Raw genomic sequence first — 61736 nt, forward strand, 5'->3', positions numbered from 1 at the left:
AAGGTTCTGTATAAAACCATATACAATACATTCTCCATCCATCTGAAGAACCATTTCACCATGCAAAGAACCAAAAAGAGTGCAAAAAATGTCCATGGTTCTATACAGGACCACTGACTGCTAAAGAACCCTCGAAGAACCATCTTTTTTGAGAGTATTAGTATTAGCATGAAGGTCTGTTTCATTTTCAACAGCCGATGCTGTGTCACATACCGGCCAAGCGTTTAACCCTTTCAGAGCCAAATTAGAATAGAGAACCTTTTTGAAAATGGTTCTACATAGCACCAAATAGGGCTCTGCTATTGTCACAATGTCAAGCTAGTAAGTATAGAAGAACCCTTTTTGGTGCTACATTCTTAAAAAAAGTTGGTTCTTTAAGGGTTCTTTAGTAAAGGCAATGTTTGTGCAAAACCATGAGTTCTAAATAGAACCATTTCATGCTTAAATGGTTCTTTGCATGATAAATTGGTTCTTCAGATGGATGGAGAATGTGTCATGGTTCTATGCAGCACCCAAAAGCGTTCTTCTATTGTTATCATGTCAAGCTTGTAACAATAGAAGAACCCCTTTTGGTGCTATATAGAACCATTTTCAAAAAGGTTCTATATAGAACCTTATGCAACACATTCTCCATCATTCTGAAGAGCGTTTTCGCCATGCAAAGAACCAAATGGTTCTTTGAGTGTTAATGGCTCTATATAGAACCCTTGCAGAGCCATCTTTTTTAAGAGTGTATCTAGAACCATTTTCAAAGAGGTTTTATATAGAACCACATACAACACATTCTCCATCAATCTGAAGAGACATTGCACCATGCAGAAAACCATTTAAGCAGGAATTATTTCTATATAGAACTCATGGTTCTAAATAGAATCATTGCTTTCACTGAAGAACCTTTGAAGAACCATCTTTTTTAAGTGTGCAGCTTATGTGTTGACACTAATTATGTACCACTTTTTTAGCGCTTGTGCCGTTTTTTCTCGCGGCGTGGGCGATTCCTCATCGCGTCACTATGAGAAATATGTAGGGATGGCAAATATTTCTCTGAGGGGGAGGATTTGTTCTTGTTCTGGAGGGAGAGAATCAGAGAGGGTGGCAGACTGAGAGCTCGCGGGTAAGTCACACGCGCAGCCCGACCGCCCGTGCATATCAATGGCCTCAGTGGAAAGGCATAGCACAGGAGGGCTGTGCACAAGCGCATCGGCTCGTGCAATTTCAGGACACGTTCCACACCCAGTTTGGCTCAGCAGCACGTCTACCTGGTTTCTGATGACGTCAGGGAGTCAAAATAAGAAACACAAGGCTGTTATTACAACCTTTAGAGCTGCACAGTATATCGTTTGTTGATCGTTATCGCGATGTTTGCCTTCGCTATGCTGATATCGCAGAAGTGGCAATATGCAAATGAGGCCTCTGACAAACTGGTGTTTTTATTGGGGCGGACCGATATGGGAATTGCATGGAAGCCCGTTTCCACCACTTGGAAAAAAAGGCCATACAGTATAATAATGACTTAGTGTATAATAATAATTAGAGAATGAGAGAATCTCATAATTATGGTTAATAATTTCATAATTATAATTTACTATCTCATAATAATGACATTCACAAACTCACAATTACTACTTGCTATCTCATAATTGAGTTAATATCTCATAATTATGACTTAGTGGAATCCATCCATGAAACAGACTAGCTGGCTACAATAAGCATTTGCCATCAGCATCAGTGAGTAATTTGGCTCGGAACATCACCTAAAATCCAGATATTATCTGCTTTTTGACCTTCATATTCCAACAAAGGGTTAAAGCAGCAAAAGCGACATGGTTCACACATCAGATCACTCATCAGACTCTGCCCTCACCATCCAGAGTGATTTCATCCACCTGTCCATCAGCCAGCAATCCAGCTCCAAAATCACCCAAAACCCACTCGATACTGTTACATTACAGCTTTTAGCCTTCATATTACAAAAAAGGGCTTTCAGTTTATATTGGTTTTGAGTATTAATAATATCTGATATTAAACATGCAACTCAATTTGTAATTAAAAATGAAGCCTGTTTTGCTGTCTATCAGAGTTTTAGCACTGAGCGTGAATCCAAGAGGACAGAAAATCAATAAAAAAACATGTCCGCTTTATGCTAATTAATATGCTATTTTTACTCATAATAACCAATGGAATGAATCACCATCAAAATTATTGCACTTTCAGCTCACAAACACTCCAGACCAACAATTTCTGAAAAGATAACTACAACTGCACTTGTTTTCAAGATTTCTTTAATTAAAATAATACAAAATTTAGCAGGCACTAGTTAAATCTTTGATCAGAAATGACCCAAATTCATAAAGATATCAAATTTCTGTGAGCATTTACATGTTAAACAATGGCATATCTGAGCAGCCCAGGGTCTCCTAAACATGTGGCATGTGTAACTGTCACATGTAAATACTTTATAATTGTAGGTTTCTAAGGGTTAAGTATGAAGTAACTGTGCATTAACATTTGCGGAAAAAAATATTTTTTTTAAAACAGTTTGCTTCAGAGATTGTGTTTACTTTCCCAAACGTGTGCGCACAACTGTATCAGTCTTAAAAAGCATAATAACAAAAACAGTCTGTTTATTTCTAAGGGATAAAGAGAGGTTGGAAAATTGTCATGTAAAAATTAAGTATGTGCATAAAACCACCAAAATATATTAATGGACCTTAATGAACTGCCCATATGGGCCTTTTAATGGTGGTTAAATTCAGAGTGCACCACAGGGCGTGCTACTCGATGCCCTTATTTCTTTAGAGATGACCCAGGCCTACTATGACACCAATGGAATAGGAAAAATATTCCTCTGATTGTTCAAAATTTCTGCATAAGTAAAACATGAAGATGTGAACGAAGTGTTTTGGTGTGAAATTCTTTGCTCTAGATAGAGTCAGAATTGTTCGCAGTGGTGGTGATAGGAACCAGACGTCTGAAGCGTTCAGGGTCACCAAGGCTCAAACCTGCATCTAACACGCTGCCCTCCCCTTACCTATCGCCAATGCATCTGATCCAACCATTCAAGAACTTGAAGCAGTAGCAGGAGCAGGTGTGGCAGATAGTGATTGGAACTGGATTCCAGGATAGATCCAGGAAGGTAGATCTCCAGGACCAGGGTTAAGGTCCACTGCTCCAAAGGCTCTTTCACAGAAATGTATTGCCTGAAACGTTGTTTTGTTATGTACATTCATGGTGGTGAAGTACATGCGGGGTGTTGTAAGGCAAAGTAGTCCCACAGTGAAGTAGTTCACTGGTCATTTTAGTAATACTAAATAAAATGGCTATATTTGTGTTGTAGTCATGGTGACCCCTGGTTCCTATCACCACCACTGTAAAGAAATCTGAGTCTGTAAGCTTCTCTACAGTGAACCATTTCACATCAAACCACTGAATTGCATCTCAAGCACCGAATTTTGCAGAAATTTTGAAAAATCGGGGGTCTTCCTCATGCACTTCCCTCCGCCCACCACCAGCCATTGAGACGTTCTGCCTGTGGTTCTGCTGTGTGCTCCTCGGAGAGAAGGACTATGTGATGACGCAGTAAATGTGGCCTGTTTGTTTTGCTCGTGTGATGCCAAAATGGCCTGCTGCTCTCTCCGTCTGTGCTCAGGCCTGGCTGCTGGTTCATGTTTTATGAATGCCATGTGTTATTGGGAAAGAGCAAGAGCACTCTGCATGTGTTTTAGGGTAGGGTGTAAAAATATTATGGGATGTTTCAGCGTTATGTAAGGGGAAGGGGAAGCTTTAGACTGAAGGCATAAGAAAATTAGTGCATATTTGTAATGGTGGATGTAGAGAGAGAGAGAAAAAGAGAGAGAGACAGAGAGAGACATAGTTTTTCTTCATTTTTCTACAATTTTGCAATTGAATTACAACAATTTTTCAAGGTTTTATGTCATTTTTAACTGTTTTTTACTCTATTCTTTAGAAAAAGAATAGAGTAAAATTGTCAACATACACTATATGGACAAAAGTATTGGGACACCAACGGAAGCTTTTATGGCACCCCATTCTAAATCCATAGGCATTAATATGGAGTTGGTCCCCCTTTGCGGCTATAACAGCTTCCACTCTTCTGGGAAGCTTTCTACAAGATGTTGGAGAGTGTCTATGGGAATTTTTGGAGATTTATCCAGAAGAACATTTGTGAGGTCAGACACTGATGTTTGATGAGAGGGCCTGTCTCACAATCTCTGTTCTAGTTCATCCCAAAGGTGTTTGATGGGGTTGAGGTCAGGGCTCTGTGAGGGCCAGTCAAGTTCTTCCACACCAAACTCACCCAGCCTTGACTTTATGGACCTTGCTATGTGCACTGCGGCTCAGTCATGCTGGAACAGAAAAGGTTCTTCCCCAAACTGTTCCACAAAGTTGGAGGCATAGAATTGTCCAAAATGTCTTGGTGCTGAAGCATTAAGATTTCCCTTCACTGGAACTAAGGGTTCTAGACCAACCCCTGAAAAACAATCCCATATCATCATCCCTCCTCCACCAAATTCTACAGCTGGCACAAAGGCAGGTAATGTTCTCCTGGCATTCGCCAAACCCAGACTCGTCCATCAGACTGACCGATAGAGAAGCGTGTTTCGTGACCCCACAGAAAACGTTTTCACTGCTCCAGAGTCCAGTGGTGCTGTTGTTGCTCCTAGATGCATCCATTTCACAATAATAGCAGGGGCAGATCTAGCAGGACAGAAATGTCACAAACAGACTTGTGGCAGAGGTGGCATCCTGTGACCGTGGCATGGTTAAAGTCACTGAGCTGATCAGTACGACCCTCTACTGCCAGTGTTTGTTTATCGAGACTGCAAGGCTATTAGCAATGGGTGTGGCTGAAACACCTGAACTCAATAATTAGGAGGGGTGTCCCAATACTTTTGTCCATGTAGTGTAATTTGGCTCTGGCTTGGATGCTTGGACGCTATGTGACACAGCATTGGCTGTTCAGTGTACACACATGCACTGAGGCTATAACCACAGTCTGTGAGTAGTACTACCTTATTCAACCAGATTACAGAGTACTGAACTCCAACAAAATAAGTTAAAAAAAATACTTTAATGTCTATTTCAGGCTTTTATCGTCTATATTTGAAGTAGGACATGCTAGAAAATGGAATAGACCTTTATGCTATTACTACACTCTTAAAAAAGGTGGCTCTTCAAAGGTTCTTTAGTAAAGACAGTGGTTCCATAGAACCATGAACACTCAAAGAACCATTTGCATTCCTAAATGGTTCTTTGCATGGTGAATCAGTTCTTCAGATTGAACAGAATGTGTTGTATACGTTTCTATATAGAACCTTTGTAAAAATGGTTCTATATAGCACTAGAAAACGTTCTTCTATTGTTGCAAGCTTGACATCATAGAACCAACTGTATACAACACATTCTCCATCAATCTGAAGAACGATTTCACCATGCAAAGAACCAGTTAAGCATGCAAATGTTTTTTGAGTGTTTATGGTTCCATATAGAACCACTGTCTTTACTAAAGAACTATTTTTTAAGAGTGTAGGAATTACCATTGTCAAGCTAATGGAAATAAGCATTATTGTAGTGGTAGAAATTTGATGGAAAAATGTCTTTAATAAGGCGAATTCAAAATAGTCTCTGGATTAAATGTTGTATATTTAGGGTTGGCGTAAAACGGCTGGTACGTTCATGATTTAATGAGTATGTTTTTCAGACATTAAATATTTTGCTTTGTTTATCATCCCTGAAGTGGCCCTAAACAGCTGGAACGGTTTAAAGCCTGTACGCTATTTTTATTGTTCCCAGAACAACGAGATGCCATTAGTCTGGAGCTCAAATGGGGAACACTCCTATTACTGCCTTTGGTTTCAGATCAAGTGCATGACCAGTTGTCTACGCTTTTGGACATATAGTTAAAACAAAATCTTGTTACATTAACATACGTTGAAGTTACAGAAGAATTCTGCTGATTTTTCAAATTTATTAAATAGTTAAGATGTTAACAGTCATTCAGAGTGGTTTCATTGTTCATTGTTCACTGTAGAGAAACGTTCCAAGTCAGAATTGTTCACAGTGGTGGTGATGGGAACCAGACGTCTGAAGAATTAAAAGCTTCTGATATGCTTATACATTTTTTTCTGTTAGATTTACGATGAGGTTGCATTCATGGCAGAGAGGTACATGCAGGTAGTGATAAGGCAAAACAGTCCGCAAGGAAGACTTATTTTTTTCATATTTACCACCATTAACCATAACCAACGTTACATTTAAAACTCAAAAGAAGACTCGTGTAGGTTCACTGGTAGTTTTGGACAGTAAATAAAATGGCTATATTTGTGTTGTAGACATTGTGACCCCTGGTTTCTATCACCACCACTGCATTCAACTTGTTCTGTAAAGTTATTGTTTAATTTCGACAACATTTTCGTAAATCAGTGACAGTGTTCTCTGTGGTTGACAGAGACTGAGAAACTGAATGCTTGTAAAGTAATGGAAAAGGAAAAGCCATATCAGTACATGTTCACGATTCACAAAGAGAAAGAAATTGCATGTGTGTTCCTTTTCTCGGCTGCACATCTGAAGGCCAGAGTACACCGATGGGACAAACGCAAACAAACAAGGACAAACACAACGTGCCGTACCCGTGTTTGACCGTTGAACGTTCCTTTGCCTTTTCCTCTGGTTCATTTTACTTGTAAGTTGTTTTTCTGAACTTTCTAAGAGCGACTGTTCGTGTTTGTTCGTATTCGTCCCATCGGTGATATTGTGGAGTCGTATTAAATGTAGTGTAGATTTGAAAAGCTCAGCACATCAGGGGGATATTTTACAAAGCAGGATTTCATAGAATAGCTGGATAGATTAAGTCCTGAGAGAGGAACCTGCCTTGGCGCTTATCCTATTGGACAGGGCTTGACTTTGTCCTGTTATCTGGTTATCTGGCTTACCTGAGAAATGAGCTTTGCTTCGTGAAATGACCTCTTAGTCTTGTTTTGCTTTGACTCCTTAAGCAGAATCCTCTGGAATCCTCCTTTAATGTCATTAAGTGTTTAGTGTGTAGGCCTGGCTTTTGAGCCTGGTGCTTGATGATAGTACACAGCCTGGCAAAGAGGGTCTATAAAGAGGAAATAAAGAGCTAGTGCTGCCGAAGCAGGCAATTCTGTATCATTTTGAGTAGGGATGTACCAGAATGGATTTTCTGGGCTGATAGTGCTGATTAACACCAATGCCAGTAACCAATAATTTACATTTTTTTTTTGTGTATTTTAAAACATGTTAACACTACAGCTAGAGATGGGCATTTCAGTCAGATTTGCTATTTGAATTTGTAAGGCACTGTTCAAAAAAATACTGGAAAAATATTGGTGCTGCCCCATAAAAGGGAGTCTGGGACTGGGTGTTTCATTTGCATCATAAATAATTTTCACACAGCACTTTCTGTAGAATCACTTATCAAACTGAAAATACACTACATGACCAAAAGTATTGGACACCCCCTCCTAATTATTGAATTCAAGTGTTTCAGCTTCACCCATTGCTAACAGGTGTATAAAGCAAACAGCCATGCAATCTCTGTAGACAAACACTGACAGTAGAATGGATCGTACCGAAGAGCTCTGTGACTTTTACTGTCATAGCACTGGCTCTGTCATAGGACGTCACATTTGCCGAAACTTTTTGTTTGTGAAGTTTGTGAAACTTCTGCCTTGCTCGATCTGCCCCAGTCAACTGTAAGTGCCGTAATTGTGAAAGTATCTAGGAGCAACAACAGCTCAGCCATGAAGCAGCAGACCGTGCAAACACAGCGAGGCTGCTGAGTGTTGAAGCATGTAGTGTGTAAAAATCGCCTATCCTCTGTTTTCATCACTCATTACAGAGTTCCAAACTGCTTCGGGGAGCAACATCAGCACAAGAACTGTCAGGAGCTTTATGAAATGGGTTTCCATGGCCGAGCAGATGTGCATAAGCCTAGGATCACTATGTGCAATGCCAAGCGTCGGCTGGAGTAGTATAAGGCCGCCGACAATGGAGTCTGCAGAAATGGAAATGTGCTTTCGGAGTGATGAATGACGCTTCACTATATGGCAGACATAACAGATGGACAAATCTTGGCAGATGCCGACAGTGCCAACAGTAAAGTTTGGTGGAGGAGGGATAATGATCTGGGGCTGATTTTCAGGCCCCTTAGTTTGTAGCATACAAAGACATTTTAGACAGTTACATACTTCCTACTTGGGGCAACATTTTGGGGAAGACCCCAAGACCTTGTTCCAGTCCCCCTGAGTACAAAGCGAGGTCCATAAAGACATGATTTGATGAGTTTGGTGTGGAGGACCTCCAGTGGCCTGTACAGAGCCCTGACATCACCCCACTGAACACCTCTGTGATGATGTTTGGAATGGTTTTGGAATGGGATGTCCAACAAGCTCAAATGGGTGTGATGGTCAGGTGTCCACATACTTTTGTCCATACAGTTTATATAAATATGCCTATGAACAATTTACGAACAGGGGATGCAAGTGGAAGTGCTGGGGTGCTGCGCTCGAAATAGAGTTTTACCTTACTAATGCATAACTTATAGAACCTGATTGGCATGTACTTCACTGATTTGTGGAACAATAAAGCTGTGGAAGATTTGCAGTCTTTTATTATGTAAATTTCAGTTAAAAAAAACATGTTTAATCTAGTTCAGACCAGAAAAGAAAAAAAAAATCCTTGGAAAGTTTCTGCAAGTCTGGCTGACTCTGTTTTTGCCAGTTAATAAAAGATGCTTACAGAGCATTAGAAAAGCTACATCTGGCTGTTTTTGGAAGCCCATTAAAACTGTATATGTAAGTTCTGTTCGTTTTGCTTTAGACACTCTTTCATGCCACAAAATTTCATAAAAATGAAGCATTTAGTCATTTATGACAGTCTTAATACTCTTTCTGTTCCCATCTTTCTTCCACACATACATTCGATGGAGGGTATAAATAATTATTAGCTGAAAAAAAATCTCTTGAAGTTATCTGAGTGCCTTACTTTCCATCGATTCGTCAGCAGAAAAAGTCTGAAACTGAGCCAAGTGATTACTAAAACCCCTGAATCTAAGCTGAGAACAGATTAGTTCTTCTTTAATTCGTATTAAGAAATCAATGGTCAATCTCAGTACAGCAATAAAGCAGTTAGGCCTGCACTTCTATAATTACAAACATGATGTAATGAGTCTTTAAGGAGCCAATTCAGCAACACCGCCCTAAAGGAAACCTATACTGCTCTGAGTAATTCAACACATGTCAGGAATTGACTGTCTGATCCAACATGAAAGGTTGCAAAATGGAAACAAACGTCTAAAGAAGTAGAAGTGTGGGGTATTTAAATCTAACCTCACCATTTGATTAGACTGTTGATAAAATCTTAAATTTCACCTCAATTCACTTCGATTGTGCTATGGTTTATTTTTTTAAACACACTGACTACATACAGTTGTATACTAAAATGAGGACAACCCTGGTCAAATGTTGTTGATTTTCTAAGTGAAAGTAAGTGAACACATCCTCTACAGAGGACACACTTCTGCACATTTTAATGCATGGATACTGTTTATTTGTTGAATTTAACATTGAAAATAATAAAACATATGTGGCCTTTGCAATAATTTTAGCACATTTAATATTTGATGTTTTTTTTTTGTTAACATCAGGAAATAAATAGAAACTGTGCACTGTGCATTTGCAGAAAAATGCTGTATGTATGTTTATTCTCTGTAGGATGTGTGAACTTATTTTTTTGTACTTGTAACTGGAGGAACTATTCTGACTGTAGTGGAATATAGTCAATAAAAACAATGCACCAAGCTTTTTTTATGTTTAGTTATTTCATTTTAGCCAAGCATGAGCACTTATTTTCTTCAATAGTATTATAATTGATTTGAATTGTCTTTATGAAATCAGTTGAACTGCCTCCTTCAGATCGCTGCATCACAATGCATTATGCCCTTACAATATATATTTGAGATGTGTTGTTTATTCCTTATATGACTGAAACTTTAAGCATCATTAATGTGATAAAACTAATTCTCCTCTGTCTCTTTGCTTAGGACTAACATGGACACCCTCAGAGTTCTGGGTTTCAGCATGCTGCTATGTTTGGGTAAGACAGATGTACTTCTATATGAATAAACAATGTTTTTGAATATTTAATTCTATACATATTTAATACTGAATACTACCAAATAATGCCAATACTTTAGTAGCAATGATTCTGAAAACAATTTGTCATTGTGTTTGTGATAGTAACACTTTTTTTGTTATTGTAAATCATATATTATGTTAAAAGAAAAGTTACAAAAAAAATTCTGCCAAGACATATTTGGTATTTTAAGTTTGCATCTTCAGGTTTGCACTGGAGCGCCGAGGCTGATGTTGCTAAAAAGTAATGGAAACTTTAGCCACAAAGTGCATCTAAATCATCACTCACTTGCCTCAAACCATGTTGAGTTGTTATGTCAAATAATCTCAAAATGGTTGGACACCTCTGGTCAAATGACACATTTCTGAGTGAAATTAAATTAACTCCACCTCTGCATTGAACAAGGTGTCATGTCATATTTCTGCAAATTTTACTGCACAACTGTTCTTTATTTGCTGTGGAAAAAAAATTAAACATAAAATGTTTGGGCATCCTATTACTTAATTGACTAATATTATTTTTTGTAAGGATGCACAACATATTTGACTAATTTGGCTTTAATCAAAGTCAGGTGTAGATGATCCCAGAGCTTAATAAATTCTCTGACCCCTCAAGATGTTGTGCATAAACTCAACAGAAATGGGCTCTTCTGAGCTAAAGATGACTAACTGACAGGTGTGCAAAGCAAAACCCCCAAATCCCTGCTAAGGAGCTACAGGAAGATTGGGCTGGCCCAGAAAATCTACTTAACATAGAAGTATCATCAGTAGCACTGTGATCTTCACTGTAATCTTATCACAGATGTTAACGTCTAAAGGTATATATATGAAATCCAGTTTCATTTCAGAATCAACTTCTGTGGTCTGATGAAACTGGACTCTTTTAACAGAGGTAAAAAAAAAGAGCATTTTAAGAAAATAAGCATGGGAATGGATGTACTATGTTTTGGGGTTGTGTGGCAGCCACTGGCACCGGAAATGTTATGGGTTTAGAGGAAACAAAGGATTCTACTACATATCAATAAATCCTGAAGGCCAATGTCCCACAATCAGTGAGGCGTGCGACTTAAGCACACGCCACATTCTTATCAGTTGTATTTTTTTCCATTATGTTAAATTCAGCAAACTAATAATAACTGTCCTTTAAAAATCACGGAAATACATCACATTGAATTTTCTTCCATGCATAGGTGGTGTTAACTACGTTTGTAGAAAATAAATGAAATTTGACCAAAATTGCATGTGGGATTTCTGACACTGTATGACTGTTATGAGTAAAAATTGAGAAAAGTATTTACAATTCTCACTTCATGATGGTTGCTACTACTTTTGTACTACCAGTGTGTGTGTGCAGTGGCATAGATGGCAGTTAGCACAGTGCTAACTGTGATACGAGGGATAATGTGTAAACCTAATTTTCTATCGAACTGTTTCTTTAATGAATGGATTTAATTTAATGTTTTTTTATATTAATATGTGTTTTAACTTGCTGTATCTCTTCACTCTGAAGGCCAATCAGCTTACTCCACGGCCGTGAATGGTAAGGTTACTGCGTATTCATTAAATTATCCCTGAGATTAAATTATTTATTTTAAGTAAAACTACAAGAAAAGACAACAATCTCTCTCTCTCTCTCACTCTTTCTCTCTCTCTCTCCCTAAAAAGATGAGACTGTGTTCCTGGGTGAGGATTACCACATCCCATTGCCAGTGGGCGGTGCTGAGGTGGTGTTTAAGCCCATGGTTGGTCCCGCAGGCCGCGAGCTGTTGCTGATGAAGGCTGGAGTAGTGGTGAACCCTCGGGTCAAGCTGAGCCAGGCTTCGAATCATCTGATCCTGGAGAATGTTGGAGAGACTGACGAGGGGGTCTACATCGTTAAGTCCAACGAAGATCCTCAAAACATCAAGCGCTTGAATATCATCGTCAGAGGTGCTGATACACTCTGCTAGAGATATTTTGCGGCTTAACCCGTACAATGTAGCACATGTGCACTGTCTTCGCATGCTTATTACATCTTATATTATTGCTATTTGAATTTCCACATTTGTAAACAAACACTATTTAGTTATTCCAATGAGAAAATTCTGTATTGGTATGATTACAGAAGGTTTACCATTTGTTAATTATGTGCAGTTAGCAAGTTGATCTGTGATTTAATGTGATCTAATGTGATGTATAGGTGATTTAAACCAGAGTTGCACAAACGTAATAATAATTTCTCTTTTTTGTTTGAAATATTGACATACACCAACTGGCCACTGGCTCTATTTACTATATAGGAGCACTCTGTAGTTCTACAGTTACAGACTGTAGTCCATCTGTTTCTCTGCATACTTTGTTAGCTACAGGACCACCACGCAGCAGGTATTATTTGAGTGGTGGGTCATTCTCAGCACTGCAGTGACTCTAACGTGGTGGTGGCGTGTTAGTGTGTGTTGCACTGGTATGAGTGGATCAGACACAGTAGTAAACGTGGCTACACTGTTAAATGTGGTTCTTATTAAGTTAAAGGACAATTTTCAAATAATAAGTCACTGTTAAAAAGAAATTCCATTGATCTTTTTTTTTAATTCTGCATAGTTCGAGGTTAAAATGTAGAAGTTAGTCGGCGCTGTTTGATGTAAAATTGTTTTCGCTGTAGAGAAACGTACCGAGTCTATGCACATTTGTTTACAGTGGTGGTGATAGGAATCAGGGCTTGACATGACTAGAACACAAATATAGTCATTTTATTTACCATCCAAAATCACCAGTGATGACGCATTATTATATGTTGATTTTGGTAAAATAGTGGTAAATCTAGGGACATAACACCTTCCTCTCTGCAATATATGGATTTTAAATATACATTTTAGGCCCAAACCTTCTCAAGACTATTATTAAACAATAAGTCTGTTTACATGCACTTAATAATGCAATAACTGCAGAAAATCAGATTTTGTCAGTAATCCGATCAACGCATTTACATGCACTTGAGTAATCAGATAATAGGGAAACTCCAAGTCTACATGATTCAGGCAGTAATCAGATTTCAGAGTAAGAGTTTACATGCACTGAGGAATTTGATTACTGAGCTAAAATCCAGCTCTGTTTATCAGACTGCGATCTAAGAAATTGGAATCTGCTGTTTACATGATCATTTGAATAATCAGATAACTGCAAAAATCTGAATATGATCGGATGACTGAGTGCATGTAAACGCACTCAATGGCTCAGACATCAGGCAGCGTATTCATAATCATTTAATTTCATAACTTTCTATGTGGGAGCAGGTATCAGTATCAAAGTGGTACATTCTCTGCAGATCTACATCACTCAGTCAAAATTTACAAGATAATACCTGATTCATTTCACGATTAAGTAACTGAAGCCAAAATGAGTCTGGACTTTTCTATATTTGAATAACCACACCCATCCTAATTATATTATGTCAAAGTGTACTTCACATCCAAAGAGAAACAAATACAGTATGCGCCCTGAATAGGCGTCATTATTACAGGGTGCATGAAGTTAATGGCATAGGGGTGTAATGATACAGTGCGGTAATTACTGCTCTGTCATACCAGCTGTGGTCCTTATCCTCACTCACCCTTAATGTTGCTATTCTCTCTTTCTGTTCTGTCTATTAAACTTTCCATTTACTTTTCAACTTACTTTGGAGTTAACAATTCATACAGCTTTACCACGCCAGTTTCTCTGCAGGGATCAACAATGTTATTTTTATCTTCATTTCTCTCTCCTACACAGACTGCACCATCGAGGACAACGTGAAGTATGGAGATAATTTCCGCATCTCCCTTTTGGGAGTATCCGCCCCCGTAGGGGTGGGCTTTCGGCCCAGCGCTATTGAGGCCAATCAGACGTCTCAGCCGGCACTTGATCTCCTGAAAGCGGATGAAAGCTTCAAGGCAGGGTACGGGAACCGCCTCAGCATTACTGAGGAAAGTCTCATCCTGTATGGCGTCACTGGCGCTGATGAGGGAAGCTACACCATTACCGACGCCAATGGGAAAGTGAACAAGAAAATCTGTCTTAATGTGAAAGGTGAGAAAGAACATGGTGGTCACCCTCTGTGTAAAAGTGGTCCCCTGTGTTTGGGGTGGAGTCCGATACTATGAAGGCCAGTGCAAGCTTTATTAGGACTGAATTTTTGGTAGCCTCCAAATACTTGTCTGAATATTAACACAGGGTTCTCACGGATCTCATCTGAAAAGTCTTATAAAGTCTTATAATAGATCTTTTTGAAAAAAATACTGTCATAAAATGTCTGAAAATGTATTATTTTTTACCACAGAGTTATTAAATGTAGGGAAACGATCCAGACATATATTAAGGGATCAGGTCTCCGCAAACATACGCTTGATTAGTGGATCCATAGGTTCATTTTAGTTTATTTTCTTTTTCTTAAATATTTAAAGAATGAATTTCACTACTTAGAGACGTGGCTCTATTTTCACATTTCAGTAATAATATCTTAATTCTGATTGGCCCATAAAAAATTAAATACTACATCTGTGGTTAGGCTGATAAATAACTGTGAACTGCTGCTGTGCTGCATTCGGAGGAGAGGACCCTTCCCTTTTCTCTCAAAATCCCCTCCTTCCGAAAACGAAAAACTCATCAAATCCACATGACGTGAATGGCACACGTCAATGAATTTCACAGAAAGGTGATGTCTGCATGTGGTTATGTACGGATGGAAGAAAACAGGCAACATTAAATGAGGGCAGGAAGACTGAATAGTGATGGTGTTGTGAGGGGAGAGAGAGGAGAGAGAGAGAGAGAGAGAGAGAGAGAGAGAGAGAGAGAGAGAGAGAGAGGCGAGTTCAGAGTTCCTCCTTCCCTGACTGCATTGAACAGCCAATGAAATATTGATGCCATTTCTTCCTCTCCTCCACTGTCTTCTCTCTCATTTCCTCTTGTTCCTTTATTTCTCTTACTTCTTTTAACATCTGCTTCTGCTCTCTGACACCACCTTAAAGGGGAATTACACCTTTTTCACATTTTTAAAATTTTTAGATAAACTTTGTTCACAGTGGTGTTAATAGGAACCAGACATCTGCAGTTTAATGCCTATAAAAGCTATTATATAATATGGTTATGAATATGCTGCCTGATGCCTGACACACTGTTTTACGATAGTTTTGAGATAAGATTTTGGCCTAAAATCTTTTTTTTTAATCCATTCATGGTGGAAAGGTACATGCAGGGCACTGTAAGGCAAAATAGTCCCCCAAAAAAATTAATTTTTCAGATTTACCATCAACATTACATTTAAAAACTCAGAAGACACAAGTAGGTTCACTGGTGGTTTCGGACGGTGTATTACATGGATATATTTGCATTGCCACCCCTGGTTCCTATCACCACCACTGTGAAGAAATCTGAGTCTACAATCAACCGTTTCACACCACTCTGAATGACTTTGTTTACATCTCAATGACTGAATTATGTAGAAATTTTAAAAAATTCGAAAAGAAAAAGTAATGCGATTACAACAGTACGTTTCCCTGCCTACTTAAATGATACTTACCTGCCTTCTTTGTTTGTTTACTTTCTTTCTGTCTTTCTACCTTTTTCAATTCCTTCCCTTCTTTCTGTCTTCTTTCTTTTCTTTTGTTCTCTTTCTTTCATTCCCTCTTTCTTTTTTTTCATTCTGATCTTTCTTTCTTTCTTTCCTTTCTTCCTTCTTTATTTCCATTGTCTCTGCAGAGCATCAGAACTTTGCCGACGTGCCGTACGGAGGCACTTTTAAATTTAATCTGCACTTAAACAGCTCCTCTGCCCGTGTGGTCTACTTCGAGGACTCCAGTCCGTCCGCCCGCTCCTGGGTTATCATGGAGAGAGGCGAGCTGACCCTGCCTCCTGAGTGGGACATGGAGGGCCGCTTCACTGTAGAGGACTCAATGTGTATCCTAGAGCAAGTGAAGGCCAGTGATGGAGGACTATATCGAGTCACTGATCTACAGGGCTTCCCGGTTTCGAATGTTCATCTGCAGGTGCAAGGTAAAGAAATTTTACATTCCCTTTTCTTCCTTGTTTTTCTTCTACCGAGTACAACTTATGATGAGCTTTAAGAAGCTAACACTACCATTGAAGCTAGCAGCCGGTGAGCAAGTGTTTTTGTTCGTATTTCACACTCAACCAAAAAAATTTAAGTAATTTAATTTAATTGTCCACGATTGTTTGTGTGATTGCAGTGCATTGTTTCATTTCGATCAATAAGGTATGCTATTTGGCCAAATTAGATGCTTTAGAGTGACATAAAATGACCAAAACGACCATTAAATCGTTACTTGTGGTTATTACAACAGTTCCAGCTGTCAGTTTCAGGCAAAAAATGAACCAGAACTAGACTTTTAGTTCAGCTGGTTCATTTTTGGGTTTGTTCTTGTTTTTCAATGCCAAAAGGGCGATGATTCCTGAGTAATATTTATTAATATAACATCACAGTAACAAAGTAGAGGAGAAAACTAGTAAAAATGCAGTGTTGTTTGACTTTTATTAATAGTAAAATTTGCCCCTCTTTCTTGGCCTTTCAGCGTACAAGCTGCCTACTGTCATTGTGGCGGTCATTTCTCTGGTGGCCTTGACGGTGGTGCTGCTGCTTGTGTGCTTGGTGTCATGTTTGGTGAAAGTACGCAGAAGGGCTGAAAAAGCTCGGGCCATAGAGAAGATTGCCCAAAATGCTGGCAAAGAGGAAGGGGACACTTTCAGACAGGTAACAAAACTACAGAGCGGCACTGAGCAAGAAACACATGTAGAAGATCAAAATTGAAGCTGAAGCTGTCATTTCTTTTTGATTTTTGTTTATTTTCTACATTAACATTATTGGATAATAAAATATTAATTAGTCAGAATGGATGTTCTTAGTCCCCATGTGCAGGATTAAGAAACATACTGTTTTCAGGACTGCTTAATTATACTGGTTGTCTTTTCTGGATATTCAAAAAATGGTGCCAGGTTGAATAATTAAAAATAAACTTTTACATTTTTTTATCAGTAGTGGATGGCATTAACTGTATTGCACACTGTATTGCTACTGTTGGAACAAAACCTTGTATCTCCGAAAAGGTAACTTTACAAGACAAGGAAAAACATTCTTAACTTTTAATGGAAGTCAATTGCAAAATATGTTTTCTAAGTAATTTTGGACCATTTCTGTTGGTCTGTTCAAATTGTTTTCAAATTATGTCAAAAAATAAACAAAAATGGAGACACAAGGTTTTGTCCCAGCAGCAACAATACACAGTTATTATTGACCATATAGCTTTATTCTGAAAAAAATCAGAAAAGAACAACCTGTGCTAAAAGCTTTAGTGCTGTTTGCAGGTGGTGCAGGATGCCTTCACCCGCCACAATGAGGAGGCCCCAGCTCTGTCACAAAAAGAAGATATTACAGAGAAATCCCAGAGCACTGAAGTCAGCATTAAGGTTTGTACTGTCAAGAAACAAACTAAACGTAATGCACAAAATGTGCAATGTTTTATGTGCACTTTTTTCAAATTAGTGTTGTATCCATACCATTTTTTTTCTGACCAAGTATGAATATTTGCCCATACCAATTTCAATAATGTACTGAGTAAACTGCTTAGAATTTTGAAGTTGTTAGTATATGTGAGTGCAATGTACCCTAACGATTAACTTACTAAAATCAAGCTGATTTTAAATAGCGTGCATTAGCTAGCTATGCTACATTAGTCACTTCAAGTCGGGTTGTGCTGCAATGGAAAGAGCGAGTTTTGATCCATATCAGAAAAGTGCTTCTGTACAGCTGTAAGTAAAGTACATTTCATAGTTTTGTTCCTGTGTTCCTCAACAGTCTTCGTTGCACAGTGACAGCAGGAATCACGTCCGAGTCTAATGCAACTGATGAGCTCATGTTTCATGTTATACGTGTCGGAGTCTTTTTGGCCAGTTGGCTGGTTGAGCTGTAGTTGAATGTCCTCTGAAGCCAGGTAGATACTGTGATTAGAAATCTTGCTCTGTAACTATGTTTGAATAATTCATCATACTCACACCATCTGAAAATGCCACGTCCAATGAACATGCTGCATGAAACGCAGCCTCTACAGACAGCTCTGTTTCTCTGTCTACAGACAGTTATTAATAAAGCTGTTCAAAACAATCATTCAAAACAATATGCTGCACACCTGAGTACTGAGCAAATATGCTGCTTCAGCAGCTTTGCTCTCTTTTACCACACTGTGCACTAGGCAGTGATCTACACAGTAGGACAATACAGTCTCTCTATAGCCTGTTTTACAAAGACAACTTAAAAAAAAACACTATAGCAATTCTATTGAGTCAAAGTAAAGTCAGCATATATGGACTATAGTACTGCAAATGCTGACTTTTTTGCCTCCGTTTTGTTAGCCTACATTATGTTCTCCCGGTTTTGGGAAGTGTTTGTGTGTGTTTAATAACCGGCTGAAATCACACTTTGTATTCCTCGTGGGAATATTCCAAGGCGGAATGTATGAAATGGTGGTGGTATTGGATATTGGTATTGGTGCATTTTTATAAGTACAACTACGAGTAAATGAGGGGATATCGGGCTGATACCCGATACCAGTATCGTTATCGATGCATCCCTATTTCAAATCAATTTAAATAAACTAAAAGCTCTTCCTCTGAATGTTCAAAGTGGTGGTGGTATCATATGTTGGTACTGGTGCATTTTTATGAGTACAAGTAAGTGAGCCTGGTATTGGGCCGATATCTGATACCAGTGTTGGTGTCAGTGCATCCCTATTTCAAATCAACCTAAATCAACAAAAAGCTCTTCTTCTAAATGTGTAAAATGGTTAGGGTATTGTATGTTGGTATTGGTCTTTTTCATTAACATGATTATGAGTTAATGAGCGCAGTATCGGTATCAGTGCCTCCCTATTTCAAATCATCAAAAAGCTCTTCCTCTACTATTTTGTGTATTATGTCTAGGGTCTGGAAGTATCTGCTAAAGACACAAGCATCCATGAAAAGAACCTGGAGACTAGTGACTCTGGAGTAGGTTTCAACACAGCCGGTCTTCCATTGGATAGTGACACTGAGGCACCAACAGCACCCATTACAGAGACCGCTGACAGTAAACCTACTGCCAATCAAGTCCCAGAGCCAAAACCCACTGTTATTCCACCTTCTGGACCAGCACATACCACTGAGACGAAGCCAGCATCTGAGAAAAAGGCTCCGGCACCTGCAGCTCCAAAACCAGAACCAACTCCTGAACCCAAACCTGTAACACCAACACATGAACCAAAAATGACCATCTCACCTAGTCCTGAATCAAAACCAACCTTAAGTCCATCTCCAGAACTGAAGCCTGCCGTGACGCCCGACGTGAAACAAGCTGTCAGCCCAACTCCTGAAAGCAAGCCAGCACTGGAGGTCAAACCAACACCCACTCCGGAAGCCAAACAAAGTCCTGAACCCCCAAAAGCTGTGACACCAACACCTGACTCAAAACCAGCAGTCACTCCAACGAAAATCCCAGTCTCTCTAACTCCTGATCTTACACCAACCAAACCGGCTACCTCTGACCCCACACCTGCTGTGAGCCCAACACCAGAACCCAAACCAGCAGCCGTTACCCTTTCCCCTGATGTCAAGCCTGCTCTATCTCCATCTCCAGATCCTAAACTTGCTGTGTCACCTACCCCAATGCCAACCACCAACGGAACCCTCGAGCCCAAGCCGGATATAGGATCTCCTGAGCCAAGTGCAACCCTGGATCTGAAAGGCACTGAACCGTCCAAATTAGCATCTCCAAAAACCCCAGACACTGAGAAAAGCTCAGTAAAAACCCCGGAGGTCATCTCTACTGGAAGTCCACCTACAGAGGCCAAGCCCAGCGATGGCGCTCCTGCCCCAGGCCAGGAGGAAGCTTCCACCACCTGAGGTCAAACCCACTGCCTCCAGATTTCTGTTCCCTCCAATGTCCTTAACACCGCTGACAATCGAGGATATCTTCTCTAACAACAAGCAAGAATTCATTGACTTATTATGAAGGAGGGCCTTTTTAGTGTTTCAAGTTTCACTCTTAATACGTAACTAACAAAACAGTGACAATAATTCACTGTAGATTCACCCGATTTATTACTATTTAATCACTTTGTAACACTACTACCATAACAAATATGAAACACAGAGACGTACCACTACTTTGATTGTCTATTTGATGCAGCCTGAGAAAGTCTGCGTCTGATAAAAAAAGATGTACAAATGCAACATTCCTATCATACTTAAATGCGTCGCCACTGCATGCAAATATTAAGAGAATGAACTAACTGCATTAGACCTTTCCTTATTCAGAGATTGCAGTAATGAACGAACACTGGACTGAGTCATAGTAAACCAACATAAAGCAATTTTCCATCCCGTCCCAATTTATTACTGACACTCCACAGAGATTTTAACTCTATAATATACAGTTTAATTTAAAAAAAATCACCATATTATAACACATAAATTACCAATAGACAAAATCACCTAAACCTATATAGTATTAATGAAAAAACAATTTTAATTACTATGAAACAATGTGGAATCTGATGAACACTTACAATCACCAAATACAATACGCTGCAACCTTTCCTGGATTACTTCCTGACTTTCTCCATTTGGAACACTCTGGAACCTTTTGTTTTTGGAGGAATCCTGCTGGAACATTTCCAGTCCAAATTACGCCAAGAAAGACACATTTTTTCACGGATTTCCTCCCCAAACACTTGAACAAAGCCTTACAACACTGGACCTGTTTGGGTTAGTCTAACAACAAGATAATTTCAGCAGTAGGCCAATGTTCCTAGCATTCCCATACAGCCATTTCCTATATTGCTGTACATGTATTGTCAGTAATATAGGCCAAAGAATTTTCAACATGTAGATCTAACTGGCATGATCTGTTATAGTAACCACTTATGGGTGCCTGTTCTTATTCAAAATTGATTTGCTGACTCACTGAATTCTGTAGCATGTTCTACGAGGAACTCCAGATGCTTCTAGACTGAGACAGGGTAAGTGTGCTGATGCAGAACAGGTTTTTAATTTTCTTACCCGAATTGAATGCAGTTTTCGGGATGGGGATCTGATCCTACATCAGCATTCTCACTCTGAGATTCTTAAAGACACAGACCTCTCATTTTGTAGTCGGCGGCATGCCCACATAAGGAATTCCGGGTCTAAGCCTATGGGAAAAATGAACGTTATTGAAAATCGCAGGTAAACAAAAACATCCCAAAGTCTATACATATACAGGGTCTATACTGTGTATACTGGATCCTCCGAATTACAGGGTTGTTAAACAGTTGCTACATCCATGCTACAACCAGTCACTTGAATGGAAATGATGTTGCATGAAAGTAAGTCTAATACTGAACTCTATTCTACAACACCAGCTGCTCAAACTATAGGTTAGTATTGCCAAAGCTGCTGGTTTGCTTGGGTATTTTGATCAAAATTATGACCGTTCAATGTGCTGCAGTTTTAGCTTGCATCATATAGCAATATTCACATTTTAACTACTTAATGACCTCTTACTTCAGAAGATAGTACAGTGGTATTCAACTAAAAAATGTATCATCATTTTTGTTTTCATGTGCCAGCTGCAATTTTCTAGAATGCCCATATGGAAAAAAAGTTTGGACCTGGCGTTCCTTATATGGGCATTTCGCTGAAAAAGTGACTGATTCATTAATAAGACTGGCTTTTTGTGGTGAAACTTTCATGTAGCTGTAGTTGCCTAAAATATGCTCCTTCAATTCACTTGAAACCTAAGTTACCATCCTAATTTTGCGAAACAATCGAATTGCGGTTAACTAGCTAGCTAGTTAAGCTAAGCATGCGCCAGCGAATAAGCAACATTATTTCGGTTTAGCTAGCTAGCTAGTTAACCTAACTGTTTCCCTGCGAGTGAGCAACATTGTCTCAGTTGAAATGATATGATTTGACTTCACTTAAACCTTGTGTTGCACTACAGTTGCTTAATGTTAATCTTAGCTGGCTAGTCAGCTAACATGACTGCTGTCTGGACGACTGCTTGTTCCAGTGTTTGTTCTGCTTTGTTATCCTGCTGTTGTCACAATCTAAGCTAGGTTCATTTTCTCTTCTCTTGACACCCTATACATTTTCACACGGTGGAGATTCCATGTAAAGCTGGATTCAAGAGTCGAGTTGGATTTCATCATCAGTTGTCAAAGTCAGTTTACTGAGACTCTGGGTGCCTCTTGCAGAATTTGAACACCACTGCCCTTTTGCTACTGCACCAACGGTTTTGGAAACTGCTGTCTATGACCTGTTTATGTAGGCTTTTCTTCTATTTAAAGGTTGTGCATGGTAGCTAGTTATGTCCTTTCAAATGGGGGTGTACCTACAGTATCGGAGATCCGATTTTAGCACTAGGTAGATTTTGCTAATGCAGAAGAAAACCTCTACCTCGCATTGTGAGTCAACTCTAACCAACCGAGAATGGTACATTCACTGTAGTGCACTGAAAAAAAAGGACTTTGTAGGCTTTTCTGGTTAAAGCACAAAATTTTATCCTCTAATGAGTGAAGCTTTACAGACCACCAATCTTAGGCATCTCTGATCCCCCCAACCACTCCCTTACCATTTCTCAAATGGCCTTGTTCTTTCTAAGTCTTTTACACCGGTTTTAATACTAGTAGTCTAAAAGAAATTTAAAAGCCATAAGGTATAATACATGTAGTGTAATAATACATAATACACAATGTAAATAGCATGTGATTATTATAAATAATTATTATTATCCACATTAGCTAACTTCCCTTATAGGCTCTGTTATAGGATTCTGCATATTCTTGATATTAACTGTAGTCGCAGTGGAAATGACCAATATTAGCTAATAAAGCTTTTAGTCACTGATGCTTTGAAAATTTCTCTTTCTGACCCAAATCATGTAGGTGATGAAACTTTTTACTCCCCAAGCAAGCAGCTGAGTGTCAAGATCAAGATCTTTTTAAGCAATACTGAGTGCAACGAGCCTATGCACATACACGCACACAGACACACATACACAGCCCTCGGCCTCTTACTTACTAGTTGTGGTAGGATTAATAAAGGCAGGGGTTCCCACAATGAAGAGTTCACACAACACACAAAAATAATTAGGTGAAATTATATGAAAGAAATTATAGTTTTACATCCACTTACGTATGTCAGTATAATCTAAATTGGTCCCACTTTACTCAATGCTTGCTCTTGCAAATGAACCCTAGGGCTGTTTCTTGCTATAAGCAGTATCTTAGGACCTGTGAGCCACTAGAGGGGCTCGCAAGTACAGTCGTGTGAAGAATTAAGTATACCCCATGAAATGTTTCTCTTTTTTTTACATGTGGATAATATGAATAATAATATGCCCGTATGAACGGATATGTACAGCCCCTTTCAAATCCCTCCACAGCATTTCAATGGGATTCAGATCTGGGAATTCCCCATTCCTTTCCTTTCGAGCTATTCTTTCGTGGATTTACTTGCATGTTTGGGATCATTATCCTGTGGAAAGGTCCGCTTCTCCAGCTTCAACTTTTTTTTTCTTTACAGATTGTCTCACATTCTCCTTAAGCACTCTCTGGTATGAAAGAGAATTCATAGCTGATTCTATGATTGCAAGTTGGCCAGGGCCTGAGGCAGCAAAGCATGTTAATTCTAAGTGTCACTTGTTAAGTTATATCACCTTTATCTATCAGCACTTTTTAAATGAAGATGAGATATCTGTATCTCCAAATATGAAAAAGTCTAAACTTTTCATGGGTGTACTTCTCATGACTGTATATATGAGTTTTTTTTTTTAAACATTGATTTTAACTTTCCTGATTGAAATGAATGAAGTATTCATTTTTTCATCATTCATGCACATAGTATAACATGCATGGGGTGGCTGGGGGCAAGCAGGACATTGCTTAGGGCCCCCAAATGTTAAGAAATGACCCAGAATGCATTATTCTAGAGGCAGTGATGTGTGGCACTGTGTGCTGTATAATTCATGAAGCAACGAAAGAACACTTATACAAGAAGGTTAAGACATGAACGGTACATCTGACTGGGCCTTCAGTCCACATAAGAAAGAAAGGATCTCTGACATGAAAACATTTGGGAACCCCTTCCTTATGAGGTTACTGTAGGAGAAGTCATTATGTATATAAAATGTTTCTTTCTGTCCAGATAAATACGTCCCAAACTGAAGCCCATTTCATACACCATTTTATTCACACACCATTCTCTACAGACATATCCATACCCAAAGAGTCAGGCGTGCTACTGTGCCCCTGGGCCAGGTGAAGTTCGAAGGGGTCATATCACGGAAAAAAAATCCTTGTTTTGTGAAACAGAAGGGTTAGATATAGTATGTAAGCACTTCAAAATTTGGGCTGACCGCAGTTATTTTCACGGTTGTTAGCTTTCGAAATGTTTACGTCTCAACAAACAGAATATGAAATGGGTAGCTTGTTAAATGCAGTTATTTATATGACACTTAATCATCATGTGTGTTGTGACAGGCCTGCAGCCTTCCATATCCATATCTTTTTGCCAAACTCGGAACGTCACCTGTGTTCTTCAAGGGAATTCCACTGGTTTTTCAAAACTTCTGCATACTTAAATGATCAAGAGTCAAGCAAAGTCATTCAGAGTGGTTTGTTGGGAGATGCCCTGTTCTAGAGAAAACAAGTCAGAAGAGTTCACAGAGGTGGTGACAGGAACCAGACGTTTATCTCTACAAGCTAAATCACAGTTATCACATGAAATGACAAAATAGTCCCAAAAACAAACCTTTTTTTTCGTGATTTACCACTATTTTACCATTTTAGCATTACATATATATATATATATATATATATATATATATATATATATATATATATATATATATATATATTTATATTATATTACATATATTTTATATATTAAACATATAAGACACGTATAGGTTCACTAGTGGTTGTAGACATTGCAACCCCTGGTTCCTGTCACCACCGCTGTAAAGAAGTCTCTCATACTATGAACTATTTCACATTAAACCGCTCTGAATGACTGTTTACATCTCAGAGCCCCTTTAAAGTCCGCATGAATGGCAAATCATAACACATTTTCGTCCTGTGATGTATTCGTTAGTGAAATGTGTCAGAGAGGGTTTCTCAACTAATTGAGCATTTTCTCTCAATGATAGGTGGGGATGGTGTGAGGGGGGAGTGAAACCTCATTATTAGTCATATTATTGGTCCCTTTTTAAAAACTACTAAGCTTTAAAATTAGCTATATTTAGTTCAAGTACATTTCCTAAGATGAGAAATAAAAGTGGCCCATCATGCTCAAACAACCCCACAAGAAGTGATGCACAGCTAAGAACATCACGTCACACAGTGTGAGCGGGTGCTATTTCACGACAGATTTGTTACAGAATTGGATCGCATTCATTCTTTTTTCCCCTCCCATATTCAATCTGTCTATTTGAATCAGCACAGTGGCGACATGTTAGTCTTCCCAGCTTGGTAGTGTTGTGTCATTTGTATGACTGGGGAAGACCTAGCTAGCAGATGGACTTGGGGGGGAAAAATTTAAAGATTTTGTGTTTTTGGTACAAAAAACACATGATAACAGTGGACTGACTCAGGGGTACAGTAAGTAAACAAGGGTAGTGGCCCATTCATTTCTAACACAGACCTCAAGCCCTCAACGTGTGGCCTAGACCTCAAACCACAAAGCAACTATTAGCTTTTTAAATGACAAATTTGTGTGAATAAACTGCAGATGCACTGATCTAATCTGTAAATCTGCTGTCACGGTCAAATGCTTAGCTGCAATACGCAACAAATTCAGTGCTAGTTTAAGCAATCATACAATATATCAACATAGTTATTACTGACTGCATTTGCTAAAAGATAGCCGAGCAGCATGAACTCAGAAAAGAAATCACCTTCTGCACACAGCTAATACATGCATCCCTTTTGTACAACCAGTGCTGTTTGTTTAGTGTTAAATGTGCACAATGATTCACATTATCTCTGTATACTGTGTGTGCAGTGAGTATTAAGTGTGGGGTTACTGATGTCTTATGATGTGTATTCATTGTTGGCACCAAGCATCTGCATTCGATTGTGTTCGTGAAGGTGTGTGTATGCGTGTGTGAGTATGTGTGGGTTCTGTGTTTACGATAAGAATACCCTGGATAAATGATGTATGTTGAGCTTCACCGGTCGTTGTAATTCCTTGACCAAGAAAACCAGCGTGTTTTGTCAGACTCTGTTGATTGATGTTCTTATTCAAGTATTGGCTACACACACAGGCTCAAGACCTTGTATACACTCTCTAGCAGCAAGTAGTTTGGCTACTACATCAGGGGAGATGTAATGTGATCTACGACAGTTCCAGGCTATCCAGGATGTCATTAGTTTGTGAAGTCATGCTATACACTACCTTTCAAAAGAGAAGGACTGCTAATCGTACTAAAAATGTATACTTTATTTAATAATGACTTACACAATGTAGTAAATACGTAACAATATCAATACAACACTGAAAACAGCAGGGAGGTAGACCGTGGCTTATGTATCAGAGTAAAGTGGGGGGAAAGGTGAGGGGCTCAACCAGTCAGTGTGAGGTAGGCAGGGAGGAGTTTATCCTATCAGAGTAAAGTGGGCATAAAGGTGAGGGGCTTATTCTGTCAGAATAAAGTGGATGAAAAGGTTAGGGGCCTATTTAGTCTGAGTAAAGTGGGCAAGTAGAGGAAGAGGCTTATCCAATCAGGATACGGTGTGTAGGGAGGGAGAGGGGCTTATCCAGTCAAGAGTAAAGTGGGTGGGGAAGGAGAAGGCCTTATGCCAACAGAGTAAATTGGGAAGGGAGGACCTTATCATATTGAAGTTGGGGAGAAGGTAAGGGACTCCTATAAGAGTAAAGTGGGTGGACAGAGGGAGGGGCTTATCCTATAAAAGGAAAGAAGGCGGAGATACAAGGGACTTATCCTATCAGAGAAAGGCGGATAGGGAGGAGCTTATCCTATCAGGATAAAGTGGGCGGGGAGTGGAAGGGCTTAGCCTATCAGGATAAAGCGGGGGGGGACTTATCCTATCAGAGTAAAGTGGAGGGACTTATCAGATTCAAGTGGGAGGGGCTTATTATATCAGGGTAAAGTGGTGAGGGGGAGGGGTTTATGCTGTTCATACTAACACTTAAATGACTAGCTCTTATTTTGAACCTGAAAATTCATCTTTATTGCAAAATTTGATAACTAATCACTAACATTTTATTTTATATCTGTAGTTTTAGATGCTTTATTTAATAATATCATGTTTTAGGAACAAGAGTAAGTTAAATAGGATAAATAATACACCATAATTTCATATTATGGTCGGTATTATCTATTTCTAGTAGTTATCTGCTTTCAAATCTCATCTCCACTTTTGAAATACGATTTATCGTAGATGTATTAGTTTATCATTTCAGATGCTCTACAACTTCCTCAGTTATTATAGAATCATTTTAAATTTCTTTCATCATTCTTAACGCATCTAACATTTCGGTTCCTATGAATGATGTGAAACCTATTAAGTACAGAGTTAGCATCATATTAGTAAAAATATTATATCTCTTATACATGTATCTGCAATAAAATTGCATTTATCTTATTAAAAATAGAGATTCCAAACATTTCAACGCTGATTTCTCACTTCTGAATGGCAGTGTATATCAAGATGCCCACCATTAAAGCCGCACTATATGGTTTCAGAACAAAGTGGTGACACTTTGTTGGCTGAAGAAAAAGGAAGAAAATTCAGACAGAACGCACAATGAAAGGACCAAAGGCTGATAATCTGATAAGGCATGCTTCAAAGCTCTAATGGCTTTACATTTCAAATAACTGTAAGCAATGGAATTACAAGCTTCTTATACTGAATGAGAATAAAAATGGGCGTATTCATGAATGGGTAAGAGAGCTTTTGCGATCTTTAATCTGGTCATCTATATGGAATGGTCTTGAAATAAAATGCCAAGAGCAAATACTTGAATGCAATAAAGTTGACATTAAACTGATCACCTCCTAAATGACTGTGGTTTTAATATCAAGATGATTCCTATGCAATGTTGTACTATTTCAGCACACTTTTTCAGCTCTTATCCGCAGGCAATAGCTAGTTTTGCCCTGTAGCTTAAAGGCTAATGTAGCTAATAAAAGCCTATACCCGACCTATAGTGTAAACCTCATGTCTACATTACCTCACACTTTCCTCAAACCATGTTGAGTGGTTAAGTGATCTCTAAAAGACTTGTTTTTGTGGCTTCTTGCACTGTATGGCGCACTGTTATCTACAGACATGGACAAAAGTAGTGCCTAAATTCAGGCTTCCAGACTTCTTAGCTTGCAAATGTGACTATAAAATGAGTAGATATGTGACTTTCAGTTAAAGATAGGTATGTAACTTGCCAGAAATCCAGTACAATGCCAAAGCTAAGCTTACCACTTGAGAACCAGAAGGGGAAAGAAGGAGACGAATAGTTTAACTGTAATTTGATCCAACGAAAAAGTCACCTCAGCCTGAAAAAAATGCATAGAAATGAATACTTTATTTTCTGAAAGGATGACAGAGGATATTCCTTAGAGAGTTCTTCTACAGAGTAAGCCTTTAAAAAGTCTTTAGTTACGTACAAACAACATTACAGCTTCGTTAGCTTGCTAGCATAACCTACTCGCTATACCTGCCTCAGCAGCTCATCCACAGCATCAGCCTCAGTGTCTCGTGTCAGGAGACGGATTTTCTCCTTCAAAACCTCGAATTACAGTTACTTCATTACAAGTTTTCAGGTCGTTTGGTAGTTTTTTCCTCCATTGCGGTCTCCTATTCAGCTGCTGCCTAACGGTTAACACTAACGGTCGACGTCAATTCAAAATTCAAAACGTGTCTCGCGCTTTAACGGTCAACTCCATGAAGAATATCCAATATGGCTGTTCTTCAGACTCGTCATCGCTCGTTTCTCTGTTGGTTTCTACACGGTGTGTGAGTTATACTGTTGTGAAAGTGCCAAATTGGTCCAAAATTAGTCGCAATGATGATGGGAAAACAAAAAGAATAGCTATTAACCCTTTGAGGCACGGTGGTCACTGGGAGAAACCACTTTTTGTGTTTTATCATTTCTCAAATTGCATTTGTGTTTAAAGAGGGAACCTTGTTTAATGCTGTTCTGAGGGCAATTAAAAAGTAGCACACAGGAAGTGATGTAAGAACTGTAGTTTTTTTCTGCAAAGCTGGGTTTGCATTGTTGTTGGAGGACCCTCTCCAAAACTGCTTACCAGGTTCGTTTTGTATGTATGGTTGTAGTTTTTAATTGTAGATAGCATACCGTAGAATGGGAATTTACAAAATAATAATTAAACAATATAACGCTATTGTTGGAAGAAAACCTCGTATCTCCAAACAGTAACTTTACAGGAGAAGGAACAAACCTACTTTACTTTTAATGTAAGTCAATGGAACCAGAGTTTTTTCCAAGTCATTTTGGGTCATTTCTTTTGGTCCATTCATCATGAAATTTACACACAATGTAAAGGGAAACAGGCATTTTCACATTATGTCATAAATTGAAAAACGACAGCGATATGCATTTTATAAGGCAAAAATGTTTTGGTTTTGTCTAGTAAACACTCTGAATATATGTGAAGTAGAGGGTCACAAAGCTAAAAACTGGTGGTTACCAGGTGAAAAGACATTGTGCCTATAGGATAACATTGTACTTATTTGTTTCTTTGTTTATTCAGACCTAGACATATTTCACAGAGCTAATTTGATTTATACTGTATTTCACAGTGTGTCATGGAAAAACACAAATGAGCGCTGCCAACCGGTGGTTAAGCAGAGTACTAGAGAAAAATTACCTTCATCATCACTCATTTTGCACTCACAGTCCAATTTACTTAGTTTTACCTGCCTTCCTTTCTTTAGTTATATTATTAAATTAGTTCAGTAAATAATTTTAATCTAGTACAGTGTCAGCAACAACTATAAAATCATTTTATATTGCTCCTAGTCATTTTTTCTCAGTTGTTTGTAATATTAGTCTTAGTTTATAGTCTAAAATAAAAGTCTGTATGTGCTTAAAGTCTGTTTAAGAGGATTAAAAACTAGCTAGAGCTTGTATGCAGGACAATAAGATGGGTGGTCCGAGGGTGGACCAGCAGTGGCAAACAGTCAGCGGGGCGCCAACGTTATCAAGCCAGCGAACCGATATATATGCTTGCTAAACAAATGTCTTATTAATGAAGTAGACCTTCTTTTGTTACTGCAAAATATACCGTTTTTTATGACGGTTTACATACATATCGCTGTTGTCGGAAGAAAACCTTGTATCTCCATTTTTGTCGTTTTTCAGTTTTTGATATGATTTGGAAATACCTGTTGTTCTTTACACTGTGTGTAAATTTCATGATGCATGGACCAAAAGAAACAACGCAAAATGACTTTAAAAAAAAGTCTGATTCCATTGACTTACATTAAAAGTAAAGTAGGCTTTTTCCCTGTCCTGTAAAGTTATCATTTTGGAGATACAAGGTTTTCTTCTGACAACAGAGATATATAGCCATATTCTTCCTATGCAACAGTTTTAAAATACGCAAGAATATTTTCCATAGACATATAATTAACGTAAACCACGAGAGGCCGCAAGTTACAGTGATTTTATCACGGGGAGCAGAAGAACGTTCAGTCGCCCATCACTAGATATTGTGATCATTTTCAAAAAAACTTCACTTTATAAGTACTTTTTTATCATTTAAGGTTCAGCCACATGCATACTTGACAAATAGTGCCCGATATGGCTGTAGAAGCTAGAATTTCAAAACTTACTTAGCTGGGTTTAATCTGGGTTTGACACTACTTCTGACTGAAACACTGACTTTTGAAGTGTGTCAGACGTTTAAGTGACATTCTATAGACTTCTGTACTGCTGTTTTACAGTGAATCATAAGTACTTTAGTTCAAGCCTGTGATATTAAACAGGGAAAGTGTTTGCCATTGGGATAGCTTGTACAAGCTGCTGAATCTTTTTATGGGTGGGTTTTCTTTAGAACAAACTCCCGATCCAAAATGTTTAAATAGGGAGGCCGCACATAAAAAATAACTCAGTAAAGCTTAATGTGTGCACAGTGAATCAGTCGGGGCTGTTAAACACTGCCTTCTTGTGGTGGATGGAAGTAAAACATCTAACTGGTTAACTCTGACACCTCTCTTAATTCATCAACAGAGATGGAAAAAGTACAGCAAAATTGTACTTAAGTGAACGCTGGGGCTCTGTTCTGTGTTAAAATCTTAACTGAAATGGAAGGTATGGAGATAAAATGTAAAAGTCCAAGTAAATAATAAATGCGTTTAAAAGTACTTGAGAATATATAGGTATAATATATTATGTATTAAGTTCAAGCGCAATGTTCATAAAGAATATCCAATTAGTCTACTGTGATTGGCTGTAGAAATGTAACTGATATGATACCCTATATGATAAATAAACCAAACGCCTGCTTAAGAAAACAGATAAGTGAAAGTTTAACTTTTTTTTTTTTAATTACATTTAGCAACATAGCTTAAACATCTTTGCTGAAGGACACCATTACAGTTTTCAGAATATTTTTAGAATATTCATTGACTAAACAAAAAAACTTCAGAAGAAACAGCAATGCTTGTTTATTAATTATTTTAAGATCAGTGCATGGTATGTAGCAAATGTGCTCGTTAGATGAATTTTAAAGAGTAGTTAATGGCTTCTTTACAAACACTGAAGTTTCTAGTAAAACCAGTTATTAATCTTAGTGTCAATGAGCTCTGCTAAAGCCTGAGTAGACTGATAAATCAATGTGATGATCAGTTATTAATCTCAGTGTTACTGAGCTCTGCTAAAGCCTGAGTAGACTGATAAATCAATGTGATGATCAGTTATTAATCTCAGTGTTACTGAGCTCTGCTAAAGCCTGAGTAGACTGATAAATCAATGTGATGATCAGTTATTAATCTGTGTTATTGAGCTCTGCTAAAGCCTGAGTAGACTGATAATGTCATGATCAGTTATTAATCTCGGTGTTACTGAGGTCAGCTAAAGCCTGAGTAGACTGATAAATCAATGTGATCAGTTATTAATCTCAGTGTTACTGAGTTCTGCTAAAGCCTGAGTAGACTGATAAATCAATGTGATGATCAGTTATTAATCTCAGTGTTACTGAGTTCTTTTGAGGGATGATCAAATTGAATGGTTTCCCAGTCTCCTCAAGAGTGGACATGTTTGCAAGTAGTAATTTTAGCACCAGTGTTGAACCAGGAGGATGGCCTGAGAGAGAGAGAGATGAGAGAAGGCATTTATAGTCACAATCAGTTACATTTTTTTATTAAAGTCAATAACAAAAACATCTCAGAATTACATTCACACGACAAAACAAATGAAAAAACATTTGATCCATTAACAGTTTAGTTAAAGCTGTTGTCAAAACTTGAAAACACCAGCAGGCCAAAAATCTCACAATTCTTAAAGACTTCTTAAAATCTCAGATCTCACAACAGTTTAATTTAATCACGATTCTTTAGAAAAATGGGAACTATACAGTAGCTGAATATAACAAATAACAATAATACACATTTTTAAATTTGTTTATATTTGAAATAGCCTGGAAATTTTATTTATTTTTTTAATTTTTCCCTTGAGGACCACTTTTTATGTGCTTTTGTGTACCAAAAATGGTTATAATTCGTTTTTACATGACAATTTTCCAACCTCTCTTTAACCCTTAGCATTAAATAAGGTGATTCTGTGCCTTTGAGACTGATGTTAGATAAATGAGTGCTGTTCTGATTGGCTGCCTCATTCAAGAAGCACTCAGAGCTGAAACACTGCTTATAACTTCAGTGTGAGTGGGCGGAGCTAATCTGCTCTAAGATGAATAGGTGGATGTGTAAATGATATGTAAATGAGCTGGTTCTCATGACATCACAGAAACAATGAATACAAAATGGGCTTAGTTTTCATTTGTGGACTGTATGGACTATAGTACATATATATGTACTATGTACTATATATGTATAATATGTATGTATTATATAATTTAGCAATTATAATTAATTCTAACATTTCATCATCAATGCAGTTGCGTTAGATTGATGCATGTTTACACCCCTACACAATGCACACCTGTCTAGAATGTATTTAAAGGAATAGCTCAGCCAACAACAAAAACTATGCATTTATATGCACTTAATAATCTGATAACTGCAGAAAATCAGATTTTGTCAGTAGCCCGATCAACGTGTTTACATGCACTTGAATAATCAGATAATGAGAAAACTCTGGGTTTACGTGAGTTAGACAATAATCAGATTTCTGCTTTGCAACCAACCAATAAACTCACAGAAGAAGACGTGACGTAAACGTAATGTAAAACTCAAACTGCGTATGGCTCTTTTTTCTAAATCATGGCGCCAGTTTACCTGAAAATATAAACATACATCATCTAGAAGATTAAAAATAATTTAAATTCTTTATTTTGTCAAGCATGTATTTGGTTTCAGCATTCGGCAGCACTGCTTGTTTATTTCCGGTACCGCCTTCTGTTTTTGCACATGCGCAAACTGAGAAATCCAAAAGAAATCAGAGTAAGCGTTTACATGCACTAAGAAATCTGGTCACTGAGCTAAAAATCGGAGTATGCTGTTTACATGATCATTTAAGTAATCAGATAACTGCATAAATCTGATTATGATTGGATTATTGACTGCATGAAAATGCACTCGATGACTGAAAATGAATGGCCACTGAATAGCATTAGGCAAACACATCTCTGAGGCTGTGCACCATCTTGTGGTTGGGAACGTGTGCAAATAAAGATATCCAGGCCTGAAGGCCTATTCACACCAAGTACTGTTTTCTTTCAGACAACACTCTTTTTTTGGGGTTCACTCCATTCTACAGAAAAAAAACAACAACACGGGCAGTTCCACCACCTCATACAGGAGCTGAAGCTGTATAACAAGCGATTCTGAAGGTATTTTCACATGGCAGGGGGGAATTCAAGCCTCTGCTTCTGCTTGTTGCCCCTCTCACTCAAGGAGGAAACGAATGGCAGGGAGCCCATCGAGCCTCTCCTCTTTCTGATAAATGTGAAGCAGAGTTTTCACTTTGATTTTTAACACCATCAACTACAAAACAATAACATAAGGATATGAGCATTCATTAGTGAAAAAGGCTAATAGTTTGCGATTCTTTTGTGGACATGAGCAGACAAGGATACACCTAGATGAACTTGTCATAAGGTACTCACCGTCATTCTCCAGCCTTTCAGCTGTGGTCTGCCAATGCTGGAGTAGGTAATCGGAAAAATGAGGAGACATCCAAGTGGAATTTTGGGCAGCTTACTGGGAACTAATGTATAAACTCACACATATAAGCAAAAGAATGCTCAGACAGTAGCTCTGTAGTAATGTAAACCAGCAGCCCCTGCCTCTTATTCCCGTTCCACCTTAAACGATGTGGCAGTTACATTCAGATGCAGGCACAGGTAGTAGCGTGTAACTGCTGCACTCTTTAAGATGGAACGGAAATTCAAATACGAGGCCTGGAGAGATTAGTGCATCAAATTCAACACACCAGTACTTATTTTGCATTACCGATATAGCAATTTTAATACATGAATCATGTGAAGATGGACAACAGAAGCAAAAACTGCAAAAAACCTTAAGGAGGATGAGGACATATCCGAGCAGGCGGGCAGTGAGAAATGCCAACAGGACCTTAATTAATTTAGCTAGCACTCATTTGTAGCATATTGTGGCATGATATTGCCACATTTAGCATATATTTTGACTGTCACTGCTGTCATCTTGATGCATATTTGTTTGGGCTGCAACCATGACAACGGTGCTCTGATTGGTCAGTTTGATTTTAAACTCATCTATACAATGCAGAAAATCAGGCAGGCTCCCATTAAAACATTTACACAGGGTCGCGGTCCATTATTTTGCGTTTTTTTTTTTGTTGGTTAAAAAATCGGACTCGATGTGAACAGGCCTTAAGACATTTTTTCTGTATGGGCTAAATTACTGACCGCTATCGCACGCTTAGGTAAACATAAATGCTGCAAGGGTGATACTAGGAACGTTATTGGGGTTTTGTCACCTTTGGAGTCATTCTAATCAGTGGCTATTAGCTTCTATCGATTAGCATGTTTGGTTGAGCTATTCCTTTAAAATTCAGAGTGAGGGATAGAAGATGGAGAGAGGGGCGAGGTTTTTGCCTTCATCCGTGTCACAGGGGTTGAAAAATGGGAAGACGGGCACCAGCAGGGGGCCTGTGAAGAATGAGAAAAGTGCCATCATGGTGACAGCATTGTAGAAGGACACCTCCTCCCTGTCACAGTCCAGGAACACCCCGATACGGGTAGGCATGGTGGCGGATCGGACCAGCGTGGGCTTAGGATTGGTGCAGGCCAGGATAGAGCCGTTCTTGAGAGCCAGCGTCCAGAAGCCGTTGGCCTCGGAGGACGAGTCCATCTCGCCACGGGGTATGTCCTCTCTGGCCACGCCCACCCTCCACGCCGTCTTCCCCCGCACGTCCACCTCCCAGTAATGGCGGCCGTGACTGAAACCCTCCCGGCCCATCAAGCAGTAGTAGTAGTGGAAGCGCTTTGGGTTATTCTCCACCTCCTCCACCTGCTTCTCCTCCTCAAAGTGCACTGTCGTGTCACCAGCAGTGACGGTAAGCAGTGGGTGCGCTGTCTCAGGGTCAAAGGTCACCATGGATATGTCTGCAGACCAGAAGGAGCGTACAGTGAGCAGCAGTCCTAAACACACTCTGATCATTTTTACTTTAAATTTACCCTATTTACATGGTGGCTAATTAGCTTATGTTCCCATAGTGTGGCAAAAGGGTAATTAGTAGCCATGGAGCAAAAATCTGAAGTGTGTCCCAAACTACACTTTAAAAGAATAACGCTGTTTGACATAATAAGCAAATTCTCTGCATAAGTATCTTTTGTCTATGAACGCTCACGACTAAAGATCCATTCATTTCAATGGAATTTGCTGCGAAAAACAAATTAGCATCACAAACTTCTGGAGCAATTTAATTTCACCTCACAAGAAGTTCAGCTTTGAACTTTGACTCAAGAATTTGCACCCATGACCAGTAGCTCTACCAGAGAGTTTCTACTGAAGAGAATTGCTGATCAATCATGTGTTCAAGGTTGTTCAGAAGCTAGAGGGCGCTCCTGAGCGAGTCCAAAATGAATGGGTTCTTAGGGAGCTTTTGTACAAGATCAAAGTTTGTAAACGTTCAATCATTTTTTGCACGGAAAAATACACAGATTCCCCGAACACAGAACTGCATAAGGCATTCCAACACTGCTATTATATTTTTGAACTCTGAACTTGAGTTACAGGACTATATAACATTGCCTCATGTGCATTCATGACATCAATGAGAGCAAACTACTTCACTCAGCCAATGAACTGATCGGCTCAACAACCAATCAGTGCTCATTAGCGGTAATGCCAACCAATCAGCACTCAGTAGCAGTAATGCCAACCAATTAGCCCTCAGTAGCAGTAATGCCAACCAATCAGCACTCAGTAGCAGTAATGGCAACCAATCAGCACTCAATAGCAGTAATGCCAACCAATCAGCATTCAATAGCAGTAATGGCAACCAATCAGTACTCAGTAGCAGTAATGCCAACCAATCAGCACTCAGTAGCAGTAACACTAACCAATCAGCACTCAGTAGCAGAAACAGTAACCAATCAGCACTCAGTAGCAGTAACACTAACCAATCAGCACTCAGTAGCAGTAACACTAACCAATCAGCACTCAGTAGCAGTAAGACTAACATCATACTGGTCAAAAACATGTTGAAAAAATGGATCCCAAAGTCCCACAGAAATGGTTAGAAACTAGTTTAACATTTAGTTTTTAGCCATTTAGCTCCATTCACCCCATTCATTGAGGACTTGCTCGCAGGCAACCATATAACAGGAGAAATAGGAAGGAGCCGGGCTCCCGTTAAACCAGCTCCGGTGCTACTGCTTTGGCTGCATTGACCACTGAAGGGGTATCTTCATATAGCAGCACTGAAGATCCAAAATGGAGGAAGCACTACTTTTAGCTGCATCTAAACACATTTTACATGGTCTTTCCTAACTGGCTATAAATAAACACATAAAACAGGCAGGATGAAGCACAGTCAGTTGAGAGGCGGTATTTGATGGCATCTTTACTTTCATAATTCTTTTGTTGATGGTCGGTGATTTAGCTAGCTTGGTTATCTACTTGACTAAGAGCTGCATGCTAAACATGCAAGTTACATATTTTTGCTACAGCTCTTGCGGCATATAAGTGTCTGGCATTTTACTGTTTATGGTTGGTTACTGAGCTTGCTAAATGTACTGAAACGGAGGATTATTTTCATTGCGAAGCTTCCAGTCCAGCTGCGGTCCCACCTATTTCGAAAAAGACGCAAAGTGCTACATTCTGTGGCTTTAGATGAATTCTCTTTGAGGTCGCATAATTCTAGTGATGACTTGAAGGTGTTCTGAAGCCAAACGCCATTATAGTTTTAAAGTGCAGTCAGTGAAGCCAAAGAGCCATTCTATCTTTTCCTTAGTTCTGTCTATGTAGCCTATAATATGCCCTACAGTACCTAACTCATCACTGCGTGTCTATAGGGAGAACAGGAACTATGCCAACTATGCTTCCCACCCACTGAAAGCATGGCTACATATAGTCTCAATGACCTTCTTGCCCAGCAATAGAACTTAGCTAGTTAATTCAGTTTATTTATATAGTGCTTTTACTGTCCCAGAGCAACTTTCCAGAAGTGTGCAACCCTTTGATGAGTCTTGGAGGAAGAATATATCAGGAAAACTCCCTAAGAAATACAGTTAACATATTTACCTAGATCATTAACACAACATGTAACCAGTCCAGGCAGCCTCATAGAGCTGGATAATGCTCCCCCTTCGTGGCTAAGGACTTTTTCGGCCTTCGAGGCTTCCGGGGCTGGCTGCCTGTGTGACGCACCATAGTCGTAGAGTGACTTATCCCGCTGCTAAGGACTCTTTTTGGGCTAGCTAAGTGACTCTATACTGTGGTTATTGTAATCCCCCCTCGCTAGCTGTTATAAGTATAGAAAGGTGTGTGGGTGGGTGTGTACTGTGTTGTTTTATTTATTGTTGATTATGTATTTTGTTTGTAGCATCCTTGGGTTTGAGAAAGGCGTTATATAAATTGAACTTATTATTATTATTATTAACTTGATTGGCGGTGTTCAAACTTTTGCTTACTGTATAATGCTGAAATACAATACTGTATAACACAAGAAACAACATAATAAACTAGTTTTAGGCTGGAATATCCCCTTCAAGTAGAGGCCTACGGTAAAAGGTAAATGGAGTACTTGGATACAGAGACGTCTTCATATGTTTCCAGATCCTATACTGAATGGGTCCCACAAACTGGCCTGAGCAAATGTCACTGTCCACTGGAGGCGGGCGGATAAAATTCACCTCACATCTGGCGGAGAGAGAGAGAGAGAGAGAGAGAGAGAGAGAGAGAGAGAGAGAGAGGGGTCACTAAAGAGGGTCTACAGTAAAAGACAGCGACAAAAGAGAAAAATAATTTATTTAAATCACTATTTTTCTTTATGATATATAAGAAAATGTTACAATAAAGATGACAAAAGAGAGAACAGAAGATTTTTTGGAGACTTACCTTTTCAGCAGATCTTTAATTTCCTAAAAGAGTCAAAGTAAAGGAAGAAATAGGGTCATATTTCATAACACACAAGTTCTCTGGGCTCCATTCGCTGGAACCCATCCAATCATGTGACTGTTTATGTAAGCTGAGTGTCAGGTAGCATCCAGTATGTTCTGCGGGTCCTTGCCAAGCCTACCATGGCCCAGCCCACCAAAACACACAGCCCACCTCTGTACACTTCACACACTGCACAGAAAATTGCTTCTTGTATCAAAAGATTAAGGATATTGTCACCCACCCTGTTCATGTAATGCATCCATTTGTTGGAGAGTAGTTGTCATTAAACATACACAATATATCCAAAAGTTTGTGGGCAGCTGCTCTTCCAGCATTTCTGCCAAAATCGAGGGTATTAATAGGAAGCTGGTGCTCCCTTTCCTGAGCTAACAGCCTCTACTCTTCTAGGAAGGCTTTACACTGGATGTTGGAACATTGTGTCACTTGAGCTTTAGTCAGGTCGGGTACTAGTGGTAATGGATTAAACTTTGTCTGGACGTAACTGCATGGATTGTAAAAGAAAAAGAGAATCATACTGAAACATTTGAATGAGAAATTCAAATGTGGCTGGAAAGATTTCATAGAAAATCATTCTCAGATATGTGTTCTCCAAAATACAGGCCTTTTCCTTGAAGACCACTTTGTGACCGGATTATCTCGACAAGTTGCAATTGCAAGTGTTCCTGTTACAAGAATTCTGTGGCCAAATCATTCTGATCAGACAGTACTGTTGATGCCTTTAATGCATTACAATATTACTTATTAAAGTTGTTAATAATTAGTGTTAATATTACTACCTATTAAGTTGGAAGTACTGAAAAAATCCTGTACGGCTGAAACTCAAAAATATTATCAACATCTATGATTACAATAATCTTTATTCAATAACTGGTTAAACAGGACTTATTATGGTGTCTTTCTTTCAGCGACATCTGACGATGTCTACAATATGCTCAGAAAAGCATATCCTGATATAATTTATCATTCATTCATTCATCCATTCATTCATTCATTCGTCATCTTTAACCCTTTAACCCAGATAGGGTCACGGTAGCAGTTGGGAGAGCAGAGAATCCCAGATGACCCTTTCCCCCGCAACTTCCTCTAGCTCATTCCGGGAGACCCCAAGCCATTCCCAGGCTAACTTGGAGATATAATCCCTCCAGCGGGTCCTAGGAAGACCCCGGGGTCTTGTCCCTGTAGGCCATGCCTGGTAAACCTCCACTGGGAGGCATCCAGGGGGCACCCTAATCAGATGCCCGAATCACCTCAACTGGCTCCTCTCAATGTGGAGGAGTTGCGGCTCTGCTCTGAGCTCTTCCTGGATGACCGAGCTCAAGACCACAGATGAGGGTGAGGATGTAGACCGACCGGTAAACAGAGAGCTTTGGCTTATGGCTCAGCTGCCTCCTCACCACTACAGTCCGGTAGAGTGACCGCATTACTGCTGCCGCCTGTCCCAGCCTGCGCCGATCTCACAATCCCTCTTCCCTTCACTCATGAACAAGACCCCGATATACTTAAACTCCTGCACCTCCTTCAACAATTTATCAAGATAACCTCAAAATCTCATCACACTGCCCACTCCTAATTGGGTGATTAGTTCAAGATCACAAACGACACTTTAATTCATCCCAAATATTTTCAGTGGTCAACATGTTTCCATTACTCCACAGTCTAATGGTAGTAAGCTTTGCACCCCTTTAGCCAACGCTTGCCAGAGGGCGTGGTGACCTTTTAACTTCCCTTGCCTGGCATCCAGCTCTGCTGCCAATGCTTCTCCATGAAGATTACACAGCAGTGCATGCAATTGACCATCTTTAACAGCAATGGGTGGGCCCTAAATAGCCAATACTGTTTAATTAGACCAGGTGTCTGGATACCTTTGGACATTTCGAGTTTGACAGCACTGTGCTACTGTGAATACTTAGTGGACATGCCGTTGCATGGATGATGAGTGAAGTAACGTGGGAAGCACCTTCAGAAGTTTGGGGCTGTCCTCTTCCTTTAGCTTGCAGTTCAGCGTCTCGATGGCCCTCTCCAGGTCACGGCCCTGCATGGCGATCTTCTTCTCCCTCTCCTTTAGCACCTTCAATCGTCTGTCTCGCTCCCGTCTTAGCCGCTCCAGGTCCCTCTCCTCCTCCTCATCCAGGAAGCGATGAAGATTCTGGAACTCTGCCTGGATTTCCCGCTCCATGTCCTCAAACTGACTCTGAGAGGATAGAGAGAGAGATATGAACGTCTGGTAAGAGCAAGGGGACGCTGACTCAGCAGCAGAAGTAGATAAAGAGGCCAGATTAGATTACTCTCTAATGCAGGAGTCACTCAGACTTAATAAAACATTAAATGGAACAAATGTCAGTCTCTTACCTTCTTGGGAAGCAAATAGAACATTGATTTTTACCAAGTAAACGTAAGTGTTTTGTTTTATAGCTGATGATGTCTGTATTTAGGGGTGGGCAATATGATGATGTGATATTGTCATTGTAATAAATAACATTTATCACAGCAACTACAAATGTTCAAAAGTTCACTGTCAGAGGATGACACCTTTGCCACAAGTCAGTTTATAAAATGTTTGCCCTGCTAGATCTGCCCCAGACAACTGTAAGTGATGGAGGTGTGTAAAGCATGCCACCACTGGACTCTGGAGCAGTGGAATTGTGTTCTCTGGATTAATGAATCATACATACACTATCTGGCACTCTGATGGATGAATCTGGTTGTGGTGGAGGCCAGCAGAACGCTACCTACAGAATGCATAGGCTGGTATAGCGGCAAGAGGGACAACTCTGTGTTAATGCCTGTGGTTTTAGAATTGTCCAACAAGCTCAAATAGGTGCGATGGTCAGGTGTCCACATACTTTTGTACCTCTCCACATTTAACAGATTTAAATAAATTAGGTTTAAGGCCAAAATCTTCTCAAATGTATCGTAAAACTATCATAGTGTCTCAGCCATCTGGTGGCACGCTTGTAAACTTTTTACTATCTGGGAGGGAGACCTATAGGGAAAAATATTAAGCCCTTCAGATGTCTGGTTCCATTCACCAACACTGTGAACAATTCTGACTGAATAAGTTATGACTGGGTAGGTTTCTCCACAACTGAGCATTTCACACCAAACCACTCTGAATGGCTTTGTTTACATCTTAACCTTTAACAAAGATTTTACGAAAATCAGTCGAATGTCCTTCTAACTGCAAATTGCTACAAACTACAAATAGTCCTGTTCCTTTATAAATAGTTAATTTTTTTGTAAATGTTGAATAAAAATCTCACCATACTTATAGTTTTTATAGCCTTTTTTTAAAATATGGATGTTTTGCTGGTACATTTTGTCTGTTCCAACTTGTTTGCAAACTTCAGAAAAAGTTGAACATTGTGATACTTATTGTGTATAGTAAAAATGTCTTCAAAAATCATTTCTGCCATGTTGCCCACAATTATACATAGTGTTTTTAAGTTATTATTTCAGATCAAAAGCCTCCCCATGTAAGTATGAGAGGCAGCATGAAAATATATGTTCTATTACTTGTGTTATATAGAATATACCATTTTCTATTTTTAAAAATAGAATGCATGAATGATATGAATGATATGCAAATCATGTAAACCATATTAAAAAAAAAATACTACAAAGACAACATATCAAATGTTGAAACTGAGAAATTTTATTGTTTTCTGAAAAGTATATGCCCATTTTCAATTTGATGCCAACAACATGTTCCAAAAAAGTTGGGACGGGGGCCTGTTTACCACTTTGTTTCATCACTTCTTTTAACAACACTCTGTTAGTGTTTGGGAACTGAGGAGACGCTGCTGTAGTTTTGAAAGTGAAATGTTTTCCCATTCTTGTTTGATATAGGATTTCAGCTGCTCAACAGTTTGGGGTCTCCTTCGTCGTAGTTTTCATTTCATAATGCGCCAAATGTTATCAGTGGTGACAGGTCTGGACTGCAGGCAGGCCAGTTTAGCACCTGGAGTCTTTTAATATGGAGCAATACTGTTGTAATGCATGTAGAATGCGGTTTGGCTTTGTTTTGCTGAAATAATCACAGCCTTCCCTGAAAAAGACGTTGTCTGTATGGCAGCAAATGTTGCCAAAACATGTATATATCGCTCAGCATTAATGGTGCCTTCATAGATGTGCACGTCACCTATGCCATGTGCACTAATGCACACCACCATGAATACTGGCTTTTGAACTGTGCACTGATAACAAGCTGAGTGGTCTTTAGCCTGGAGGACACAGAGTCCATGATTTCCAAAAAGAATTTCAAATTATGATTCGTCGGACCACAGGACAGTTTTCCACTTCCACTCAGTCCATTTCAAATGAGCTCAGGCCCAGAGAAGGTGGCAGCATTTCTGGATCCTATTTATATGTGGTTTCTTCTTTGCATTTAAGAGTTTTAACTGGCATTTGTGGATGCAGTGATGAACTGTTTTCACAGACAGTGGGTTTTTTTTCGGGTTTTTTGAGGGCCTGAGGATCATGGCCAGCAAATACTGTTTTTTGGCCTTGTCCCTTGCATACAGGCCTCTGTGCAGTCTTTCACAAAGTGGTGAAGTTCTCCCCATCTTTACTTCTGAAAGACTCAGCCTCTCTGGGATGCTTTTTTATATCCAATCATGTTATTGATTTGTTGTCAATCAACCAGCAGGTGTTTTTTTTTTGTAGCATTACACAACTTTACCAGCCTTTTGTTGCCCCGTCCCAACTTTTTTGGAATGTGTTGTTGGCATCAAATTCAAAATGGGCATATATTTTTCAAAAAACAATAAGATTTCTCAGTTTCAACATTTGATATGTTGTCTTTGTACTATTTTCAATTAAATATATGGTTTAAATGATTTGCACACCATTGCATTTTCTTTTTATTTACATTTTGCACAGTGTCCCAACTTTTTTGGAAATGGGGTTGTATTTGTATCCATTTTGCAATGCTGCATCCTTGCCTTGAAAATGAATGCATGGTATGCATCATTTACTCTCTGTAAGAAATCTTGATTTTACCTCCACATCCATGGCCTCCGCATAGGTGTCTTTCTCAGCTTCATTGCACTCATCGATTTCATGTTTAATCTTCTTAATAGCCTGAATCAGCTTCCCCTATAACACAAATGGAGGTATGAGAGGATAGAACCATAGTGATCTTTGCGTGTTGCAATATGTGGCTCGTGTTTGATGTATTGAAAGATCAGTGCTACTACATTTAATTAAACAGGCTAGCACTATGTTGACATTGTATTCTGCCAGATAGCTAATCATGCTAACACAGATCGGCAGAGAAGCACTCATTAGCATATCTAAACAATACAGGTGAAGCATATTCAGGAACAAAAGTGAATTAATTCTACTGGAAACAATCACCGTGAGATATGACCCATTTTGCATTTCTTTTAAACCCAGCATGATGAATGTTAGACTATTTTGTATTTGCTTTAAACTCAGTATGATAAGTAACAAATTATACCGCTTTTGTTTTAAACAGTGTGATGAATGTTAGACTATTTTGTATTTGCTTTAAACACAGTGTGATGAATGTTAGACTACTGCATTTGTTTTAGACACAGATTGATGAATGTGAGACTATATTGTATTTATTTTAAAAACAGTGTGATGAATGTCAGGCTATATTATATTTGTGTTTAAACAATATGATAAATGTCAGGCAGTATTGTATTTGTGTTAAAACACAGTGTGGTGAATGTTAGACTATTTTGTATTTGCTTTAAACTCAGTGTGATGAATGTTAGACTTCGCTGCTTTTGTTTTACACACAGTGTGATGAATGTTAGACTAAACTGCATTTCTTTTAAACCCACTGTGATGAATGTTAGATCAATTTTGTATTTGCTTTAAACCCAGCGTGATAAATGTGAGACTACAGTGTATTTATTTTAATCACAGTGTGATGAATGTCAGGCTATATTCTATTTGTGTTTAAACAGTGCGATGAATGTCAGGTTATACTGTATTTGTGTTTAAACAGTGTGATGAATGTCAGGTTATACTGTATTTGTGTTTAAACAGTGTGATGAATGTCAGGTAATACTGTATTTGTGTTTAAACAGTGTGATGAATGTCAGGTTATATTGTATTTGTGTTTAAACAGTGATGAATGTCAGGATATATTCTATTTGTGTTTAAACAGTGTGATGGATGTCAGGCCACATTGTGTTTGTGTTTGAACACAGTGTGATGAGTGTTAGGCTATATTGTGTTTGTTTTTAACCTAGTGTGATGAATGTTAGACTATACTGTATTTCGCATCTTACTGTTAATCTGCCCTTCAGGCAAGAATGCTTCTGATTAGATTAACATTTGAAGAGATTTGCAATGAAAAAAAAGGTTTAATAAAAAAAATAAATGGGATTTTAATTAAGCTGTAACAATGTGAATATTAGTTCAGATTGGTTCAGAGGGAAAGTATTTTAACTTTTATTTGTCATTGATACTCAGTACAGTGAACACTTGGTATCAAAGCCAAAGTTAAAATTCTGACAACCCCATATGTGGTAATTTCATCAGTTATAAACATACTGTACAGGAAACTAGCAATCTTTCTGTCAAGAAGTTTGGATAAAGTGGTTAACTAGAAGGTAGTAAATGGAGAAAAACTTACACATTTTGTCAAGGAAATTATCTTAGTCTGTAATATGTATCCCTATAATATGCTTTCACTGATTACATCATTGTCCTTCTTGACACACTTTGACTAGTAACCCAGGTCAAATGTGCACTGCATCAAGTGTACTACCTCTGCGTTTACTGAGACAGTTAAAAAGAAGGAGTTGCTCTTACCTTGTGGTCATCGAGGAGAGACTTGTTGTAGTTGTTGTTTGTGTCCTTCATGTGATTGTTGTACATTCCAGTGTCCTCGTCAGAGCAAAGCGAAGGAAGCCGAAATTTCAGGACGTCACACATTAGAGAGAGGGGCACAGTCAAAAAGAGGTGAGTGTGCATGCGTGGGTGAGAGAGAGAGAGAGAGAGAGAGAGAGAGAGAGAGAGAGAGAGAGAGAGAGAGAGAGAGAGCGAGTGAGAAAGAGAATAGACGGACAGGGACAATGTGAGAGTAATAAATCACTAGAGACACTGGTGGGGGACTGCTCAGGTCCTGGCTGAGGTCAGAGCATACGTGACATCAGAGAACCCTGCTAGAAAAACCAGCATAGACCAGCATGGCTGGCCACCAGCAAAACAGCATGTCGCTGTTGTCGGAAGAAAACCTCGTATCTCCAAAATGGTAACTTTGCAGGAGAAGGAAAAAACATACTTTACTTTTAATATTAGTCAATGGAACCAGACGTCTTCACGAGTCATTTTGGGTCATTTCTTTTAGTCCATTCATCATGAGATTTATGTACAATGTAGAGGGTAACAGGTATTTTCAAATTATGTCAAAAACTGAAAAACGACCAAAATGGAGATACAAGGTTTTCGTCCAACAACAGCAATATGTCTCGTTTGGATACTGGTATGCTGGTCAACACCAGACCAGAATAAAACAGCATAGACTAGTTTGAAAATCATGCTGGTCTGTTTTGTTTTTTTTCGGTGAGTAATTGAGATTAAAGTGTCGATACAGGCAAAGAAATTACACAGATTTCCTCCTTACCCCAAATGTATGTCAATGACCCAAGACATGTTCAGTGTCAGAAGTTTCCTTCTTTAGTTTTGCATTGGAGCTACAAGGCTAATGTAGCTAAGTAATGGAAGCCCAGCATGTAGCAAGCAAACTGCGTGCATAAATCATCATACATTTGCTTCAAACTTGAGTTGACTAATCTCAATTGTCTATTAAAATGCACAGAAGTGAGGCCGTCAGGGATGGTCACAAGTAGCGTTGTGCAAGGGGTCAAGGAGTCAAGTTTCAGGTCTCTGGCGGATGAGTCTGAGTTGAGTCTTGAATCTCTAGCATGCGAATCTGAGTTGAGTCTTAAGTCTCTGAGGTACGAGTGCAAGTCAAGTCTCAAGTATCTGGGGTGATAGTCGAGTCTGGAGTCTCTGTGATGCAAGTCTGAGTCTCAAGTCTCTGTGGTGCCAGTGTGAGTTGAGGTGTTGGTGAAAGTTGAAGTTGGGTCTCAAGTCTCTGGGGTATGAGTTGAGTCTTGAGCCTCCGAGATGCGAGTCTGAGTTGAGTCTCGAGTCGCTGGACCGCCAGTCTGAATTGAGTGTCAAATCTCTGAGGTGCAAGTGTGAGCGTTGCGCTGATACAAGTGGATCAGATGCAGCAGTGCTGCTGGAAATTTTAAACTGCTTATTCTTTCACAGTCTTTGGTTGGGCTCAGTTTTCTCTGCTGTCTGCCTTGAGCTCACGGAACGACCATTCTTCTCCAGTCTCCCACTTCTGACACCAGTGTGGCGTTGACGTAGAATAAGATGTAAGAAACATTACGCTTGCAAGGCAATGTTCTTTCGTTGAAAAGGCAGCAAGGAAGAACCTCCACTCAGCGATGCTGAAATGGCCAAGATAGCACACAGGTCACTTCTAGCCCTACACTTTCTCCTGACAGTATGCACTAACACTGCACCAACTATCCCACAGCCCAGCAAGTAACACATGTGCCCATCTTTAAGCTAGCAACAACAACTTACGTACAATAAATGTCTTTCCTACCACAAACCTATTCCTACAGTATGATGATTTAGGGATCCAGCATGCTAAAGCTATAAGCTTCCATTACTTGTTATGTACATTAGCCTCATAGCTCCAGTGCAAAACTAAAGCAGCAACCTTCAGACACTAAACATGTCTTGGCTGATTAACTGCACTTCAGGTAATGTACAAATTAGTTTTTTTAGGCTGAACCATCGCTTTAAAACAGGCTAAGCTTGACTCATCAGAATCAGACATCAACACCAAGAGTGAAGGATGGAAAACAGAGGGAGGGCTTGTGAGGCTTTATTTATGGGAACGAGAGAATAGCTTTCTATTTCTGTCCATCTACCCCTCTGCAACAAGAGACGACGTCAGAGGACAGACAGTTTTGGAGAGAAAGAGATAGGCTTGGGTTTCATTCTGAGAGGCCAATGGATCACTCTGTGTGTGTCATTATGAGCAAACAGAGGAGACATTATGCTTCATAAAGAGCAGCTTGTCTGTTAAAGATTTTCTGAATAGTTCCATGAATTAAATCATTAGTGCTTTCAGAGCAGCGCAGCATAACAAAGGAAACCTATTGAGGGCAAATGTACCCTTTTGGCACCGTTAGAATCTGGGTTTGATTTTTCATACAAAAGGTCAGATTGTCAGTCCATGTTTCTCCACCGCCTATTTCTCTCCTTCTCCCCGCAACCCCGCCCCCCCAATAGGATGAGCATCACCCATCAGTACAGATGTATTATTCATACTCTCTTTACCTGACTGTTGAGACTCTGCAGAGTCACAGTCAGCAAAGGTCAGTAAGAGCTTATACAAATGTAAAGTTCTACTGAGAACATATATATTTATATGTATATAAATCCTTGCCATGGCCACAGCTTTGCCGCCGCAGCTCCTCCTGTGCATGGCGAAACTCCCCACAGTGCAATGCATCAAGTCCTGCGCAGCTGGGGGCATGGCGGCAACGACAGAGCTCCACTCTGTTGCCAACCCCTTTTCTGCCACCCTCCGCACCATCAACGCTGATGTGTGTGACACTTCTGTGCACTGGGGCCCCAACTCTCCTGCCAGTGACTGACCTGAGATGGATGATGGATGACTTCCAGTCGCTTGATGTGCCCCTTTTGGTATGTTTGAGCAAGGCTGATCATATATCAGGATATCAGCTCGCAGGCTCTGGCTCGTGGCACCACCTGGCGTGGTGTTCTCTCTCTGCATAATGTCCTTCAATGGTTTCGCTTTTGCCAGTCTCCTGATGGCACCGCCATCATGCCTCACTGCACCACCTCTAGCACTGAGCCTTGCAGTGCCATCCACTGTTTCGACTTCTTCCGCACTGTCTTTGCTGCCGTGGCTTTTCACCAGGCTCTGTCTTCCTTGCCATCCACCTTGAAGTTCTTTGAAGTGCAATTCCACTTTAAACCCCTGGGGGGGGTGGGCACCATCCCACGTCTGACACCAGTGTGGCATAGGCATAGAAAGAGATGCAGGAAAGGCCATGATTCTGCTTTGAGTATTGTACTTTTTATTGAAACACTAGCAAAAAAAAAGCACATACAGAAATACAAAAAGACCTTATTCGTAATTACTTTGTTTTTATTGATTTTTTTAATTTGTAGGTACCTATTATCTATTTGTATTTATCCACTTTTTTTCCAGGCAGTGCAGTTTCTTATTTTTATTATTAACATTAATTTTTGTGTTGCTGCTCAGTTTCTGTATGCAGTAACTCTTTTCAGAAATTACTGCAAGTATTTAATACTTGTTGGCAAAACATACATACACTCTGAATCCAGCTTAAAAAATGGAAAAAAAAAATTATAACACTGTACCACGTCACAACATAAAAATGAATGTACATTAAATAAAACACGGGATAAACGCAGCGTTCACTTGTACAAATTAAAAGTCTCTCAAAATTCACTGCTATAGTTCACCTCAAGGGTTGGAAATAATAATAATAATAATAATAATAATAATAATAATAATAATAATAGTAATAATAATAATAATAATAATAATAATAATAATAATTGAACACATGCTGTAAACAGATCTATCTTTCTGTTTCAAAAAGTCTTTTTGTAAATAACGGACATCCGGCGAGTAAGAGGAAGTAAACAGAGCCGCTTCTGTTCTTTGAATGAGAATTAAACATTTTATTGAATTTTCTCAGCGCAGCTCGGTCTGTAAACGGACACAGTTCAGGTCAGTGTCGTATTTAGTTCCTCTGCGTCTCCGCTAAAGCAGTTTTTAGTAAAATCGTCGCCGATAGATATCATAACAAAGAAGCTGCAGCCGACAAGGCTGAAGTCAGTTTCTTATTCCAATTTCCCCGTTCCACCTTAAATGCTGCAGAAGTTCGCTAGGTTAGCTAGGTTACATTGCGCGGAATGCACCATTTAAGGTGGAACGGGAAACGTCGAATAAGAATAGGAAGCTGATTTCAGCTTCGTGAAGCCGTGCAAAATCGCAAAGCTAGCTAGCTAATGTTGTGTAGCTGGTTAGCCTGCAAGCGAGAGAGTTAAAGGAATTCCACCGATTTTTCAAAATTTCTTCGTAATTCAGTGGTTGAGATATAAACAAAGTCATTCGGAGTGGTTTGTTGTGGAACGGTTCGTTTGTAGAGACTCAGATTTCTTTACAGTGGTGAGGAATGAAACCAAGAGTCACAATATCTACAACACAAATAAAGCCATTTTATTTGCTATAAAACCACCAGTGGACCTACAGGTGTCTTCTGAGTTTTTATATGTGATGTTGATGATGCTAAAATAGTGATAAATTTGAAAAATATAAGTTTTCTTTGGACTATTTTGCCCTTAGAAAACCCTTCATGTGTTCCTCCACTATGAACAGATTAAAATAAATGGATTAAAATACGTTGTAGACCAAAACCTCATCACAAATAACTGTAAAACAATGTCTCAGACATCAGGCAGCAAATTTATAACCGTTTCATGTAGTAACTTTCTGTGAGGGAGCTTTTAGAGGTGGACGTCTGGTTCCTATCACCACCACTGTGAACAGCTCTGACACTGTAAGTCTCGCTAGAACAGAGCATTTCACACCAAACCTCTCTGAATGACTTTGTTGACATGTTACTTTAATTATGCAGTAATGTGGAAATTAATTTAATAAGTTGATCTCTAAATATATATCCAGATTATTAAAGGAACAGCACATATTGACGTTTTCCCTAAAGAAAAATAGCTTTTTTAAAAAATAGCATTGTCACAAATGTATTTCTCTTACTTAGCTAACATTCACCATAAGCTGTGAATGAGATCTAACAGAGCTTCTGTGTATTAAATTGTGATTTTTTTTTTCATGTTAAAGGGGAACTCAACCCAGTTCTCAAATTTTCTCAACAATTTTCAATTTTCTTAACAAAGACATTCAGAATGCTGATTTCTTTACAGTGGTGATAAAGGAACCAGGAGTCACAATGTCTACAACACGAGTATAGCCATGTTATTTGCTATCCAAAACTACCAGTGAACCTACATATACCTCTCATATACACCGATCAGGCATAACATTATGACCACCTCCTTGTTTCTACGCTCATTGTCCATTTTATCAGCTCCACTTACTATATAGGTGGACTTTGTAGTTCTACAGTTACAGACTGTAGTCCATCTGTTTCTCTGCATACTTTGTTAGCCCCCTTTTACCCTGTTCTTCAGTGGTCAGGACCCCCATGGACCCTCACAGAGCAGGTACTATTTGGGTGGTGGATCATTCTCAGCACTGCAGTAACACTGACATGGTGGTGGTGTGTTAGTGTGTGTTGCGCTGGTCTGAGTGGATCAGACACAGCAGTGCTGCTGGACCTGCTCTGTGGGGGTCCATGGAGGTCTTGACCACTGAAGAACAGGGTAAAAGGGGGCTAACAAAGTATGCAGCGTATGCAGAGAAACAGATGGACTACAGTCTGTAACTGTAGAACTACAAAGTGCACCTATATAGTAAGTGGAGCTGATAAAATGGACAATGAGCATAGAAACAAGGAGTTATGTCATGCCTGACCGGTGTACCTCTCCGGCTTATGCCAAAATATTATGTCAAAACTATCATAAAACAGTGTCTCAGGCATCAGGCAGCGTATTCAGTTTCATACTTTGTGTAATAACTTTTTGTGAGGGAGCTTTTAGATGTCTGGTTCCATTCACTACCACTGTGAACAATTCCGACTTTAAAATTTCTGTTGAACAGATCATTTCACGTCAAACGTTTCTGACTTGGTTTACGTCTTATTCATTTAATGATTCCCTGTGTTTGCATGCGTACCTGTCCACTGAAGCCTGATTCAGATATTCTCTCTTTTGTGCAGACATGAACGGCCAGGCTGAATTAGATGTGGATTACAAGCGGAAATACAAAAACCTCAAGCGCAAATTAAAGTTTTTGGTGTATGTGAGTATTTGTTGCTTTCTGTTTGTTATTGTTAAATGGATTTTCCTTAAGTTTGCATTGATGCACGTCCATTTATTTGGCCATGTTTCATTTCAGGAGCAGGAATGTTTTCAGGAGGAGCTGAGAAGAGCACAGAGAAAGCTGCTTAAGGTTTCCAGAGACAAAAGGTTAAATACTTTTCTCCTAAGATAATCGTACTTCGTTTTTAAATTAAAGTCAACATGAATAGGAAATCATTGCATGTTTTCCTGTTGAGGTATTTGTGAGTGAAACAGTATCAGGGAGGGTCTCTGAGGAAGCTAAGTGTATTCTCTCTATGTGACTTATGATCAGGAACATGAAGTAACAAGGTAGAAAGGTCAGTTTTTCAGATTGACTTAAATATGCATGCATATTAACTCGTCTTTCTTATCTCTTTCAGTTTTCTGCTGGACAGATTGTTACAGTATGAGCGGGTGGATGAAGACTCCTCTGGTAAGTGTTTGTGCTCAAACTGCGGTTTTAGTATTAAGGTTGTGATATTTAAGCAATAGAACATGAGAGGGAGTGTGTTATCGTGAAATAACATCACGGCTGTGATTTGGTCGCTGTAGATCATCACAGCCATGATGTTATAGTGATAACACATGACCTCGAGTGTTCCATTGCTTTTATACAACAGTTAAATAAATAAAGTAATAAATTAATAAACTGGGCCGTGAACGCGGCGTTTAATATGTTTTAATGTTCGCAGTTCCTTCTGCCAAATTATAGTTCCTTAACAAGCAGCTTGTTGTTACGTCAGAGTAACGAGCTCCGCCCACTCGCTGCACAGCCGGCAGTTTGTTCTCCAGCTCCTTACACTAAATTCCCAAACTCTCATCTCCACTGAGCAGCTTTTCAGTCGGCAGCTGTGACAGAAGAACAGCTAAACAACCTGGAATCAGCCAGAAATGAACCTAATACCATTCACCAAATGTGTAGTCTGATTTTTCAGAGTCTGACCAAATCAGACTGAGCCATAAAACTGCCGCAATATCAAGTTTAGCTCAGTTTTGTCAATTTTTGCCAGATCAGTATTAATGTTGTTTTGTTCCAGCCAGTCTGTAAAGCATCTTACAGCCCATTTAGTTTGGCGAATGGTGTTGGGTTCATTTCTGGCTGATTCCAGGTTGTTTAGCTGTTCTTCTGTCACAGCTGCCGACTGAAAAGCTGCTCAGTGGTGATGACAGTTTGGGAATTTAGTGTCGTCTCATCTTCAGAGTCTGACCAAATCGGCTGTCGGTCAAACGTGATCTTAAAAGTGTCCATTTTCTGTTTTTGGCAAAGTAAGAAGTAAAAACGTTCAAATGGTTTGAGCGCCTCCTACAGCTGTCAAAGTCATTGCTTAGCAACGGCGTCTCAGCGGAGTGATACAGTGTTTGTGATGTTATGGCGAAACAGCACGGTTAGAACGCTTCACAACCAATCAGCTTGCGCGGCCGAACTAACTGTTGTATAATATTAAGCAAAAAACATTCTGATTGTTATCGTTTGAATTACAGACTCAGATGCCACAGCGTCCTCAGAGAGTGACGGAGAGGGTCCCAGAGAAAGAGAACGAGAGGCAGGAAAGAAGTGAGTTCATCACGACTGCTGTGTGTAGTGAAACTGCTAATGCTCAACTTGGTTTGCTAGACATTACAAAGCATTTGCTCTGTGATTTAAATTATTGTTAACTATTGTTATCAGATTTATATTCTTCTTCTTCTTCTTCTCGTTTCTAATTTTTCTGCTGGATTTTTTGCCCAGCAGTGTTTGAGATATCAACACCGTTCCAACACCGGAATGTTTGGTATGATAGAGATTGGTGTGCTTGTATACAGTTTTTTTGATCAGATGTACATTTTTCGTACAGTCATTGTTAAATGACACTATTTTTCCCCATAGGAATGAATGGGGTACAAAAGTTGGTGCACCCAGCTTATATTACGATGATAGAGTCTGTTATTAACACCCTATTAACAATGTAGGATACCATAGCAACCACCTAGCAACACCCTAGTAACAACCTGGGATACCATAGCAACCGCACAGCAACACCCTAGTAACAACCTGGGATACCATAGCAACCGCATAGCAACATTTTAGCTTGCTTGAAGCTGTGCAGTCACTCTGTTGAAGGTAAAACCTGCAGGAAGGTAGAACTCCAGGAGGAAGTTTGGTGACCACTGCATTAATCTCTTCAGACGTCTGGTTCCCATCATCACTACTGTGAACAATTCTGATGTTGCTTATGTAAATTTGCTGCTCGTTGATTTATCCATCGTTTCAAATGTGTCAAATACAGCTTTTTATTATTGTATGAAGTACTTCTGAAAGTACTTCTGTTGCTATAAATCAAAAGGATGGAAACAAGCAAAACGTTTCTTTAACACATTTTCATTTTATTCTTGGCAAAAAGCGCTTTAAGTCAGTGAGAACGAATAATATATATTTCTCGTTGTATGTTTTGCTGTATCTGATCTATTTAGCACTCTTTCCAGGAGGCGGAGCCCTGGAGTTCCACCCATCACTTCAGCTTCATCCCCCCATCTCTCTCTGCTTCCTCGCCCTGGAGCAACCCCTCTTCAGTCCTCGGCACCCACCCAGTATCTCAACACGGTCAGTATGGGACACAGCACAGGGCAAACCATCCACCAGAGCTGAATGCATTGCAGGGGGGGATCACAGTCCAATGTTTCTGAGTATTGGGATTTAAGTTCCAGGCTGAGGCACAATACAAGACAGCCAATCAGAACAGAGCTGATTTACATTAATCAGTCTTAAAGGCCCAGTAACAAAAACAGCCTGTTTAATTCTAAGGGATAAAGAGAAGTTGGAAATGGTCATGTAAAAATGAATTATGAATGAATGAATGATGATTTTTGGTACATAAAACAACACAAATAACATCATCAAAAAATAGAAAATAGAAGAAAAATGCCCTTAAAAACTTGCTAAAACAGTGTAACAAGGATATATTTAGGATATAATTAAAATTGCAGCTCTTTCAATTAATTATTCAGTTCTAACATCCACCTCATCACATGTCAGCTCATGGCTTTTGATATATTTTTTTTGCATATTATTTCTGTTATTTGTTATTTTTGGCATTATATTCATTCATTGTTTCCTTTCTCTTTTCTGTTGTCCCTTCACCATATCATCTGCTTATTTTGGACTGCTGGAATCACACACATCATCTTGGGTGGGCACTGTATGTGTGGATATGTGCGTGTGTGGTGAACAGTTACCCTTCCCTCCTGACTATTTGGCTCCCTCTGCTGAGCGAGTGAAGAAAGAGAGAAAAACAAAACCGTCCAAACCAAGGAAAGAGCCTGCAGGAAAGGTGAGAGAGAAAGAGAGGGAGGTGTATATAGAGAGAAAAGAGAACATGGATGCCTGGGGTGACTAATCTTTTCTTTTAAGAACATTTTTTTGGCCCATTTTTGCTCTCAATTACATTAAAGTGATAATCACAATTATACAGTTCTCATCCCAAATGTAGTCGATCAGCCAAAACATGTTTTGAAGTTTGCTTCTTTAGTTTTGCCTGGAGCTGAGAGGCAAACTGTGTTGTTAAGTATCTCTAATAGACTTGCTCATGTGGTTTCAGAAGCTGTCATAAATTTCTAATGCTATATTGCGTTCATGTTTTTGTTCTTTCACTACAATACCCAGCATGCATTATGCAAATATGTCATACAACCATTGGGAATCTCTAAGGTTCTAACCAATACTTAACTAGCCTAGCCACTGATCTCTAGGCTAAAAAGAGCCTGCATTAGTGTACCTCTTATTTCAGTCATCAAACAAAACCATGGGCTGCATTTACACAGCAGGTAAAAGTGGCCCAAATCTGATTTTCTCACCAAATCCGATTTTTTTGTTTGGCTGTTCACATTATCTTTTAAATGTGACCTATATGTAACATTAGTCTGAACAGATCATGCTCCTCAACTGACCCGCAGATCGGATACGTATCGGATTTCAGTACCACATATGAAAGCATCTCAAATCGGAATTGAAAATGTCAGATTCAGTGTGTTTATCTGTTCACACTGACACACAGATGACACGTGTGTCACATATGAAGAAAACAATCGGATTTGGGCCACTTTTACCTGCTGTGTAAACGTAGCCATAGAGAACAGTGATTCTGTTTTTATTCAGCACTTGAATGTGTTTGTGCTTCCAGCCAGAGAAAAGAATCCTAACTGAGGTAAGATATCTAGATAGCCAGCTGGTTGTGCTCTTCATCTGCCGAGTCATTTCTGTCGTTTGAGTAAGACGTTGCCTCCATTGCAGTGATGACTTGTATACCATTTCAACAGTTATACAGCTGCAATAAGATATTCAGCTTCCATGCAGTAACGTTAGCTATCTGCCTTTCTTCTGCATTCACTAACTAATGGGAGGAAAAAAGAAAGCATTTCAGTCTTTTTCAAGAATCCAAGGTACATCATCACAAGGTTTTCCTAGTTTTCCCATTCTTTAAAATGGGAAAATCTGACTCTAGAGACTACTGCAGCACCGCTGTGGGATGCGGGAACGTGTTTTAAGTTGGGGGTCCTGAAATTGCAAGCAGCATTCAGATGACATGAATGATGACATCATACAAAATAATTTCGTATTTTTTATTTTTTGATAATTTACATCAGTCAGAATGCGTCACTATAGAGCACTATAATGAGGCAAGAAACAACAAGATATGCATATAACTGACACATGCGCCCACTGATGCACATCCTCACTCTGCTCTCATTATGGACATACTTATGCAAATGAGCTGAGCGGTGACCAGTCAGATTGTTGACATGTGGCGCGGCAACCAAAGTCACACAGTGAGGTTTAACACTGGAAATCATACATAGCTGGAGATATAATGGTCTGTAAAGCATTATTGTTACAGAAGATGATTACGTACATTTTTGCTGGTGTCCATCTTGCCGGCACCGCGATCGTGCCTTACAGCACCACCTCTGGCATCAAGATTTGCCCAGCTGTCCCCCGTGGTCTTTCGTCAGGCTCTTGTCTTCTTGCTGTACACGTTGAAGTACTTTGAAGTGTCATTCCACTTTAGACCCCTGAGAGGGGCACTATCCCACATCTGACACCAGTGCGGCATAGGCGTAGAAGGACATGCAGAAATATAACAAGCAAAAATGGGTCTTTGCTATGCTCAAATGAAGGTCAGGTCTCTGTATTATTATAATTGCTTTTAGCAGTTGCCGTCCTGAAATCTGGGGGTGCTGCAGCCCCCTCAGCACCACCATTTGCCACGTCCATGCTGTGGGATGCCAGTAAGCTTGTTTACAAAAACTTACACTTTTCATAGTAGCTGGAGTTTCCTTTGAAGATTACTTTCTCTAACAGGCCTGAAGTTAGCATCATGCTAATTGGCAGGTTATAAGCTTCACTTAGCCACATTAGCCTCCAGAGGCTCCAGTGCAAAACTAAAGAAACTAATTTCAGACGCCAGTTATGCCCTTGCTAATCGGCTCTATTTGAGACAATGTGGGAACTGCGTGAATTAGATTTTTAGTTGAACGGTCACTTAAAGGGAAACCAAACACCTTGTTTTGTTCCGTTGTCACAGTGTCCTCTGTCTGTCTCAATCTCTCCTCCCTCAGGTTGTCTCTCCTTTGGCTTCTAATTACCCAGCAGGCGGCGCTCCGGGCGCGGGTTCGTCCGGCCCGTTCAGCTGGGTCCCGCGGCAGATGCTGAGTGGAGACGCCGCAGAGGAAGAAGGAGAGAGCGAGGCAGAAAGCGATGGAGGAGAGGAGGAGAGAGGAGAGGGAGAAGAAGCTGAGCTGGTCATTGACATTCCTAATGAGTGAAAGGAAAGCAGCAAAAGACTGTGATGTGTTTTTACCATCAGTCGGGGTGCAACTTCAAAGAAAAACAATATCTGTTCGCCATAACAACAAAGGCTGGGTACCGAAAATACTTCAATATTAATGAATTAATTGTCAACAGTATCAAATTTCAGTACCTAAGTAGTCAGTCTTTGCATCCGTGAGCCAATAATACTTGTTCTAAAATCATGTATATATTTGCTATTAATGCCCATTTGTGTCCATGGAATTTTGTATTCATTGATATACTATCAGTAAGCTGTTACCGCCACCTAAACAAGTCCAATAAACAAAACCCAATTATTATTTTTGAATTATTAGGTGATTTGCTGTGCCATTATTTTGCAATACTATCACATTATTTTGATATTCTATCCTTAATTTGAAATTCGTAGTTATTATTTTGACAGGGTTTATGAAGTGATTATTTTGAGGTTTATGGTTTTGAGATGAAAATAATAGTTTCTCAAAATAATGAGAACATTTCTCAGAATAATGAAATGATATCTCAAAATAGTGACTTTGCGTCTCAAAAAATTAGACAGTATCTCAAAATAATGTGAGAGTTTTTCAGAATATCACGAAATAATGGCATGACAATTCACGTCATAATGAAAAAAAATTAAATTAGGTGGTGGATTTTTTTTTATTTTAAGTGGTGAGAATGGGCTTCCGCAGTAAGCCATGCAAACACGGTCAACATTGTTTTTCCCCAAATCTATAAAACCTCTTTCTACATTAGTATTGTTTCATATTAAAATATTTAAAAGGTGGATTAAACGTAATCTCATTTCTGGTTCAAGTCACACTCACTTTCATTTTTAGTTTAAAAGACAACATATAATGTTCATGAATCTTTTATGATAAATTTGACCTCCAATTTAATAAGACGAGTCATTAAGAACATCTTTACAGTGTAGCATAAGCAGCAGCTAGTTGAAGGAGAGGGAAACACACAAGACCGATAACTAAAGCCCACAATAAATGATAGTCAGTGACACCAAAAAAACAAAATATGAACCAGTAACTCCAAAAATGAGCACAGTAGATGTAAGATATAGAATTTCTGAATGATACCCAGCCCCAATGGTAACTTCTATTCACTAGGATTGTACATTTTGTCAGCGTCTGTGGCACCATTTTGTGAGCAGATTCAGATATGCTAATATGCTAGCATGCTAGCATACACCGATCGGGCATAACATTATGACCCCCTTGTTTCTGCACTCATTGCCCATTTTATCAGCTCCACTTACTATATAGGTGCACTTTGTAGCTCTACAGTTACAGACTGTAGTCCATCTGTTTCTCTGTATACTTTGTTAGCCCCCTTTTACCCTGTTCTTCAGTGGTCAGGACACCCATGGACCCTCACAGAGCAGGTACTATTTGGGTGAGGGGATCATTCTCAGTACTGCTGGAGTTTTTAAACACTGTGTCCACTCACTGTCCACTCTATTAGACACTCCTACCTTGTCAGTCCACCTTGTAGATGTAAAGTCAGAGACGATAGCTCATCTGCTGCTGCACAGTTTGTGTTGGTCATCCTCTAGTCCTTCATCAGTGGTCACAGGACGCTGCCCACAGGACGCTGTTGGCTGGATATTTTTGGTTGGTGGACTATTCTCAGTCCAGCAGTGACACTGAGGTGTTTAAAAGCTCCAGCAGCACTGTGTGTCTGATCCACTCAGACCAGCACAACACACACTAACACACCACCACCACGTCAGTGTTACTGCAGTGCTGAGAATGATCCACCACCCAAATAGTACCTGCTCTGTGAGGGTCTATGGGGGTCCTGACCACTGAAGAACAGGGTAAAAGAGGGCTAACAAAGTATGCAGAGAAACAGATGGACTACAGTCTGTAACTGTAGAACTACAAAGTGCACCTATATAGTAAGTGGAGCTGATAAAATGGACAATGAGCGTAGAAACAAGGAGGTGCTCATAATGTTATGCCTGATTGGTGTACATAGACTTAAATATGGCATTTTTATGCAAATTTTAGTGCACAATGTCTGTTTATTTACTGTCTTTCACACATTGGAAAAAAAACATAAAATATAACATTTTTGAACAGTCCTTTGGAACGCTGCAGTGATCCATTTACTTCCTGACAGCCAGGAACAGCACAACGTTTAAGCGATTCCCCACATCTTCCACTCAGACTCTCTGCAGGAACAACACTTCGTGTCACTTCAGTGGGAATGGGCGGTGCTAAACTGCTGTATGCTGACAACTACAATGAATTCAGAATGGGCTGTTTGTTCCATATCGCTGCTCTCGGAACAAAACATCATATCTCCAATATAAATTTACAGGAGAAAGAAAAACATGCTTTTTATTTATAATGTAAGTCTGTGGAACCGGACTTTTTTCCAAGTTCCCTCGGACCATTTCTTTTGGCCCAATTATCATGTAACTTACACACAATGTAAAGTGCAACAGACATGTCAAAAAAAAGTTTACATATCACTATTCTTAATTTATATAAGCAATAAAAATCTGATATGAAATGGGCCCTTTAAGTTGTAATCACTATGTAACCACTGAAACTTGAGTGAACAGTTCATCTCGTTTTGTAGGGCAGGTTACTCAAGGAATTTAGAGGATAAAAGAAAAAAGAAAGGGGAGAGAGTATCTCTCACAACCACACCTGTTTTGCCCTTAAGCTCATAGAGATCGGCTCAGACATGCAGCTATGCAGGGTAGTGTTACAACACACACACACACACTGTCCGCTGGCTCACTCTAGTCATACCAGCAAACCTGCGCACGCCCATTCCTGGCCTACCACAGCCAGATTCTTTGCCTTCAAAGTCATTTGCAACAGTTAGGTTACTTTTCTGTTTTGTGCTGCTATCAGGACTGCAGGACGTCACGATATTGGCCTCTACAAAATTGACATTACAGAAGGCCTCAACATGCAAATTAGCTTTCTAACAAATTAATGTTGTGACTGTGTACTGTGAACAAAATGACCAACCAAAAAAAAAAGTAAATTACTTTGGTCAAAACAATTCAAGTTGGGTTCACGAGTGGCGCAGCTGTCCAGGTGTTCGTTCTATCATCGTCCCTGGTGATGCCACAGCCATCCGTAATCAGGAGTCCAGAGCATTTTTGTCCACTGACATTGCGATTGCGTCAGTTCTGCGGTTAGCTCATGGGTGATGTAAGTTTGCATGACTGATCCCCCCAAAAAACAGCAAGTAACCTCTTCAACTCTTTGAGACCACCGGTGGTTCCAAAACGCACTTCGTCATGTTCTTGATAACTTTCATATTTCATAAGCTGCATTCAAAAGGTGGGGGTCATATGAGAGCTGTAACTGTCTTCTTTCCAGTCAAATAGATGGGTGATGTAATTTTAAACCCTTATAATAAAAGAAGCTGAACTCACAATTTTTTTTTTCTACTGAAAGTCGACCCATTTTTCCACAAATCTGGGCTATAAAGTATAAATAGATAGACTCTATATAAATATAAATAGACTCTTCAGTGATCAGCTCTTTAAAAATTATTTTTATAAAATAATACAAAGAGATTTTTGGCTTTCAGCAGTAAACTGTAAGCATATAGCAATGTGTGTGTGATCATAAAACACATGTTCTGTTAATTTGCAAAAAATAAATCAATAAAATAAAAATTGACATTTATTTCATGCAGTTACTGAATAATTTGCCTTATGATTTGGTCATGTAAATTCAGATGGAAAAAACTAAATATACCCTGGAGAATAAGCATGTAGATCTGTGTCACGTGTGGAGAAAAACAGTTTGCTAACCATAACCTTTCGCTAGCTAGCTTGTTTTGCTTGTTGACTGTAATCCAAATGCTAAAAAAGCACAGAAATGTGGAGGCAGGTTTTAAAGGAGGTGTGCC

The 61736-nt window shown here is 39.3% G+C and overlaps 3 protein-coding genes across 7 annotated transcripts in view; 2 read left to right on the top strand and 1 right to left on the bottom strand.

Annotated features, from left to right (window-relative positions):
- The window catches only part of si:dkeyp-77h1.4, a 25975-nt gene extending 1595 nt beyond the window's left edge, over positions 1–24380 (top strand). The window contains exons 1-9 of one of the 2 annotated variants that reach the window (XM_036594756.1): positions 6591–6703; positions 10085–10137; positions 11686–11715; positions 11841–12104; positions 13923–14219; positions 15888–16181; positions 16718–16896; positions 17508–17609; positions 19119–24380. In XM_036594756.1, the coding sequence (XP_036450649.1) occupies positions 6606–6703; positions 10085–10137; positions 11686–11715; positions 11841–12104; positions 13923–14219; positions 15888–16181; positions 16718–16896; positions 17508–17609; positions 19119–20075 (2274 nt within the window). In that variant the 5' untranslated portion in view covers positions 6591–6605 and the 3' untranslated portion in view covers positions 20076–24380. Of the gene's footprint in view, positions 1–6590; positions 6704–10084; positions 10138–11685; positions 11716–11840; positions 12105–13922; positions 14220–15887; positions 16182–16717; positions 16897–17507; positions 17610–19118 lie in introns of those variants that run through there. The other variant, XM_036594766.1, reaches the window with a different exon arrangement.
- Positions 24381–35465: 11085 nt separating this feature from the next.
- Positions 35466–45979, bottom strand: si:ch73-54f23.4 (zinc-binding protein A33). The gene is made up of 7 exons (XM_036580348.1): positions 45776–45979; positions 43985–44080; positions 40944–41177; positions 38924–38946; positions 38610–38725; positions 35559–35964; positions 35466–35508 (listed from the first exon to the last, which is right to left on the bottom strand). The coding sequence occupies exons 1-7, from the start codon at positions 45935–45937 to the stop codon at positions 35466–35468; spliced, it is 1080 nt and encodes a 359-aa protein (XP_036436241.1). The 5' UTR covers positions 45938–45979.
- Positions 45980–49672: 3693 nt separating this feature from the next.
- On the top strand, positions 49673–58626 carry ino80e (INO80 complex subunit E). 4 transcript variants are annotated; one of them, XM_036579806.1, is made up of 8 exons: positions 49673–49784; positions 51913–51995; positions 52092–52162; positions 52417–52469; positions 53519–53591; positions 54488–54617; positions 55246–55344; positions 57629–58626. In XM_036579806.1, the coding sequence occupies exons 2-8, from the start codon at positions 51915–51917 to the stop codon at positions 57833–57835; spliced, it is 714 nt and encodes a 237-aa protein (XP_036435699.1). In that variant the 5' UTR covers positions 49673–49784; positions 51913–51914; the 3' UTR covers positions 57836–58626. The 4 variants fall into 4 exon arrangements, with proteins under 4 accessions (XP_036435699.1, XP_036435707.1, XP_036435716.1 ...); XM_036579814.1 differs by having other exon boundaries at positions 54500–54617; XM_036579823.1 differs by lacking the exon at positions 55246–55344.
- Positions 58627–61736: the final 3110 nt, after the last annotated feature.

The sequence above is a fragment of the Colossoma macropomum genome, unplaced genomic scaffold (genome assembly GCF_904425465.1).
Source record: "Colossoma macropomum unplaced genomic scaffold, Colossoma_macropomum, whole genome shotgun sequence".
Lineage (NCBI taxonomy): Eukaryota > Metazoa > Chordata > Actinopteri > Characiformes > Serrasalmidae > Colossoma > Colossoma macropomum.

Excerpts from the sequence above, each read along its gene's own strand:
- si:ch73-54f23.4 (XM_036580348.1), bottom strand. The coding sequence starts at position 45,937 with ATGCACACTCACCTCTTTTTGACTGTGCCCCTCTCTCTAATGTGTGAC. Across the intron at positions 38,726-38,923 it reads ATTAAAGATCTGCTGAAAAG|ATGTGAGGTGAATTTTATCC; the intron begins GTAAGTCTCCAA and ends TCTCTCCGCCAG. Across the intron at positions 35,509-35,558 it reads GACTGTGACAGGGAGGAGGT|GCCCCCTGCTGGTGCCCGTC; the intron begins GTCCTTCTACAA and ends CATTCTTCACAG.
- ino80e (XM_036579806.1), top strand. The coding sequence starts at position 51,915 with ATGAACGGCCAGGCTGAATTAGATGTGGATTACAAGCGGAAATACAAA. Across the intron at positions 52,470-53,518 it reads GGTGGATGAAGACTCCTCTG|ACTCAGATGCCACAGCGTCC; the intron begins GTAAGTGTTTGT and ends TTTGAATTACAG. Across the intron at positions 53,592-54,487 it reads GAACGAGAGGCAGGAAAGAA|CACTCTTTCCAGGAGGCGGA; the intron begins GTGAGTTCATCA and ends TGATCTATTTAG.